Genomic DNA, 72089 nt, shown 5'->3' with positions numbered 1-72089 from the left:
GGTTGGTTGCAAAAGGGTTCAAGCAAGTTCATGGTATAGACTATGACGAAACCTTTTCACCGGTAGCCATGCTTAAATCCGTTCGGATACTCCTAGCGATTGCCGCCTTTTATGATTACGAGATTTGGCAAATGGATGTCAAAACCGCTTTCTTGAATGGGTTCTTGAAAGAGGATGTGTATATGACACAGCCGGAGGGTTTTGTGGATCCAGAAAATCCTAGGAGCGTATGTAAGCTTCAAAAATCCATTTATGGATTGAAGCAAGCATCTCGGAGTTGGAATCTTCGTTTTGATGAGACAATCAAACAGTTTGGTTTTCTCAAAAACGGAGAAGAGTCTTGTGTTTACAAGAAGGAAAGTGGGAGTAACATAGTCTTCTTGGTCTTGTATGTAGATGACATACTTCTCATAGGAAACGACATTCCCATGCTTGAGTCAGTCAAGGAATGGTTAAAAAGTTGTTTTTCTATGAAAGACCTTGGAAACTGAGTACATTTTGGGGATCAAGATCTATAGGGATAGGTCTAAGAGGATGATCGGACTTAGCCAACGAACTTATATAGATAAGATCGTCACTAAGTTCAACATGGAAAACTCTAAGAGAGGCTTCCTACCCATGCAACATGGAGTGTCGCTTAGCAAGACTCAGTGTCCTTCTGGGCCTGATGAGATTAAGCGAATGAGTAATGTTCCTTATGCGTCAGCTATAGGGTCCATTATGTACTCCATGATTTGTACTCCCCAGATGTTTCATATGCCTTGAGCATGTGTAGCAGATTCCAATCAAATCCAGGTGACGCACACTGGAGTGCAGCTAAGAATATCCTAAAGTACTTGAGAAGGACTAAGGATAATTTCTTAGTGTATGGAGGTGAAAGTAAGTTAATTGTTGAGGGTTACACAGATGCAAGTTTCCAAACTGACAAAGATGATTTCCGATCCCAATCTGTTTTATCTTTTGTCTAAATGGAGGGGCAGTGAGCTGGAAAAGTTCAAAGCAAAGCACTGTCGCTGATTCTACAACAGAAGCTGAGTATATTGCTGCACAGATGCAGCAAAGGAAGCCGTTTGGATGAAGAAGTTCATTCTGGAGCTAGGAGTAGTGCCTAGTGTTGGAGATGGTATTGTTTTACATTGTGATAACAATGGTGCCATAGCTCAGTCTAAGGAACCAAGATCACATCAAAGATGTAAACATGTACTTAGAAAGTTTCATCTCATTCGAGAAATCGTTGAGAGAAAGGATGTAATAGTTTGCAAGGTTCATACGGATAGCAATGTCGCTGATCCTTTGACTAAACCTTTGCCACAACCCAAGCATGAGAGTCATACTAGGGCTATAGGGCTTAAGCATATAGGAGAGTGGGTTTAATTGTGTACTATTTACTTTTAATTAGTTCACAGTTATAATTACTCGCTTTGATATGTTATGTTTATGTTTATCAATAAAATTTTGTTCTTATTTAATCTTGGTTTAGTATTAAATAAAACGTTCAAAGTATTTTATAACTTTTGATGGGATTGTCAAATACGTGATTTGACAAATGGAACTCTATCAGTGAACAGGAGTTATAATATACCTTAGTCCCTAGTTCGAATCATTAAGTTGAACGTAAATGATTCAGTTTCATGGACTAGATTGCAAGTTGATTGATAGCGCAGTTTCATGGGCTATAGGGACATGGAGATGTCTAGTCATTTGCATAGGCTTGTATAGTTGATACACGCTGGGCAGACCTAGTGGGAGTTCTCTAAAAGGTTTATGAGACTCTTATTAATATATTAGTGGATTCCTTTGACATGAGTATGAAACTGTTCTTACTTAAGGATTAGTATGTTCTTGACGCTGCAAAACGCCGTGCCGTAAAAGGAGGTTATAAAAGCAGCGATCGGAACTGCTATGAATTGAGTGGGAGCTTTGGTCATACAAGATTGGATAAGTCCTCCTAAGAGTTAGGATTGGTGTCTTGGCCTCTTGAAGAGTGAGAACTGAAAATGCATGGCCGTGCTCAAATGGATTAAGAGTTAATCATTGTTTCGACAGTTCGAACTCAGATTTCAAGGAACGACTTGAATATTGGTATGATGAACATATGATGTTATCATATCATCAAGTTAGACATTAAGCGACTTAAGGAGTTTGAAGGTTACACACTTGTTCTTAGACAAGTGGGAGATTGAAGGATTTTGTCCTCGATCAAGTGTAATAAACTAAATAATATTAGGATAAGTTATGGAGATAATATATTCAATAATATTAGATGATCACAACGTTTTGCTAGAAGCTAATTGTGGTTTGTTGGACTAATATGATTAGGGCCAACTATTAGTATTATTGGGTCCTATGAGGTCACACAAGTAATAACACTTGGATAATATCCAAACCCATTTGTGAAATGGGTTGGACGGTTTTATGGTGGATGGAAAAGATGTGTAACTTATGAGTTTATTAGGCTCATAATGTATCACATTATGAGGCCAATAAAACCTCATGAAGTTCACTTGTAACCACTCCTATATATTTGTATTAGGAGTTACATGTTAGCATCTTTTGTGTGTCATCTTCTTAAGAGAAAAATCTGATTTTTCTCTCTAGTTTTCCTCCCCATATTTCGGCCCTCATACACCACCAAAAGCAAGTGAGTTTGTCTCTCTTCCGTACTAGCATACGTGGTGATCCAAGTGTTGTTCGTGGACCAACATTAGAGGAACGACGCTTGACGTTCTAAGGTGATCTCCACTAGCAGTTTGGTGGACAAGAGGAACATACGCATCAAAGGTATAATTCTATACTATTGTTTGATTCATACTAATTTATGCAATGATCTTGGGATAGATGTACAAGTATTTGATACTTGGTTTTCCGCATTATGCATCTAAGTTCCTACATGTGTATATGCTCCTATATATTGTGCTATTGTGCTGCTGTATTACTTCATCAAGTACAATATTCTGGTTCTTGCTTCAGTTTCCTATTACAAAATGCCTATATACTTCCATATAGAATCTAGTTCCATACAAAATGCCTATATACTTCCATATAGAACATGAACTACTCGATCATCAAGGAAACTCTCTCTCTGGTATGCTTGGGCTTCTTGGATTATTTGTACAGCACACAAAGAACTTGGGCAACTATCCATTTATTTATAGCAGATGAGTTTAGTGCGAAATCAACATTATACCTCTGAGGTGACAAAAGCTTAGTTAAATGAAAGTATCATTCTAACTCCTGAATCCCACCTTCATGAATCATGAGGTTAGATGAACCTCCACAAAAACAAAAACCTTAATTAAAGGAAGTATTTACTCCAAGTTCTTGCGTGCTGTACAAATGCTTATATGCTTCCTGTTACAAAATGCCTATAATATACTTCCATATAGCTGTATACTCCCTCCATTTTTAATTTCATAGATATACTTCCATATAGAATCTAGTATAAACAGTGATAATAATGACTAACTGAAGATAATCCCCAAAATTTTCTTTTGGAGAGGCTTGTAAGTTTAAGGTTCACGTTATACTATAGTATATGCTTTGGATGCTTTTGGGTTTAAATTGTTAGTGCTATATATTAAAATGTAAAATTATGAACAACAAGGAAAATTTTGTTATAAGATATTATGGACATTGCAAGATTACTTTTTGAATATGAGCCGCATTATATAGTTCTCGATTTGACGAACTCTAAACTTTCATATTATCATTACTGATTATATTTTTTATCTTTTTTTTCTCCTTTTGAAGGTACTCGAAAATAATGAAGGTGCAACAGATCAAGAACGGATGACTTCAAAGTAGCTACCATCGTATCGTCATCTATTTTGCTAGCGCTAGATCTTATTAGTTAGCTTATTTTCAAGGCCGTTACTTCACTTTGGATATTTTTATTAGACTTAACTACGACATACAATTTGCAATTATGTTTATAGAAAAATACAAAGTATTTTTTTTCTTATCTTATATATATTCAAGTTTCAATGTTTGTTTTATTCTAGAGTAAATGTACATATGTGTGCGTGTTGATATATATATATATATATATATATATATATATATATCCGAGAAAAAATCGTAACAGTTACATACAATTACGAACTACACGAAAGTTGTCCCTTTTTCATGGGAATTTACCCATCACAAAGATGCACAGAAGAACAAAATGAACTTCATATATCCCTTTTCTACTCAATCCAGAAACAAGATTGGACGTTATTCTAGTTCGTCTACATTTTTGTGAAACTATTCCTCAAGCAAGGCAGCCGATAAGTCATCGAAAAGTGTGTGAATAATGGAATAGCAAAAGGGACTACAAAGATCGAAATACATTTTATAGCCATGAATTTTGTCAAACAAATATTAAAATTTGAATCCAACTTCTCTTTTAAGGATGCCAAAAAGCGTCGCGGTTTAGACGCGGCAAGGTGCTGCATATCATCGCGAATGGAGACGCTTTTACGCGACGAGACAATTGGGGACAATGTTAGGCGTCGAGAATGGCGACGCTTTTAGGCGTCATGAATTACCTACTCAATTGGCGCGACGCTTTTTGACAGCGTCGCAAGCAAATTTAGCGACGCTTTTTGGTGTCGCCAAATGGGTTAAAAAGCGTCACGGCAACACGCTTTTTGTAGTAGTGATTACAATATCAATCATACTCTGGAGCAGTCAACTTTTATTGTCCTTGTGTTGATTATGGAAATGTGAGCAAGGTTAGTAGTATACATTTGCTTAGCGAGCATGTCTTCGTTGTGGGTGTAGGCCTCAATATCACGTATGAGTTTGGCATGGTGAGGAGGGGAAGTGTATAGGAAGCTTTGGAGTAGTGAGCGATGTATGTGAAGAAAAGAAGGATTTAGAGCTCGTTGACGAGGTCAGGGATGCCAATTGGGATGATGAGTATGTGATGATGATAGGGATCGGGTAGACGAGATGATACATGAGGTTAAAGATCAGTTGTGTAAACGACCTCGAATTTTTGAGCCTGTAACGCCTTGTAATTGATAAAATTTTAATAAAAGAACATTAAATGCTAGTACCATGATCGAACCAAATATTACATCTTTTTGTTTATTATAGGATAATAAAGAGTTTACATGACATTACTGCCATATTCCTAATAAAAAAAATACAAGGCGAAAACAACCTAAAACATGATACTAATTAATATTATAAAACACAAGTTAACAACATATAATATATTAATCCTATTTTTTTTTTTATATTCCTCACTTTTGCCCATTTCCAATACTGGTATCTGAAAATAAAATATTTTATAACAGTCAACCCAAAAGGGTCCAGTACATTCTCAATACCATGTAAAAAGAAATTGCAGATAATTATATAAAATAATCAGTTATGATTGTATAAAATCATTTGGTTTAGGTTCTCCGAGAAAACTCGTGTGCACACCACTATATAATTCCTTCATCCAACACAAACCACGAACCTCCATTTTATTTTATCACAGTAACATCTTTATATACATATAACCTCATTATTACCACATATAACCTCATTATTACCACATATGATAGTATTTTAGAATCACCTTGTATATAAATCATAACGTGACAAATACCATTTGCATTATAAACACATTATTTGCAAATCACGATGTACCTTCATTATTGAGCAAAACTATTTTTCTACTAATAGTTTATCTAAAAAGGTTGATATAACAATACATTATAGCAAAATAACATTAAGAAAGGGTATTCAAGAATGTACCTAATAATATTGATGTTACTCAATTTTTAACTTTACTAATCTTATTCTCACGCACTATCTTTCTCTTTCTTCTTCTTTTTCTTTGTTATTGTTTTCCCTTATTGCTCTCTTGACAAGATACTAAGTTTAGTAGGCTCTTTACAGTTTATGAGTTGCGGCGTAATGGCGGCAAACAATCTTACGTAGAGAATTTTTCTATTACCTGTGTCTAACCTTTTTGCTAGTTGACCACAATACATTACGTATTAGCATGATGTTAAGATCTACATTTCCCCCCCTTTTTTCTATGAATTACACTTAAGCATACCTATTAGGAGCTAGACTATGTATGCTAGGTATTGCTGGTAAAGTTATCTTTCTATGAAAGTTGACAAGTTACTTGTCTCACGTAAATGATAGATTGGCATGCTTGATTTTAGTATATAAAAACCAATTAGTAATGACCAAGTGTCACAAATTTACTCAATCCGAAACATACCAATATTGTATTTTGCATATTGTCTTAAAATGGGTAGCGATTGTCCGTCCTTAGGTAAAGTCATTAGTGACAATTCTAAAAACTAAATAACGTTAGTCATTAGGTTAACCATTTATAAGTTTGGAGCATTCTAGGGTTATGTGGTACTTACTAAAAATCCTACTAGATATTAATAAGCTCATTGACTAGTAATTGATAACTTTATTAAACGGATGCGGTTTTTTAACAACCTAATGTGGTTTTTTGGACCGCATCCAAAAAAGGTTAATGAAATTGCCCACAAAAAAATCTCACGTTCATCAGCTCACTTAGAACACTCCGTCTCTCATTTACCCTACCACTACCAGGCCCCCCTCCTCTCACTCTCTCTCCTCAACATGAATGGCGAAATTCATCATTTCCTCCACTCTTCACCGCCATCAACACCTCCCAGACAACAACACATCTTTTTCTTTACGCTCCTGATTTTTTCAATTTCACTTTTGGAAAAAAAGCCCTAATCTCCAAATTCTAGGGTTTTCATCTGCATCCCCGAAAACACAAGAGATACCAAATTCAATTGTGTTTTTCTCTATCTCTTCTCGCATTTCGCAACTTGAAACATTCAACGTGATATGATAATTTTGGGGTTGGTATGACAGAGTTACGAAGCACATCGTCATTAATGGAGGTTCAAGCTCTCAAATTACGAATGAATTCTTCAAAGATGGATTTACTCGCTTGTCGAGTCGGTGCTTGCAAAGCATTTTGTGAAACAACGTTGCTTTTGATTCCTGTTAAGTTCTTTGATCCATCAATTTTTGTTTTGTGCTTTTTTCGATCTCTTGATGTCGCTTTGCTTTTTCTTGTCATAATTGATGGATTCGATTAATTCTTCTTTGAACGCTGCAATATGATTTGATGTTCATAGACTTTGAACATAGTCAAAATATAACTATGACAACAACAAAAACTCCAGTTCATATTGCTCATGCTGAAGGTTCAATATGGATCCACTCCCTACTGTCGCTTTTGTATTGGCCCACTAAAAATGATGTTGGCTAGGATTGCTAAAGTGATAAAGTATAAAGTGAATATAACTATCTCATTTGCTAAATCACGCCCTAGAATTTCCTGGTAACGCCCTGTATTTGAATAAAATACTATATTTTTGTATTTTTCATTTCTTTTCATTTTCTCCTCTTTCCTCACTTCTCCTTCTTCTTCCACACTGCCATCACCTTCATACACCCTCCACCACCACCAACACTACCACCTCCCATAATGTTATTTCTTTAAAAAAAAAGAAAAAAAAACCAAACACGTTGACAAAGCTCACCACCGGCCGCCGCACCACTGTTGCCGCACCACCGCCGCCACACCACTGCACCACCACCGTCGTAGCCCCACACCCTCGCCTCTTCTCTTTTATTCTTTTTCTGATTTTTTTTAAAAAAAATAGGTAGGCGTCCACCATGGACACCCCACCACCGATGGAGGCGTCCATGGCAGGCGCTCCACCACATGGTGAGGCGCCTGCCATGGACGCCTCCACCGGTGGTGGGGAGTCCATGGTGGACGCCTCCAACGGTGGTGGGGTGTCCATAGTGGATGCTTCCACCGGTGGTGGGGCGTCCATGGTGGACGCCTACCTACTTTTTTTTAAAAAAAAAAAAAAAGGGGCGCCCACCAAGGACGCCCTACCACCGGTGGAGGCATCCTTGGCAGGCGCCCCCCTTTTTTTTTAAAAAAAATTTAAATGAAGAAAAAACAGAGGAGAGGAGGTCTTGGCAATAGGTTTTCAGTTTGCAATTTAGAGCTCTGTTTGAATTTGCTCCATTATTGGGGGAGGATTGGTGGTAGAGCCAAATGTCGTTTACGCTTTCTTCCAGCTTTAGGTAAAATCAGAAGAGCATTATTGGGCTGGTGCTTCTCGTCATTCGCTTCTCATTCATTTCTTCTTGCATTGAGCAACCATGGTCGGTGATGGTGGTGGTGGTGGTGGTGGTGGTGGTGGTGGTGGTGGTGTGGGAACTTTTGAAATTGGAGAAGGTGGGGTTGGGGAAGTGAGTCAAGGGGAGGAGAGAGAAAAGAAATGTAAGGATATAAATACGGTATAAAATATCGTATTTAGGGCGTTAGTAGGAAAATTTAGGGCGTTGTTTAGCAAAGCCCTATAACTATCCAGGGTTAAACACTTGATTAGTACGTGAACAAATGGTAGCACACATTATAAAGATTAAGTGCAGTTTACTGTCTCTTGGATATGGGGATGATAGTAGAATATTGTTTGATTTGTGGATGCTCATTATACCAGAGTTCTCAATATTTCCCTCATCTTTTTTCTTTTTTTCAACATGTTTTATTTTTGAATCCTCTATCTAGATTTAAAGATTATGTATGGAGCTAAATTAATTTTATTAGTGTACTTGGTTGATATGCAGTGGTGCATTTCTTCAAGATGATGTAGTCGTCTCTTGTGGACATTTTATGGATGCAGGTAGCTCGGGCAGTATCATATATTATGGATGTAATACATGTTCTTGTGTAATCTGTCCTAATCCACTGGGTGTAATATCCCGAATTTTAAGAAGTTATTTTATTATTTATTAAGGTTTAATATTATTTTATGATAATGCAATTTTATTTGATAACTATGTTTATTAAAATAATGATTTCATTTAGTTTTGATATATTCAACAATTTTAAAATAAATCATTTACTTGTTTTATTATTCATTTCATTATTTCTAAATAAATTAAACTCTTTAAATTTGGTTATGGACTTATGGTATCTTTGTACATGTGTCCATCCATGTTTAGCAATACAAAGCCCAAATACTAAGTCCATATGCCTTTTAGCCAATAAGAAAAAGGAAAATAAAGAAAATAAAGAAAAAAGGTGAAAACAGTTTCACCATCTTCTTCCCCTCCCTCCTTCTTCGTCTGATTCACACAACAGCTCAGAGGAGCCAAATTGTCAACAATTCACAGCTTGTCAGTAAAGAATTGAATTTCATTCTACAAATATATGATTTTAGGGGTAAATTTTCAAAGGCTAAACACCATAGCCCTCACACCTCACTTCCTCCATTAATGGAGCTTGACCAAACTCAAAACTTCTGTCCAAATTCCCTATAAATACTGATTTACTCTCACCAAATTACTCAAACAAACAATTCCAAAAAGGTTTGCTTCAATTCATTTTTCTTCTTCCTTAATTTCTGATTTTTGAAAGTTAAAAATGAAAATTTATAACCCACCATAAACAATTTCTCTGATTCTTTGGACCACCGCACCACCACTCGAAAAACCACTAGTCGAACCACCAGCCACCCACATAACCAACAGAACCGCCAGCCTTGTTCTCCCCTTCGCGGCGCCTCTGCTGCGCCCCCTACAGCCCGTGCCAGCCACCACCGCACACCACCTGACCTCCGACCTGCCTGACCCATTCTCCCTCCCGAATTTCTGTCGTCTGAACACTGGCCGTGCGCCGGCCAGAATGCCACCAGAACACCTTCACCTCCCCTGCTTCGTGCCTCCCTTCTTTTGTTCCTCATCTGTTTCTCAATTTGAGAAATTCAAAGTTTTTAAATCCTTTTTTTTTTCTTTTTGTTTGTTGAGTTTTTTTTTGTTTATTTTTTAAAACCAAAACCTTTGACTTTCCTAAATTAGCCTTTCTTATTAAGTTAGTATATTTTAGTTTAAGTTAATCATTTATAACTTGAAAATGTTTCTTAATTTTCTAAAATAAAATAAGGAGTATAATAAAGTTAGTTTTTCATGTCTAAAATAGTTGTCAACGATAATGAAAGTTAAGTTGAAATAATTTGTGAGTACTTAAAATGATTTTATAAATGATTTACTTTGATTCATAAACTCTCTTAAAGTCATTAAAAATTTCTTGAAGTTATTTGAATTATTTAAATCGTTTATTTTATATACGTACACTAGTAGAAAAACGACGATTTGCATCTCACCATCTCCGTCGCACAACAGGACAAACGTCGCAGATGACTCATTTGCGTCGCATGCAATAAGGAATCGACGCAAAATACGACCTATGCGCGTCGCATGAAGCCCACCTGTGTCAAATAGTCAATCTGCGTCGTATCCCCCCTCATGTACGACGCAAATGATTCTCCAATCTGCGTTGGACCTCATGGCCCGTCCGACGCATATCCTCGGCCCACAATAGTAGCCCAACAAACATTTACCCTAAAATCTCAACCACGCCCCTTACTCTCAGCCGCGTCCCTCTCAAACTCTCACTCTCAAATTCTGTCAAGCCTCACTCTCAAATTCTTCTCTCCTCTCAAATTCTGTCAAGCCTCACTCTCAAATTCGCCCTTCTCACATTCCTTCCCAAATTCTCATCTTCCTGGACGCGGACGACTTCAAGGGACGATTTCAGCGAACGAATCACATCATATTGGCGACTTCAACGGACGACTTACAGTTTTATGATTTTCTATTTTCCGGCGACCTATGTTCATCTTAGATCTGATTTTCTATCTTCCGACGAATCACAGTTTTCTCTCTCGCTTTGACAGGTTCGAAGTTGTTTCAATTTTTAAATCTGATATGTTTTTTCAGTTTTAGATCTGATTTTCTTTTTAGTTTTCAAAACTGAAAATTTGTTTTTCATTTTCAGATCTGAAAAATAAAAATTTAGTTCATGCAAATGAAAATTAAAAACTCTGATCCTTTCGTTTTTATTTTTATTTTTTTATATCTATTTTTTTGTTTACTTTTTGGCATTTTTATGGTTTATTTTTTGATTTAGAATTTACTTTTTAACTTTTAGACCTGGAATTGGTTCTTCTCGAAGTCATCTCCCTCGAATACATCGAACCGTTGCAATGTTCCTTTTTAGATTCAGTTTTAATTTGTTTACATATTTACAATGTAATTTGTTTTGTATATATTGTATATATTTTTTTACATATGTTTGTATCTAATGTTTACATATTAATGCAAAAATTTGTTTGTATCTAATATTTACATATTAATGCAAAAATTCGATTGCTATTTTAAGTCATATTGTGGGATTTATTTGCTTTTCAATCATGTCTGAATTTGCGATCTGGAATTATTTGTTTTGTATATACTGTGCGATTTTGCAAAAATAAAAGCTGAAATTTTTAAAAATATATATATCAAACTTCAGTAATTTGCATCACATGTGGCATTAGGTGCGACACAAATTACTATTGGATCGGCTGCTGGATGGGCCTCTCCCATATGCGTCGTATGTTGCGATATGTGCGTCGCATATTACTGATTTGCATCGCACCGTATATAACGTGCGACGCAAATAGCTAAAAGATCTGCGTCGTTTCCGCATACGACGCAGATCAATTATAGGTCATCTGTGTCGAGACCTGTGCCGTCGGACCCAAGTCCGACGCAAATAGGGGTCCCAGGTCCGATGCAAATCGACCTTTTTCTACTAGTGGTATATAAAAAGGGGTTATTTAGGAACTAACTTAGATCTCGTTAACATCTATTGTAGACTCCGATATCGTAGACGAGGAATGTCACGAGTGGTAATACGTTCGTGAACTTAACTTTCGGGCACGCGTCACGAGGTAATCTCCGATGTCCATCTAAACATAGATCCCGTTGGTGTAAAACGAATTGATTACGTGATTATTATGTGCTTATAAAATTTATAAGTATGGACTATAATTATGGATTATCGACTTAATGCGAATTATAAATTTGAATGAGAAAATGGACAACGATTATGGATTTCGATTATGAATCTTAACTATGACGATGTACGATATGACAAAGATGTTTATTATAACGTTATTAAAATCTATTAATGTCATTTAATAATGTTATTATTATTATTAGAATATTATTATTATTATTATTATTATTATTATTATTATTATTATTATTATTATTATTATTATCATCATTATTATTATTATTACTATATATCATTATGATTATCATAAATATTATTATTATTAATATTGAGACATTATGAAAGTTGGAATTGGTAAGAACTTGGAGAATGAAATGATTATGAATCTGAAGTGATAAATGAACTCAAGTAACGGTTGTGTTTATGAAATGAGTTATTGAAACCGCTATGAATGGATTGAGATTATGATGGATTGAATATGTTCACACTAGATTGAACAAGATGACATAAATGTGTACGTGAATTATGTGATGACATGACTAAAAGATGTTAATCACGTAAAGTGAAATATCGGTGGGAAATGATGAACAGGTTGTCATGTATGAGTGGTTCAGCGGGCCCCTACAGGTTCTCAGGTTACTATGCTGATTTGTTACTGTCTTTCTTCTATCTTGTTGTGATCCAAGTAGAAGGCACTAGTATAAAAAACAGTTTTTGCTACTTATAAAATGCTTTGGTTGATTAATCAACCCGAGCATTTGTGATACAAATGCTCGTGTTGATTAGTCAACCGGAGCATTTTATACCAAATGCTCCGGTTGTCCCATCAACACGAGCATTTGTGATACAAATGCTCGGGTTGATCAACGGAGCATTTGGGTAATTAAGCCCACGTCGTTATTTTCTAATAATATAATGTTATCAAATATCAGCCCTCCCAAAGTAAAGTCCCAAGTGATCTTCTATCAATTATCACTCCTAACTACTAACTCGCCTCCCCCTCCCAAAGGCCCAAGTCCTTCGCATCCTCCACCACTCAGCCGTGGTCGCTCCCTCCCTCCGCCGGATTTCAATTGGAACTCCCTTCGCACAAGTCCCTGGCCGCCGTTCGAAGTCTGCTGCCGTTGAATCTATGTGAATTCTGCCGCCGTCGCTGCTTCCATAATAATCAATTACTGCCGCCGTTCGAAGTTTGCTCAGGTTCAATCGAGTCCGAATTCTGCCGCCGTTGCTGCTTCCACCACAGTTCACCGCCGTTACTGCTTCCACCATAGTTAACCGAAGTCAATCGAGCAGTTGATCCCTCAGGGTTTTTTTTTTCTCTCTCCAAAAATTTATGTGAAACACCCTAATTTAGCAATTTTCAATGTGCTTCTGATTATTTAAATTGCGCCTAGTTTGCATAATTCATTCAATTTATTTGCTACATGTTCCTCTGAATTTCTGTTTTTTCTATAAATGCAAGTATTCATGGCAATAGTCAATTTTTATTAGTCTTTATAATTGTTGCCAATTTTGTTGATTATGGCGGATTTGAATTAGAGTGTTTTTCATTGCCATTAATTGAAATTTGAATTTTGGGATTGGTGAATTAATGGCTAATTCCAAGGAGGAGCTTAGAAGATTTGGACGCCCAATGTCTATATGCTCATAGGACCATATCTGCTTCGACTAGAAATTTTTAAGATCAATGAAAATCATTTGACCAGAATGTTTATGTAGTTGATATGAGGAACAAATTGCAACGCAATAATTGGTGGGTGGTTCATGGTTGTAGTTTGTTTGAGCTAATTATGAGAATTGTACTGCATTTGAGGACTAGATTATGCAATTTTTACAGCTTATTTGGTTTAGTTGAATGGGTTTTTGGTAGATTTGAAGAGGTTGTTTCGGAAGAGTTAATTGTATTGATTAAGAAAGGTTGGCTGTTGGGTATATAATTTCTCAATGCTGAACTTAAACTGTTTAGTGAGGGTAAAAGTTCTTTATATATTTTTTGTTGTTGTATGAACCAAGGAACTTTAAGCGAGTAGTTGTTTTTCATCTTTTAAGATGAGTTGAATTGAAAATATATGACAATCACAAGGCAAAATCGAGAGAGAACATGTCCTGTAGAGTGTATGTTAATTTTGAATCATTAAGAATGCTTTAAGAATCAAGGACTGGACTTTATTCAAAAGTTTGTTTTTATTATGCACAATTAAAGTATCATCATAATCATATGCCTAGATACCCATCCAAGACTTACTCATTAGGAGTAAGTCTTGGATAGTCCCCGTTTTGGGACTGTTCTTGGACGTTTGATCTCACTTAGGTGGTAAATGTATGTTTTCTTTTCGTTTCTATGGAAAATCACGGCTACTCATTTCCCTAATTTGTTCTCTAGGTGCATATGTAGATAAGTAATTACCTACATTGTGTACTTGGAGAACTGTAGGGAAATGCTGCCGGATTTTCCATAGAATCGAGAAGATGACGTACATTTACTAGTGGGATTAGACGTCAAAGGATGGGTTAGGTTGGAGTGATAAGGACCTTTGAAAGACATGCATATATTCATGCTATAAATCTTCTTTTGAATTTGCATCTTCATATTGTTTAATACTTAAATGATTGACAATGTATTATAATGTGTTTAATTAGTGTTAAAGGTCTGTTTGAATGGCGAAAGATCGTTCGTGGATGTATGGTAACATTGATTCGTCGAAATTTGTGGATGGGGTACTGGAATTTTGTGATCTGCCTTAAAACATCAAGCTAGGACGGGGGCTTTGGGATTTTATTGTCCTTGTGTTAAGTGTAGTAATGTGTTAAAGTCAATGGTATTGAGTTGCTTAGGGAGCATGTACTTCGTAATGGGTTTAGGCCTGAATACCATGTGTGGATTTGGCATGGTGAGGAGGAGTGTATGAAGGGAATTCTTGTGCAAATCATGTCCATGAGCAAGAAGACGCGTCTGAGGAAATGGAGTATGATACTGAGGACAAGATTGATGATGATGACAATGATCATGTGGATGAGATGATGGATGGTGTCGAGGATGATTTAGGACAACATTCTCGTGTTTTTGAGTCTTTGACACAGGCAGCACAAAAGCCACTTTATCCTGGTTGTAAAAAATTTACCAAACTTTCTGCCGTGTTGACACTTTTCAACATTAAGTCAAAGGGAAATTGGACCGATATTAGTTTCACTTCCCTGTTGGAAGTGTTAAGTGAGATGTTTTCCGATGACAATGAACTTCCAAAGTCGACTTATTATGCTAGAGAAGCTTATGTGTCCCTTTGGCTTAGAGTACAAGAAGATACATGCTTGTCCAAATGACTGCGTGTTATATAGGAATGAATATGACAATTTCGATGAGTGTCCACGGTGCGGGAAGTCACGTTACAAGCGTAAAGGGGCTGGAGGTTCGAAAGGACCCCCAGCTAAGGTGTTGTGGTATCTTCCAATAATACCTAGATTCAAGCGGTTGTTTTCCATAAAAAAAGATGCAAAAAATCTAAGGTGGCATGCAGACGGAAGGAAGAAAGATAGTTTGTTGAAGCATCCAGCAGATTCTCCTGAGTGGAAGAGTATTAATAGATTGCATAAGGCATTTGGGAATGAAGATCGTAATTTGAGGCTTGGACTATGTACAGATGGGATGAATCCATTCGGAAGTATGAGCTCTTTGCATAGTACATGGCCTGTGCTTTTAGTTATATATAACTTGCCTCCTTGGTTGTGTATGAAACGCAAGTACATGATGTTGTCGCTACTAATCTCGGGTCCTAAACAGCCCGGAAATGACATAGATGTCTATCTTGCACCACTTATGATGATCTCAAAAAGCTATGGGATGAAGGGGTTTCTGTGTTTGATGCTCATGCTAATGAGATGTTCACCTTGCGTGCAATGCTTTTCTGCACCATTAACGATTTCCGGCGTACGGTAACTTATCTGGGTATAAGAATAAAGGTAAGAAAGCATGTCCGATATGTATGGATGACATGGAATCCACATTCATTCCTAATTGCAAACATGTCTACATTCCCCACCGAAAGTTCTTACGACCCGACCACCCGTTTCGTAAGAAGAAGAAGGCATTTTATGGGTCTGTTGAAGAGGGTGTAGCTCGTAGACCATTGACTGGTAAAGAGGTTTATGAGCAACTAAAGGGTGTTGAAACGATCTTTGTAAAACAATGAAAGAGAGAAAGGATTATGGAAAAAGGAGTCTATCTTTTGGACACTCCCCTACTGGAAAGACCTAAAGGTTAGACATTGTCTCGACGTCATGCATATAGAAAAAAATGTATGCGATGCTATTCTTGGAACGCTTATGAATATTCCCAATAAGACAAAGGATAACAAGGCCTCACGATTGTACTTGGAAGAAAAAGGAGTTCGCCAGAATTGTGGCCCCAGGACAAGAAAGGTAAGAAGAGGAAGAAATCTGAAAAAGAAACAAATATTGAGGAAGACAAGAAGGGGAAAGAATCAGAAGAAAACAGAAATCTCGAGAAAGTTAAGGTTAAAAAGAAAAAAAAAAAAGTCGACAATAGAAATTATTTGCCTCCAGCTTGTTATACGTTGTCCAAGGAAGAGAAGCGGATTTTTTGTGAGTCTTTGTATGGCATTAAGGTCCCGTCGGGGTACTCATCTAATATGAAAAGATTTGTATCTTTGAATGGCGAGTTAAAATTAGGGTTTATGAAATCTCATGATTGCCATGTTATGATGCAAGTATTTTTACCGATTGCTATTCGTGGGATACTACCAAAACATGTGAGGTATGCTATTACTGAACTATGCTCATTTTTAACACGATATGTAGCAAAGTGCTTGATCCGACAAGACTTGATGCTCTTCAAGCTGATGTGGTAGAGACTCTTTGTAAGTTTGAAATGTATTTCCCACCTGCATTCTTTGACATAATGGTTCATCTTATCGTCCATCTAGTTCGTGAAATAAAGCTTTGTGGTCCAGTGTTTTTGAGGTGGTGTTATCCTTTTGAAAGACGAATGGTACTTTACAAGATAAAGTGAGGAATCCTGCACAACCTGAAGCTAGTATCATTCAAGGCACCGTGGGATGAAGTTGGTAATTTTGTAGCCGAGTATTTGGCTAGTGCTGAACCTATCGGACTTCCTACATCTCGACATGATGGAAGACTTGGAGGCCACGGTACGATTGGCTCAAAATTAGTCACACCTCCAAGGGATAGGCGCCTACAAGCACACTTATATGTGTTGCATCACGTTGCAGCAGTGCATCCGTATTTGGCTGAGCATATGGAGGTGCTACGGGCTGAAAATCCTTCCAAAGGGATAGGGCATTGATGCAGTTGCACAATAAGACGTTTATTGATTGGTTTCATGATCGAGTAATATGTCAACAACAAGATGATGTATCTGAAACTATTAAGTGGTTAGCATTTGGTCCTCGTGAAGCTGTCAACAAATATGAGGGGTATGATATCAACGGATTTACATTTTGGAGTGAAGGTCAAGATGAAAAGTCATCATCACTACAAAATAGTGGTGTTTCTGTTTTGGCGTCATCTACATTTTATGCGAGCGCTAAGGATCGGAATCCAGTGGATGCCAAATTGTTATACTATGGGCGAATTCAAGAAATATGGGAGCTTAACTACTCTAGTTTTGGTTGGTCTGTTCTGTTGCAAATGGATAGGTAATAATCGGCATTTTGTAAGAAACGATGACCCTTGTGGATTCACTCTTGTAGACTTGGGTCATTTGCGTGAAAGTGACGAGCCATTTATACTTGCAACACATGCTAAGCAAGTATTCTATGTAAGAGACCTGCTGATCATAAGTGGTGTATTGTTGTACCGGGAAAAAGAAGTATCCTTGGCATTGGCGATGTTGATGATGAGGAAGAATATGATGCTTTTGAGGATAGCCCGCCTTTCATCAATCCCAAAATCGATGTAACATGCGATGCAGATGTCGACACAAATTATATGCGTGTAGATCACACGGAAGGGATACTTGTCGATTTCTGAGAATGATATATTCACGAGGTATTATATGTACAAGTTTATGAATGTCTTTTATTATTTGGGAGATATGAAACGTATTTTTGTGGTTCCTATTCTCATATTATATATTTTCTATCTTTGAATCTCGTTACTTTGAAGTTTTCATATGATACTTTATATAGTGAGTTTGTATGAGTTTTTGACGTTGACACCTTTGATCTTTTAAAGAACCTCTTTAGTTTCCTAGTAAAGCATATGTACATCATATATAAACAAGTGATAACAAGCTATCAATTGACTGCAGGTCATGTGTAGCTGCTCGCTTTTTTTGTTTGATGCTACTACATTTGGTCTTCTAGCTGTCACAAATCCAATTAGCTTACAGTCACTCTAGCGTTCTAGCATCCAGTTCGCAGGTAACACATTATTACTCATTGAAACTGCTTTTTTTTATTATTATTGTTGATTTATAATGGTCTATTTTGTTTTCCTGATTTCAAACCATTATTGTTATTATTAATTAAAGTTGAACATAATTGGCCTAAGAGATATAGCCTTCACCTAAAGAAATTTGTTAACCTTTTATTCTAGAAGGATTCCTATCCATTCAAAACCGAGGCTCTGACAGAATTGTGAAGATACGAAGCCATATACTTATGTCGTCTTCTTTTGTTACTCTTTCCACAGTTTGTAGTACAGGGTCATGCAAGTTCCTTAAGCTGCAATATGCTGCAATATGCTGTTTTACAAAAATTATAGACTTGTAAATGCTGTAGTTGATGCTGGATGATAATTGTCATGCCACACCATGTGTTACCCTGTACGCGACTAAAATAAAGTACACTAATTGTGGGTTGCCTAGTTCTGATTCTCAATGTACTTGTCTCAAGCAATAAAATGGCTAAAAGGGGAACATAGGTCTTCTGGATCATCTTAGGTTTTCCATTAATGTGCCTTTTCTTCGCCAGGTTAGAGCTTATGCACGCTTCCAACTGGATCTGTTTAGTCCTATGTTCCTGGAATCAGTCCAGTTTTCAGAAGCCTATTTATCTGCACCAATACGCAATACTCTCAAGTCTCAATATTTTAAACTATGACATGTTTACCTCAATTCTAAACCCAGATAGAAAACTAAAAAAAAAAAAAATGGTGATCAGGTCATCAAAAAGAAATGGCAGAGAATATCATAAATGTCAGAGCATATTCTGTAATCACAGAGAATGATGAGCTGTAAGATGAGGTGTAACTCCCTTTTCTAAGGTTAGTAGGAAGAATGAAAGCTGCAATAGCTATAGATAGGAGGTAGTGAATAGAAGAAAGTTATCCAGAAAATTGCGTAGTAACTTAGTAGTATTGGGAGAGATCTTGGCCTCTCGAAAGCCTAGAAACTATCTTGTATTTCCTTTTGATTCAATCAAACTCACCTCATCTCTCTGTGAATCTTGTTGAGCTTTTCTCTGTGCGAGTAAGAATCCTACCAGTTTGTTACAGTTTGATAGTCAACTATAAATTAGTGAAGAAACCACTGTATGCATTATGAGGAGCTGCATATGTTTGACTATGACCTCATTACCAGCGATTCCAGACAAAGATTACATAGTAACGTTCTAAATGCTCAAAATTATTTGTAATGTTTGATCTCCGTAGGTGCATGCAGACAATAAAATCCCTCCAATTTGTGCTACCTCTACAGGCAACATGAAAGAAACAAGCCTACAGTCAGTTGCAAGTTTATACCAGTTCAAAATTAGGTCTCTTTACTTCCTCCCAGATCAACTTATACGACAATTCATCGATCTCGGGGACATATTCCTACAGAATTATTTGAAGTAATTAGCAAGATTGATAACTTCGATAATTCTACGGACACACGAATTAATTAATTAATCATAGCCTTAAGTAAAATATAATCCAAAATACTAGTAAATGTTTGATACAATTCTTCCCTCATAGTATTTTATATGTAACATACTTTCCTGCATCCCCACTACCAGACAGTTGCAAGTTTATACCAGTTTCTAAATCATCCTTTCTATGTTTTAGGTCTGAAAGGGAAAGAAAATTATCGACACAGATGATACACGCTATTCAGGTTTGCCAGCATCAGACTCAATCGCATCAAGCTCTAAATTCAATAATCACGGTATGATTCCTGAAGGCTCAGCAACAGCTCACTCACGCCACTCCCTACACTCACTCACTGATTCCCCCTCCCTCAAACACCCACTGCCCTGCACAGTAATCCCCTCACTGCCCCACTGCCACTCCCTGCACTCACTGCCTCCCCCTCCCTCAAACACCCTCACTCACCCACCTGCACTCCTTCCTACTGCCCACTGCCACTCCCTGCACTCACTGATTCCCCCTCCCTCAAACACCCTCAAACACCCACTGCCCTGCACAATAATCCCCTCACTGCCACTCCCTGCACTTACTACCTCCCCCTCCCTCAAAGACCCTCACTCACCCACCTGCACTCCTTCCCACTGCCCACTGCCCCTCCCTGCACTCACTGCCTCCCTCTCCCTCAAACACCCTCACTCACCCAACTGCACTCACTGCATTTCCTCCCACTGCCTGCACTCACTGCCTCCCCCTCCCTCACACACCCACCTACTTGTATTTTTAATAGTCTATTGTTGTATGTAGTATACTAGAACCATAACTCTCTGTCCTTTTTTTTTTTTTAAACTGAATGTCTATGACCTCTTTGTGCAGAAGCTAATCTCACATTAGACATTCAAGATGACAGATTATGAGAAATATAGAGAAAAGAGGATAGCGGAAAATAAATTAAAAATGCAAGAAATGGGGATTTGTTCTGCCGCATATGAAACTCAATCAAAAAAGGGCACAAAACGCAAATGCAGGAGTAAGGAGGAGGATATTGAGAATGATGAAATGGAGCGTGATGATGATGCTGAGTATGATCCAGAGATGGAGGATAAAGGTAAGATGGAAGAGGATAAAGGTGAGATAGAAGAGGATAAAGGTGAGATGGAAGAGGATAAAGGTGAAGAGGAGACCGATACTACAACCCGTACCGCAAGTGAAATTGTGAGTCACAATCCAAAAAAGAAAAGAGGGCGAGGTCCCACAAAAGGACTTAAAAATAAGGAACCCATGCACCTTGAATACGATAAATTTGGTCAACCATGTGGTAAGTGGCGTCATATGTATGGGCAACAAGTTGGCCTTTGCATACGCAAACTTTCCATTTTAACATGGAAAGAGGTGACGGAGGGTATGAAGAAGGCATTGTGGGAAGATACAGTGGTAAGTTTATAAGAGTTCACAATTATTTGGCTGCATTTTATAACATACTTTTTATGCAACTTTTTTGTTTTTCTTTTTGTAGAATTTATTTCATATTGAACCTGATGAAGCCAAGAAGGAAGTATTTTTATCAGCTGTTGCAAGAGATTTAGAGACTTCAAGACAAAGCTAGTGAGTGGATGGATCACTTTAAGAAGAAAAGAACCAAGTCTAAGAAGTTGACAGAAGGAAAGGAAAAGGAGAATGAGGAAGGAGAGGAAAAGGAAAAGGAGAATGAGGAAGGAGAGGAAAAGGAAAATGAGGAGGGAGGGGAAAATGAAAAGGCATCGGAAAAGAAGCAAGGACCGGTGGAGTTGCCTTATGAGATATGGGATCACATCACAAAAGAGGATTGGGAAGCATTTGTTGCCCAAAAAACTACTCCGAAAGCAGTTGTAAGTTTTTATCTCATATTTTCCTCTAAACCAGCTGCATACCTTCCTCCTAGTTTATGATGTTATTGCTGCTACTCAAAACCATTAAAATAAATCACAATTAATATTTGGCAGATCTCTATTTATTTATATGTTATATGCAACTTTTTGGTTGTGTGGTGGGTGGCTCCATACTTACAGGGTGTATATAGTATATCATGTTTATCGACAGACATACTACTAAACTGCTCCTTAGCTGGTAAAACCTTTGGTAGCGGTGTATAAGATTTGAGTTGAAACCTGTTTGCGTTAGTTTGGCTTTTTATCGAAATTTTTTTTTTGTGGCACAAAGGGAGAGGGGTAGTATTGTAACCTGGTTATGAATGCGCTCTATCATCCTCCTCTCTCCAGTTCCATAGAGAACTTCGTTTTACTACTTCATTCAGGTCTACCCCCCTGCCACCCCCCGTGCCACCCCTGCCAGCCCCCCTTCCACCACACTGCCACCCTCCTGCAACCCTCGTGCCAGCCCACTGCCACCCTCCTGCCACCCTCCTGCCAGCCCCCTGCCACCCCCGCCAACCACCTTCTTCTACCCCCTGCCACCCTCCTTTTACCCCTGCCACCCCCTTCCACCCCATGTACATTTATGAAAATTGTGTTTTGTCATGAGCCAACTACTCAATTTTTTTTATATTAATATGCCTTTATTGACTATAGTTACCTTTAATTTATATTTTTATATTGATTCTACAGGAAAAGCGCGCTAAAGCTTATATAAGTTCAGGAAAGAAGAAGTTTTATCATCATATGGGTCCTAAAACTTATGAGCAGAGTAGAAAGGATTGGCTTGAAGTATATGGTTTTTACCCAAGCATTAGCTCATCGTCGGGGGGAACTTCTAGCTCTACAATTACGACAAAGAAGATTGATCGAGTTGCCGATTGGTATTGTTCACTTCATAGTCGAGATGCAAGTGGGAGAAGAACCATTTCTGATCCGGGAACGAAGAAGATAGCCGATGCTGTGGTTAGTATTTAGTGTCACTTCATTTGAGTTTAGTTTTTCAGTTTCCAACTAACCGTTTTCTTATGTGTTCCTTCTTTCACTAGCTTGGATGGAAGCACAAAGAGGTTACAGGCGAGTTCGTTCCCAAAGCGAACAAGGATGCCTTGTATATGGTACTAGGTAAGGATCATGATGGACGCGTGAAAGGACAGGAGGGGTACGACTAGGCTTGAAAAAAGTTTACGGTGAAGAGTACTCCGCAACAAGATCAAGCTCAATTTCTAATGCACACAAGATATGGAGCGCAAAATGAAATCTGCAATAGAGGAGCTTGAGAAGAAGATGAAGAATCAATTCAGTGCCATCTTGGAACACATGGGATTACCTAGCTTTGACGAGCTCAATATCACTCCTGGGGACAAATTAAGCCAGCAAGAGCCTCAGACACTTAAAGAGACACTCAGAGAAGTACCTGGTTCGATACCTAATCCTCCACTATTTGGGGACAAATTTTGTTAGTTGTTGACGGTTTTCATTCTAACTTTACATGATTATTCTTTTAGTGCACTTTACGAAGATTTACTTGGATGTGATTCTGTTTCGAAAGTTGGGTGGTTATGTCCACAAGAGATTCGTGATGCCAATTGCTTGCACAACCATGCAGAAGCAAATGAGTACATTGAACGGAGTATTAGACAAGTGTTCGATCGGGAGATAAGTATATTATCGCTCCATACATTGAAGAGTATGTTTTAGTACCTAATTGATAATGTCTTTTCATAATGCTATTTTGGATAAATATTATTGGTACAAATATGTTATATATATATATATATATATATATATATATATATATATATGATTGTTGAATTTAAATATTTATTATTAGTCTTCATTGAATGCTTTTGGTGATATCTCCTTCAAATCATACAATATACCATTTTGATTCTGTGCGTCAAGAACCACCCCGAGGCTTACTAGTCAAAAGCATATTGAATAGGTATTGTTATATTTTCATTTTTTTTAAGTCTTCATTAACATGCATGACATTGTTGTCACTATTATAAAAGTGGTGTTGTAGTGTGATGAAGAAACTGCGTGGTTCTGGTCCCAGAAGAGCCACACTTTCTCAATGGAAATCAGTGAAGGTAAGTAAATGATTTCGGTTGTCATCTATCTTTAAGTTATTAGTCTCCCTAGATTTATTGATCAGAATTTTGAGAATTATTTTTTGATTATGTTTTTTAATTTAGTGTGCACAACAACATGACGGGGTTGCTTGCGACTATTATGTGATGAGGTTTATGTACGATATAATTTCTTCTTGCACGGAATTTGATGATCTAGAGAAGGTTTGTAACATTTCATCCCCCTTACAAACTATGACTTGAAATCATCGTAGTAATCCTAAAACAACATGTTAGAGTAGATTATAAGCAAAAATTACATGCTATGGTATATAAATGGATAAATTGGATCCAAAATGATCTAAAACGAACTTGATATGACCTTTACTTGCACAAAATTGATTAGAACAATCAACTTTTACTTTTGATCATCCTAGTAATCCTAAAACAACATATTAGAGTAGATTCTAAACTAAAATTACATGATGTGGTATGAAATGGATGCATTGGACCCGAACGGGGTAAATTGACCTTCTAAAGGGATTTACTTACTCAAAATTGACTTGAACGATCAACTTTGACTTGTAATTATCCTAATAATCCCAAAACAACTTATTAGAATAGATTGTAAGCTAAAAATACATGATATGGAATGAAAAGGATATAATTAATGGCAAAACGACCTAATAACGGATAAATTTTGACATATATATTATTGTCTTTGTTCTTATTAGATTTACAACACGTCAAAGGATGAGTCATTCACTATTGAGGAAATCGATGAAGTTCGAGACAAGTTTGCTTCCTTCCTTACCGATAATTGTCTTTGATTTTGATATGTATGTAGTTACTTATGATGTAAACACATGCATACTTTGAATTTAGAGTAGTATTTTGTAATTCAATTCTACACTTCATATAATATAATTTTAATTTGAAAGTTAATTTGTTGGATTCTTGAATTTCTGTGTGCAATTGGTTGGATATACTTTGGATGCATGTTGTATAGCAATGAGGAGGGCACGAGGTGGAGAATTGTAACAGAGTCTGCGTGCGCAATATATTTGTAACAGCTCTAGAAATCATATTTGAAAACGTTGCTAATTTTTAAAAAAATAAAATAAAAGAACAAATGCTCCGGTTGTTAGCAAAAAACGGAGCACTTGATGGGACAAATGCTCCGGTTATTAGCTAAAAACCGGAGCATTTGACAAATTTTGAAGGCCAAACATGTACAAATGCTCTGGTTTTTAAGACAACCGGAGCATTTGTCCCATCAAATGCTCCGGTTGAGAACCGGAGCATTTGTTATTTGTCCAATTGCTCGTATGACGTCTGCTACGCGTTAAAAACGGAGCATTTGAAGGGTTTTTAACCGGAGCATTTGATGTTTTTTGTACTAGTGAGGGGTGTGCACACTAGGGACTCTGTTACTATGGCCATTATGTTATCCGTAGGTGGTTACAGGGGATTGACCCCAGCCTACAAGGTTGAAGTAAGTGGTTACAGGGGATTGACCCCGGCTTACTGGCGTTTTCTTTCCTCTCCTTGAATAACTGGATTAATTTAATTAATGATGTGATTATTCAATGTATGTATATGTATATGTGCTATGACTTCCAAAACTATTAATCTACTATTTTACAAAGTATTTTCAACTTAAGTATTTTACGGGATGGAGTTGGAATTGCTCAGTTTTTCTGATTTTTGGGAGCTTGTGTCTCTTGTCTCTTTTCAATGTATTTGTGCAGGTAGGTGATCGATCGGGGGAATAAAAAGGGAGATCATTTAGAGTTGTCATCCACTTAGCATATGATTAGCTTATGTTGGAACACCGAAACACTTAATCAATTAGTAATGTTTAACGAACGATTTACTTTGGTTGTACAGATTAATGAATTTGAGTTTAGTATACATTAATTTAGCCTTGCATTTATTTCCAAGGAGATAAGTGCGGCTGGTAACGCCACCCGTCGGGTTGAACCCTCGTGGATTTTATTTTCCCCCAAAAACCCGAGTTTTATCGAATAAAGAAGGGTTCGGGTCGGCAGGGGTGTTATATTAGGCTTCCGCAGCATTTTGGTCTAAGTTTGAGTATTATCTTCTCGATTTCATATGATTGTTCATTTATAAAATCTTGTTAATATATGGTTCAGGTTATCAACGACAAGTTTGGCATTGTTGAGGGTCTTACTGTTAGACTTGAGAAGGGTGCTAGCTGTGATGACATTAAGGCTGCCATCAAGTAAGCTGCCACTATCGCCACTCATCTCATCTCATTTATTGTGCAATATGATGCCTAGTGGCCTACTATGTATGTATATGTGCTATGTCAAACGTTCGAGGAAGTCAAGTCACGAGCATTAGCGCTGATGAGGTTGGAGGAAGACGATGCCATCCTCAATACCATATCAACGCGTCGTGCGCCAGAAAACCCTAATGACCGAAAGGCTTTCGTCCCCAAAAAGAATAACTAGCAAAACCATCCATACAGTCGTTCAAATCAGGTAAACAATATTACTGACGTTATCGATGATGCAGGTAATGACGCAAGGACGGAGTCACCAACCTTCCCAGATCTCGACTCTTATGGGTTCTCCGTCGATGTTGGAGGCGTCGTAAATGCCTTGACCAAGATTGGAGCACCCGTCCGTTGGCCAAGGAAGAGTGACCGACCAGAAGCGCAAAAAGATCAGACAAAGTGGTGTCTGTTCCACTATGATCATGGCCACAAGACGGAGGAATGCATTGCGTTACTGCGCGAGGTTGTGTTCATGCTCAATAAGGGGCATCTCAAAGATCTCCTAAGCGATAAAGGCAAAGCGTCCTTCAAGAGGAATCATGCGCAGTCCGTCCCGCCTGCGTCACCAACGCACGTAAAGGTAATTAATGTTATTTCTGGTGGATCTGATGTATGTGGACTAAAGTACTCCGCAGCCAAAAGGCTAGCAAGAGAGGGCACCCCCTCGTCCGCCGTTTTTAAATCTTGCAGGTCAGCAGAAGAACACAAGCTGGAAGCGATGGCAATTACCTTTGACGACGACGACGTCTGCGACGTAGAGTACCATGATGGGCTAGTCATATGCTTGACTGTCAGTAATTGTCTGTTGAAGCGAGTGTTGGTCGATGGGGGTAGCTCAGCTAATATCGTATTCAAAAGCGCCCTCGAAAGTATGGGATTGTGTGATAAAGATATTACTAAAAATCTATTGTTTTAAATGGTTTCAGCGGAGAAGCCCAACACACTGTCGGAGAGATCACGTTGCCAGCGTTAGCCAAAGGTGTCAACCTGCCGACCACATTCAACGTCGTGGATTGCCCGTCAGCATACAACATCATCCTTGGCACCCCATGGGTACATAAGATGAAGGCCGTCCCGTCGACTTATCATCAGACGTTGAAGTGCCCAACCAAGTGGGGGTCCAAGAAATAAAAGGCGAGCAGAAATCCGCAAGAGAATGTTATAGCTTGTCGCTCAAACTTCCAAAGGAAACCATCTAGCAATTAAAGGATGGATCAGCGCCCGACGAACCCAGTGAGCAGGACGTGGATGATCCGTCCATCCCCGATCATGTCGTTCGAATCGGAGCGACGCTTTCGCAGGAAATACGAGGTCAGTTAATTGATTTTTTAAAGGCTAGATTGTTTTGCTTGGTCCCATGAAGATATGACACGAATCAGTCCCGACGTCATAACACATAAACTCAACGTCGATCCCGATTACAAGCCGGTAAAGCAAAAAAGACGTAAATTCGTGCCCGAGAGGAACCAAACCATCAGTGACGAAGTCCAAAAGCTGATCGACACTGGAAAATTCGTGAAGTAAAATACCCGGACTGGCTCGCTAACGTCGTGGTCGTGAGCAAGAAGAACGGGAAGTGGAAAGTCTGCATAGACTTCACAGACTTGAACAAAGCGTGTCCCATGGATCCGTTCCCTCTTCCTCATATTGACGCAATGGTTGACACGGCGGTAGGCCACGAGCTCTTGAGTTTCATGGATGCATATTCTGGGTATAATCAAATCTTGATGCATCCGGACGATCAGGAAAAGATAGCGTTCGTCATTGACAAAGGTATATATTGTTATAAGATTATGCCTTTTGGTTTGAAAAATGCAGGTGCCACCTACCAATGATTGGTCAAACAGATGTTCAAAGACCAATTGGGCGACACCATAGAGGTGTATATAGACGATATGCTCGTCAAATCCAAACAAGCAAGCGACCACGTCCAACATCTGACGGAAGCTTTCGACGTCCTGCGAAGGTATGGCATGAAATTAAACCCCACTAAGTGTACATTTGGAGTGTGTGCAAGAAAGTTCCTAGGGTATGTCGTGACACAGCGATGGATCGAAGCTAGCCCAGATCAAGTAAAAGCCCTTATCAATATCCAATCTCCAAGGAACGTCAAAGAGGTGCAGAAGTTAACCGGTTGCGTGGCCATAGCATCGCAGGACGTCGAAAGCTTCCGGTGGCCATATCCCGGTCGTCCGAAAGATGTGATTTATTCTATGACGTTTTGAGGAAGAATAAAGGCTTCGATTGGTCGCAGCAGCATGAAGACGCGCTACAAGAACTCAAAAAATACCTAGCGTCACCACCATTACTGTCCAAGCCCAGCGACGGGGAGACGCTGCAGCTTTATCTCGCTGCAAGCAGTGTGTCCGTCAGTGCTGTCCTGACGCGAGAAGCAGAAAGTCAGCAGCTCCCAATCTATTACGTTAGTAGGTCTCTGCTAGGCGCAGAGACCAGGTATTCGTCATTGGAAAAGCTCATTTTAGCCATAGTTGTTGCTGTTAAAAAACTTAGGCACTATTTTTTGACGCATACTGTTATTATTATGACTAACTATATTATTAAGTCCGTCTTACGACGCACCGAATTAACAGGACGCGTGAGTAAGTGGGCAATAGCGCTCAGTGGGTACGACATTCAGTTTCATCCCAGAACAACCATTAAGTTGCAAGCATTGCCAGATTTTGTGGCAGATTTTAGCCAGAGCTAGAAAAGCTCGCAAATGATGAAGTCGCGCAAATTAACCATGTAGACCACGAACCATGGGTATTATTTGTTGACAGATCTTCTAATTTTCGTGGTGCAGGTCTAGGTGTTGTGCTAAAGACGCCACAAGGGGGCAAGGTAGTATGAGCCATTTGCTGTGAATTTAGAGCGACGAACAATGAAGTCGAGTACGAAGCACTTATCGCAGGAATGACGTTAGCAGAAGACACGGGAGCAAAGGCGTTAAAAAGCTTCAGCGACTCATTGTTGATTGTTAGCCAAGTCAAAGGAGAATTAGCAGCAAAAGATTCCAAAATGGCTACGTACTTAAAGATAACTCAGCGTAAAGGTAAAGTATTTAATCCATTTGACATTTTGCAGATACCAAGAGACCAGAATACGCAGGTAGATGCGTTGGCCAACCTTGGATCCTCCTTAAGGGACATTTCATTCACTTCCGTCCCTATAGTTTATCTAGCAAACCCTGCAGTCGCTAGAAGTGATGGCGAAATTGTCGCAACAATGATTGAACGACTTTAAGACAACCGAGATGTCGTTAGTAACACAAGCAACATCTTAGCTACGAGCGACCTTGACACTGAGGAGGTAAGTGTCAGTTGGACAAAATCGTTTTATGACTATCTTGCTAACGATGTACTTCCAACAAACAAGGCAGAGGCGCGCAGAATTCGGTTTAATGCATCACGATACGTGCTCATTCAAGGAGTGTTGTTCAAAAAATCTGCCGCGGGGTCCTACTTGCGTTGTTTGGAAAATGATCAGTGGGGGCAAGTCTTGGAAGACCTGCATGAAGGAACATGTGGAAATCATTCAAGAGGGCGTAGTTTGTCCAACAGAGCATTACGCATGGGATACTATTGGCCCACAATGAAGAAAGACGCGATAAGGTATGTTACCAAGTGCGATAGCTGTCAAGGACACGAAGGTATGACGCATAAACCTTGTGAGATTTTGCATCCTACTTTAACACCTTGACCTTTCATGAAATGGGTCATGGATATAGTTGGCAAGTTACCTCCATCCCCAGGTCAGATGGTCTTTATGTTGGCACTAACTGATTACTTTTTTAAGTGGATAGGAGCAGGTTCTTTTCAACAGGTACGTGACAAGGAAGTGATTTCTTTTATATGTACTAACATTATTTGCAGGTTTGGTGTTCCGTCCGAAATAATATGCGACAATGGGTCGCAGTTTATTAGCAACAAAACAAGGCGTTTCTGTGACGAATGGAACATAATGTTGTTAACGTCAACGCTGAGATATCCGCAAGCCAACGGACAGGCTGAGTCTAGTAATAAGACGGTCATTGACACCTTGAAAAAGTGACTTACAGCCAAGAAGGGAAAATGGGCAGAGGAGATACCTTCCATCTTATGGGCTAATCGCACGACACCGCGCACTACGATAGGACAAACACCGTTCTCACTAGTATATGGGTGTGAAGTTGTCCTGCCTTCTGAAGTGAACGTCCCGACTGCGAGATGTGGTCTAACGACGGAGCAGCAGAATTGCAATGAGCTTGTCAACGACTTGGATACTATTGAGGAGTTACGCGACGCAGCATTGGTACGTATGGCGGCTTAGCAGCAGATAGTCGCAAGGAGTTTCAACAAAAACGTTCAAGCCAAATCCTTTATTGAAGGTGATTGGGTCCTAAGGAAATTATTTCAAAACACACAAGAAGCTAATGCTAGTAAGCTAGGGCCTAAATGGGAAAGACCATACCAAATTAGCAAAGTAGTAGGCAATGGAGCCTACCAATTCGTCCGACGAGACGGAAGCTTCACTAGTGGAAAAAACATCAAGTGCCCCGGTTATAAATCGTACAAGTGCTTCGTATTTGACCCGTAGCAGACCGGAGCACTTGTGAATATTATATGCTCAAAATAATTCAAGTGCTTCGGTTGATAAGAAAAAACCGGAGCACAAGTGCTCCGGTTTTTTCTTATCAACCGGAGCACTTGGCTATTTTTTTTAAAAAAAAAAAAACCACTGCTACTGCCAGCATGCAAGCTAGCAGCAGCCAGTAGCCATCCTCCCATGACTCCTTGTAACAACGGCAGTTCCAACCTATTAGTAACAAAAGACTAAATCAATATCCAACAGTCGGTACCTTCTATCTTATGTACTTACGTATTAGCTGCCACCTTCTCCCTTCTATTCTAGAATGGATTTCAGACAGTGGAATTCTGTCATGGAGAAACAGTAGATGTTCAAAACACAAATGATGAATGGGAACCATAATCGGTAGCATTCAAACATGTCTGGAAATGATTTATTGTTTTTGTTTCAAACACTAAAGTCTTGTAACAAACGTGCTCTCAATGTAAATATACATGTTTTATAACAGAAGCAGTTTCTTGTTACCGTTCCTAGCACATTTTTAGTCTCCCACCAAAGATGTCCCAAGCAAGAGAGCATATAGCACCAAACCAACAGGGCTCAGAAAAAACTCGGAACAAATATCATTCTATAGCAATTATCACCCACTTAGTAGTGATACATTGTCAAATTACAGGTGATTTTACTAAGGCTTCTAACAAAACCTAATTAAACAAGCAAAACAACATTTATACAACCATCATTTTGTGGGTCATTTGTCACTTGAGCGTACTTCCCCGAAATAACCACAAAAAACCAATTAAGCGAAAAGAAAAGATGGAAACACAAGTTACGACTGACAAGCCAAGAATAATCACTCACCCCATACAACTTTCCCAACAGGCGTGACCAGACCTAGCTCACTCACGTACTCCTAAAGTAAGCAAGAAATAAACTAGTTAGTAAAACATTTTCTGTTAAGACGTACTATGGCATTAAAATGAGAAGGTATGAAATGAGGAGTCGAGGAGCATACCTCAATGATAGTACCCTTGGTAATAACACCGAGGGAACTGTACATAGGTACATTGGGGTTCTTCTTTACTCCAATGATCTCAAGATTAAAAGAACATTTCAGTTCAGGATGAGTGACATTAGCCTTGGTGAACCGCAAACCTAATGGACAGATAAACCGTTCATACTTTGGAGGTTTTCAAGTGAAACCAGGACCAACAAATGTAGCTTTTGTTATCATTCTTTTCCATTGCTTGGCTGGAAGAGAAATACGAGAACTATTAGACAATTGACTAAAATTTTAAATGTAATAATGTAAAACATAACAGAAATCCAGGAATAGAAGACAAAGGGGAGGATCAAAAGTTATGCAACAAAGATAAAAATAACAAAGATGAAAACATAACAGGTCAGTGGCTTCCAAGAACAGATAACATAGTCCACATAAAAGATAAGCCAGCCTAATTAGACAAAATAAATGAATTTGATACACCACCAAACCCGTCTAAGAAGGTGGAAACCAACTACCAAAGGAAATCCAACAAACAGATAAGGGCACCTCATGATATACTTACTCTTCCTTTTCCCAGACCTTATAACTTTGAAAATTTCGTCTTCAGCAACTGGTCTAACCTGAGGAACAATTAAAAAAAATATCAAAGTTAGAGCACTTTCAAAATGCAAACTCTACTATTTTCAACCTTCTTCAAGGAACTTGAGAAGACAGTTTAAAATCCCCAAGAAGGTGATTCCAATACTCAAAACACACAAAATAAAATGTGGAGGTCCAAACTTCAAATGAAATGAGAAATCTGCCTATAAACAGCATTTAGTAAGCAGACAGAAGCTCATAAGTAGCATATGAATTAGAACCTGACGAAAGCAATGTTGGACTCACCTTTGGTAATGTAACCTCCCATTTCCCAGCTTTCTCTTTTCTTTTTTGCTCGACAACAAAGAGAAGATCAAAACCTAAACCTTAGACAAAAAGACACCAAGCCCGTCATAACTTATTGTATCAGAATATACTAGAGCTTAATCAAAGAACATGTAATCAAGAAAATCAGCTTGCAATTACAAGGTACATGAAGAACTTGACTTCTCACATAATGGACTCCTATTAGCCTCCTAAATAACTTTAAACCATGACTAAGATTCTGCACAAGTGACCTCTCCTACTCATGTCACCCATAATTTATAGAGGAGTCCAAAAGAACTATATCACAAAAAAAAAAAATTTACAATCACAATAGTAATAACTCACAACAATAGTAACAACATATACCAACACCAAAGCAACTGTGTTACCTAGAATTAAAAACAGTTAAAACTAATAAGGAACCAACACTTTGAAGGATTATGTCATTTTCAAGCCCATAAATGTCTTAAGCGAATTTGCATCTTAAGAGTTCTAAGTAGCATAATGCATATAATGCAGACTAAGAGCAAGACAAGAAAACGTTGATAATTACAGATTTCACAGAGATACATTGCACTGAAAAAAGATTATCAGTATCAAGCGTATTGCTTGCCAAAATAACCTTGGAAGATCTAGACAAGCAACAACCCTGTAAACATAAATAGCTCACTCACCTAAATTTTAGTCCATTTTTGCTTCTTTCTTGTAAACCATCTCCTGCATTCAATTTGATTTTCTGTTTTCATTATGAAGCTATAGCTCTAAGGCAAACACAAAGGGACAAATAAGAAAGGAAATTCGGGCAATCTTTGAGGGACGGAAGGAAAAAAAGGGAATACCTAGTTTTGACCAGAATTGTAAACAACTTTCCAAATAAATCTTTATCATGGATCATTAACTATGTGAGGGAAACGAGCCACATAGTAATACACCACATGAAACGTTATGCAGCTAAGTTCAAGATGACAAAAGGCAACCTGTAAGATGAAAACATTTCCATAACTAGAAAATGCAGTAAACCAATGAAAAGGCTTTAACGCATGGGAAAGAATGAAAGAAACGCATGGTTTCCCATATTCAATGTCCTTCAATTATTTGAAATTCATTACTCTCAGATTTCTTTCCCTCCACTTCCTAAGACGCAGAATACAACAAAGGACATAATAAATCAGGAGAAAGCAATTATATACAAAAAAAAAATCATGTGGGCTAGGGGATGATAATTTCTACCAAAACACTGAACCCTGAATTAAGAGCTAGAAAGTGGGAACATGCCTTAAGGAGCCAACAATCTCACTAGAGTTTTATTTGGGCCTATATAAAAATCTTTAGAGAAGTGAACAAGCTCATCCTGAAGTAACTTATCAAATGTACCCTGGGTCTTACTTGGATGCTTATAGAGAAGATAAGATTTGGGATGGCATAATTTTGCCTTCGCCATTGTCGCTCCTCTCTGGAATAGAATTCGCAATCTTACCTTATCCATGTCTAAGGACACCCAAAACAAAGAAAAGCCAAACAACTTTCATGATTGGTTGAAGCTAGTCTTAAAACACCCATATATACTTATTCTTTGTTGATCAGAATAGCTTAGTTCGCAAGCATAATTCCCAACAATCAGCAATTCCACCTCAACATGTACTCATGAACAGTTTACAATCAAATAACCCCCTTTTTATCTTAATTTACCAACCTGCTTACCACTTTATAACCCGAATCATCAAAGAAATGCACATTCATGCTCCTTCCCAACCATCATACCAAGGAAACCAGGTGTATACAGTATCGAACGGGCCAGTCGATATCATCCGATTTCCCCCATTAATAACATGAAATTTTCATTAAATAATTTAAGAATACTTGAAGCTTAAGACTTAAGATTAAAACCCATGATATCCTTATTGCAACAATACAAATTATTCAAGGCAGAAGAATATATCAAATTATTGATGTTCCAAATCATCAGGAAAAAAATCATCAAAAAAATACACACTAAAGAATAACATCGTAACTCACGTATGGCTGGAAATGATTCCTTTTTAATCAAATCGATAATTATAATTGTTCTCTTAAATTAGGGTTTACCATCTTACGAACATTATTCCGTAAACAGCAACAATAGTCGAAGTAAATTTTCAGAAAATAAATTTAAAAAATCTACAATATGAAACTTCTATGGATCGTGATTTTCAACGTTATAAGAACATAGATGATTCAAAGTAAAACAAAATCTGAAATAAAAAATGAAGGAGATGAGAAGTAAAAGAAAAATACCTTCGGCAGAAAATTGAAAAGGATTTGTGGATTCGTAAAATTGCTGATTGATCGAATGAGTACGCAATTAATTGGTTTACGATTGAAAAATTAGGGTTTTTTTTGTTCCTTATATTTTTGCAAAATGTGAGTTGTAGTTGGATTTTTTTTTTTTGGTACATAATGGTGGTTTAAGAAGCAGATCTGAAGTTTGGGAGGAGAGAGCGCGGAAGAAGTAGATCTGAAGCAATGGTGGTTTAATTTTGTGACGGCCGGAAGCAGAAACCGACGAGGGTAGAAGTCTTGGCAGTCACGAACAATAATTATGGTTAACGAGAAGATCCAAAGATTCTCCTACCACTTGCCACCGCAAATCAGCTTGCTCGATTTATGAGAACTCGCTTAATGAAGTCGAATTCTCCCGAAAATGCAATCCAATTGAAATCTAGGGTTTAATGAAAAAGCAAATGGAAGAGAAATTTGAATGAATTATACTATGCGCCATTCAAATTCAAAGTGTTTGCAGGCCATTATTTGATCGAAGAAGAAGAGAGAGATTATAAAATTCCTCGAGAAGAAGAAGCGCAGAGAAGAATTCTGCGATTGTGTTTGTTCGTTGGATGAACAGTGAGGAGAGAGTAAAAGGAAAACAGAAGGTATGAAGAAGTTCGACGGGCGAGGGAGGAGGGTTCAACTTCCAATTGACGGGAAATAAAAGTGAAGCGCAGTACTTACACCTATAGTCGAAAATAATCTATACTAATATATTAAAAGGTGTGCGTGACACCGTCGATGCGCCACGTGGCACCCTCCTCTTATCACCAGAATTTGCCACGTGTAGCTGAGTCAAGTGTGTCATTTTTTAAAGTGTGTCATTATTTAAAAAAAATTTCGCTGAAGTTCAGATTCGAACTACCGACTCATGTGAAGAAACCCAAGTGTTTCACCACCTGAGCCAACCTTCTTTGTTGATTTGTGTTTTCATAAATTTATAGGTAAGGGTTAAGTTAATAATGTCAGTTTCAATACTTACTACAAACGTTCCAACTTTCCAAGCTTCCATTCATCCCCTCCATTTCCCTTTTGAAATCCACCGTGAACATTAAAGTGTTCTTCACCTTCGCAATTAATGGCTTCCGAATATTTGTTTCTAATCCACTCTTATTATTGCTGTTGGAGAATACGAAACAATCAATGGAGTTCAAAGGTCGGATTTTGGAGGGCAACATCATAAAGGTTAGATTGTTAATCTTAGCACAATAATCGCAAATTAATCCACGAATCACTCCTAAATCTCTTAATATTCTCATTGTACATTATTGAAGTTCAATTATACATTCAATTATTGCATAATTTTGTAATTGAAATATCCCCCTATCTCTATATATAAAGAATAGGGTTAATGTATGATCCTTACATGTATGTTATTTCTCTTCAAAAAGGTATTATGTAATCTGACATTTGTTTTCTGGGATAGATTGAACTTAAATTTTCAGTTTTTTTATTTTTTTATTTAATTAATTGGTTTTCTCTTCGTTTTTTTTTTTGGGCAGAGGATTTTTGCAATTACTTAACTTTGCAAGGTATTATTTTCATCTTTTTCTTTGTTTCTTTTGTAGATAAGTGTTCACAAGCTTCATTGATATTGTTAGATAGTTGTGATTGTTTAATATGTGATTTTTTATGAGTGACGATGGAGTCAGATTGCTGGTAATTGGATGAATTGTGTCGGTATTATTTTCTCAGGTAGGGGGAAGTGGAAGGGGAAGGGGAAGGGGAGGGGGAAATTCATGTGCTGTACAAAGAAGACATATAAGGGACAACTTAATTATAATATAATCTAGATCTTATTATGTAGTAGATGAAATAAGAGTAGAAAACATACTGTCATTCTTAAGAAAAAATGTGGTTAGCTTTGTTGAATGTGTTATGGTTTTTTGAAAAATTCTGTAGTATGCTTTTAGTTTAACATGATTAGTGTATATTACAATCATCATCTAACAAGCTTAGTTCTAATGTAACTTTTTTCTAGGATTGACTGAGTAGAAGTTTAATGGGTTGGTGAGTAACATAGTAAACTGTAAAGACTGGATTATTTGATCAGTCATATGATACTTGTGTACATTGGTGGACTGCCGAATTTCTTGACATTGTAAGTGATAGAGCTCGGTGAGATATTCCTGACATAGGGATTATAAGTCGTGTAGAATAATAGATTTTAGGAATGAGTAATTCATAAGTGTGGTCAGTTATTTTAACTTAGCTAGAATTGTATAGGGAAACTATGAGTAGTATATATTGTCATCTTCCTCTACAACCAGTTTTAGATCGTAGATGAATCAGACGTTGAGTGAAAACTTATAAATTCAGCACACTACATGTTGATTCTACTCTCTTCTATTATGTTCAGTTTACTTGAGAAATTCTGTTTCCTTGGTCAAATATCAGAGCACGTTTCCCACCAGGTTCTTCCTGTGGAAACAAATTATACATCCACACTTTTAAGTTGATGAGTTCCCACCAACAATGTATGTATGTCCTTAATGTTCACCCTAAAACAATAAGTTCAGATAAGGGCTACCCAAGTTTAGTGTACAGTTAAAATAAATTTTTTGATAATTTCTAAAAAATAAGGGCTAATAAGTTCAGGCAAGAAGTATATGTTATATGAGAGTTTTTCTAGACAAAAGAATGAAGCCTAAGACCGGGCTAAGAGGATGGAGATTGATAGAAGCTGCCGTAAAAGGTCAGAGTCATACCTTCTTAGCTCTCAAGACCTGGTCCCTTCTTGAGGTCTCTATTCCTGATCCTATACAAGATACGAAGATGAAATCTGTTTCTGGACCACTCTGCGTAAATGAATAAAACAGTTATCAGAATGAGCCGTCACATAGTTTTCTAAAGGCAATGAATAGCAACAATTCTACACTCACAGGTAAAGCTTTTATGTATTCCAAAATTAGCTCAAAGCTTCTTGGATCTTGCTTCATCCCTTTCTGCCCTTCAACAGGTCTCTGCACCAAGAATCATGACAAACAGATTAGCAGGACATGGAAAAATATGTAATATGAACTGCCTCTCCTTGTGTGATCTTCCAATTTATAGTGATGATTCCTCTGATTCTTCACACACCAATTCTTCCTATGAGAATTCGAGCGATTCGTTCGAGTTCTTCCCAATCGACGATTTCCCACCAATAATAGACCAAATCCTCTTTGTGGTAAGCCAATTCCAAGTAAAGAAACACCTACTTACCATGATCCTCACAATCATAAAAAATGAACGCAACATTTCTTTAGTAAGATCAAGAGTTTTTCTTCTTCTAAAAAAAAGGTTAATGGAAGTTTAGCAAAGAGTAATAGCATGGCTCGAAATTTAAGTGGTGCTTTTTCATGTTTGGGTTGCAAAGATATTCTGTCCCAACAAAAATGGAGTTAGCTGATATGAAGTTTAGACAAATCAAGAATAATAGCACAAAAACAGTTGAGATGCTAATAAGAAATAGTAGTTGTACTGATAGTAATAATAAAGTAGAAAAAGGTTTATCATACTTGGAAGATTTGAGTTGCAAAAGTAAATATTCTCTTAATGTTCTAGATTAGAAGTTCCGTAGAGCTTTATTGTATATAGTAATACTTATATTAGCTGTTTTTATTTGAATATCTGAGTAAACTTAATTGAAATTATGGGAAATTAGCTTAACGTATTGGAATATTCTGAACTTATTGTTCCTGAAACTTATTTAATATGGTGAATTGGAAGCACCCTTAGATAAAACACACTTTTGACAGAAACACTGGCACTATTGAATTTGATTTGAAAGGAAGCTGTTTTTTTATGGCACTACAACCTGTAGTAGTGCAATTTTGTGCTTGATTAACAACTTTAGAAACGCTGGAGAGTTATCAACGGAATCTATGAATCAAAGTGGATCCTCAAATGTTCCTCAGAAGTAAACTATAAGGGAGCTTTACCTATAGTTAAAAAAAATGAAGTTTGGGTTTTATTTTTATGTATGATTAGCAAGTACTTGATTATATTTTGATGATGGTTCTCCATCTTTTGGCTTTTTGATGGGTTTTGTTGAGTATAATATGTAAAATTCAAATATTTAATTGAAAGTGTTGTAAATTTGAGTATATGCTATGGAAAAATGCACTAGCATGCTGTTTTTTTGTCCTTTAATATGAGAAGGTCATTGTGCTCAGATCAATTTGAGGTTCCAATTATGTAGAGATTCTATAGTAGCCAGCGGGTGGAATTGTGTCATTGTTCCAAATCAATATCGACTCCATATAACACAAAGAAACTAAGTTCTACAAGGGTGATATAGTTGATTGGATGTATCCCGAAGCTTTGTACAAGTTGGTTTCCCTTCAATCAATAGAAGCTTGCAATTACAATGACACCAATCTTATAGGTACATTGTGCAACAAATTTATAACAAATCAATTAGACATACTATTTTCCATCTAACGTGTTGATTCTTAAAATATATATTGTAGATTTTTGGGGATTGTTGTACATGCAGGTAAGGCTTTGTTTGTAACGATGACGCAACCCGTATGCAAGATGTTGTTGTTCTAGATAGAAGGTGTTCACACTTATATTTATTACTCTTTTTTATTAGTTTTATATTGAGTCCTGATTATCGATATATTCAAATTTATTATTTTTAATACTATAGCTATTCATTTTCAACTTGAAATAATGTATTTTTCCATCTTCCAATGTTGATGCAGTTGCGTTGCTGTTAGATTGATCCTTATGAACCAATTTGTTAGTGAATATGAAAACGAGGTTCAACAAAGTGCTGGGCAGTATAACACACTATTGGCTTGTGGGGTGTATGTTAGGAAAATGAATGGTGCGATTTGTATGCAAATTAAAACAATTTTCTTAAAAGTGATAATAATGGTTTTCTAAAAGTAATAATATTAATTATGTTTTGTAATATTTATAGATGAGGTTTTAATTTAAATTTTCTGTTCAATTTCAGCTTATTTTCTAATCACAGGAAGATACACAAGGTTATTTATCAATCCAAATAATGTAGATGCATCAACTCTATTGGATTGGTAATGATGGAACGTATATTTATATGTGTGTGTGTGTGTCTGTATTTATAATCATTGCCCTGATTAATAATCAGGTTTGTCTGTGATAATTTTGCCAAGAGGAAGATGAAGTGGTTTAATAATTGTGGACTATCAATAAATCGGCATTGTCGACTTCAAATGCAATCCGGACAACTATAGCGAGCTACAAACGAAAAAGAAAAGTATGTGATATACAATTATTTACGTCGAAATTATTTCTAGGAAAATTTTACTTTCTATATCCAAACTATTACTATTTGATTAACGCACAGGGAAAGCACTACAGAATGGTTGGGAGATTAATTGATATCGATGTTGATAGTTTTACATGGTATGATGCTTGCACATTTTGTGGACTTGATATACAACATGTTAGTGAGCATATGATTTGTAGTAATTGTAACAAAGAAAAGCCTCCAACAACTATTAGGTACTCTTTTTTTTATACTATTTGGATATAAATTTTATAAACGTGTTAGAGTTATAATTACTTTTTATAACCTGTTTACTAACTTTATATATTTGTTTTTTATATATCCACAATAAAAAAAAGTGTTTCTGGATATATGACTATATTCGACTCTACCGGTACAATGCGTGTCAAGCTCTTTACAAAACAGATTGAGTTTATACTCCATTCAACTAAAGCAAAATTGAAGCACATGTTTGATGCGGTACTATATAATTTTATGAACTTTACTCTTATTGATAACATGACTAAATTGAAATATAATGTACGTTGTAATTTTCAGATTAATTATGTTATTTTGATTTATCTATTGCAGGTGCATGATAGAGTTTTGCTACGATCGGAACTTCTTACACGTGTGCGCAATGCATATATTTTTGTATTTCATCCTCTTCATCTATCGGCTTATATAGTAGACTATGTAATTATGTCGACTGGGCAGAGAATGTGCATATTTATTTAAGTAATTACTATTTCATCTTTCATTAGATTTTCTATGTTGATGGCCATATTAATAAAATTTTAATTTTTTGTCTTCTCTTTTTGTAGAATGAGGAGTACATTGAAGGTCCGGCAGCAATAAAACATAATGAATCACATCACTTTTTTAAAATATTAGAATAAAAGACTTCGACGTTTTGTATTGTTTGTCAATCTCTTTAGTTTATAAACACCATGAAACTCTTACATTAGTACTATATTGTGCTTGGAATCCCTTTTAAATGCATAATTTGTTGTTGAAATTTTTTTTTAAATGACCAATAATACAAGAAATTACATTTAAATAATAAGAAGGAAATAACACGATTTTCATGAACAATAAACACCAGAATAAAACCATACAAAAATGTTAACAGTAACCCCGGGGCATAGCCCGGGCCACACACTAGTTATTTGGAGGAAAACTTGTGCAAGTGCTCGGGTTGATTAACCGCACTACAACAAATCATCACTTGTGCCACGAATTATGCCACGGGAATGAAAATTCGTGGCATAATTGCATATAGCCACGGAAAAAATAAATAGTAAGACAAAATCTAAAGAAGAAGAAAAATTTATGCCATGGGTAAATAATTTCCCGTGGCAAATATCAAAATTATGCCACGGGTAGATATTTTCTTGTGGCAAACTTTAAACTTCAGCCAAGAGTAAGAAATTTTTCGTGGCAAAACATTACAAATTTTCGTGGCTAAATCTATTTTGGCCACTGGAAAATAGAATATAGTGACATATAATTTCATGGCAATAAATATACCTTTCATCACATTTAGCCATCAGACTTTGTTATTCTATATAAAAGTATATTTAACATAATACAGATTAAAAGTAGGGTATATGTGGTCCATTTATTTGTTAAAATACTTCAAAAATTTTTGTAGAAATGTTGAGTTTTTTTTCGAAAAAAAAGTGTTTAACAACCAACTAGGAACACATAACTCTATCTATAAATAATGCCTTTTAAGTAAATAAATTTATTGTGAATCTATTAACTTATTTATTCTTCTTTATATTTATTTTCAAATTAACTTATTAAACACACATATTTAAGCATATTTGGTTCAATATTTGTTTCTTACTTAAACGTAAAATTTAGATCAAATTTTTTTGCACCCAAAATATTGGCGCTAATCATATGCTTATGGCGGTAGAAGTAATTTTGGCCGAGTTGTAAACCTACTCGGTTGAGGCTGGATTATTTCTCACTCATCTATCTAACTCTATTCTTCTTATCTTCAAAAACGTGCACCAGCAATTAAAAAAAAAAGAAATTCAAAAAATTTCAAAAAATTACGCAAAAAAATCCTGAAAAGAGCAACGCTCTTTTCTCTCACGCAGACTTCTACCTTTATCTCTCACGCAGACCTCAAGCCTTCTCGCTGCCTCCCTGGTGGCTTGACTGGCTTTGTCCGGCGGCCTCACCGGCGACTCATGGCTTCGTCAAATCGTCAGTACAGCTGGTGGCTTCGTCCTTCGTAGGCGATTCGTGGTTTCGACATTTCGTATCGCCATCGTCCTTGACGATTCGCCGACGTGCAGCCACAAAAGTGGTCGAAATTCCTTCCTACGTGGACGACGGTGGACAGAATCTGCTCTAGGTGCATCTTAATCTACTCAATTTGTTTAATTTCTTGTTTTACTTTATATATTAGGGTTTATCATATTCATGAGAATTGAAAAATAAATTGCAATTTTAGTTGTTATGGATGTCTATATATCAGATTATGTAATGTAGAATTGTTATAAATGTTGATTTTGTTGTTGTATTTTGATTTGTGTGTTATTGCCTTATTGGTGTTTGATAATTGAAATTACGTTATGTTTGAATTGGGTGTTATCACTTTATTGCTGATTTTGTTGATGATAATTGATGGTCTATCACAAATTGGCATATGTTTCATTGGTGAGATACATCAAATTTAGTTCAATTGTTACTTGATTTTCATATTTGATAATGAAGAGAAAACGTACTCGAAACAAAATGCAAAACATTGCTAGTTTCTTCACTGAGAAAAATCCAATTCCAAATTCTCCTCCACAATCCAACACCATTAGAATTTTGGATATTTGGTTTTTCTAGTACTATTTGGTTGTATTTTGTATAATTATTGGTTATATATTTATTTATTTATTCGATTGAAATTTAGTTTGGAGTATTTTTTTAAAAAAAATTATTTTGATTTAGTGAACGGTAATTGATGGTGAACCACCATTAGAAAATTCCTGGATCCGCCACTGGCTGTGCAGTGGGAAGGGTGTAGGGGAGGGGAGGGGAGTGTGTAGGGGAGGGGAGGGGAGGGGGAGCAAAAAGCAGAGACAATATGATTTTAAGGGAAGTAAAAAAGTAGTGAAGCGAAATTGGTATACAAAAATTTAGATGTTGACATGTGATTCTATGTTCTGAATTATACATATGCCAGGAAAGGAATTAGGATAACCAACCAAATCATGCTGGTGGAGGATGAGAATGGAGCCACTTTTCCGATTTATGAATCTCTCAAATAATCTAGATTGATGGAATTCCCGACTTATGAAAAACCAGTGAAATTATAAAATCTTTATTAGCAATACTTTAAAAAGGCTTAAGGCACTACGGGTCCTAGAGCTTAGGTGCAAAGCTTAGGTGTGAGTATCTGGACTTGTCAGAGTGAGTTACAATTCATATATTGAATCTCCTGTATAAAAGAAAGTTACATGCATAGATTTTAAACAATCGCTTCACTCTCTGTGCACCTTGGGGCGCCTCATTGTAAATGCTTAGCCTAGTCCTTCTAAGCACTTTGGGGAGCAGTACCTAAGCGGGCTTATTGAAACCGTACCCTTTTGTGTCTTTGTCTTTCTTGGGCTACTCACTAATAACTGGTCTGATTCATAAATATTATTTGTTACTGATCCAGTTATCATGTGTTTATATTAGATTGTTTCTGGATTCGAAATTCTTGCTTTCATCTTAGCTTTTGTTCGAAATTATTGAATTAACTTAATCTTGATTTCTACATTTCTGAAAATTGAGTATGCTCAGCTAATATCGATATGAAAAAGTACTGTTGATATGCAGATGCTATATCACAGATGTACATAAAGCTATTTTAACATGCAATAATGTTCACATCAAATTATTAATGCAAAAAGCTCTCTAAACTACCTAAGCTGCCTGTATCTGAATGCATTGACTGCTTATACTTCGCAATCCATATCGAATAAATTGAGATTTAAATAACTGTGATTGACTTTACGAATGTTCTCTGAGGGCCTAGTTTGGGTTTTATTTATTCTAAGATCTGTATGTAAGTTGTAGTTACAGGGAAAGTGGATTCCCATGGAATATTTTGTGTACATAACTTATATGTTTGCTTTACATGAAGCTGTGGTGAAACAAAGTGCATGAAAACAATGTTTAAATCGGCCCCTCAACCCATCCAACTCAATAGGAAAAAAGGGGAATTAGGCTTTTGTCAAAATTGCTTGAGCCCTACATGCAGACTCTGTTTGAGCTTACATTAAAAGCAGTAAAAGGAGTCCCCTCAAAAAAAAAAAAAAAAAAAAAAAGCAGTAAAAGGAGATGAAGATGTCTATGTATTAGGATTGTTGCAGGTTTTGGGGTCTAAGTATTAATGTGCCTGTTTTTGTTGCTTGTGGAAGATGTGCTTCTACAGCCTAAGTCTGCATTTTGTTTGGTTCTTAATTTGTGTTCGATAAAAGCAAAATTAATGGATGTCACTATAGTATTTTAACAATTTTTTTTGATTTGTTACAGATTGGAGAAAGAGGGTACATATTATCAAGCACAAGATGCATTCTTAGTTACAATTAAAGTACTATGGAGTTTATAATTTTTCTATGTAAAAAGATTGGAGAATATTTCGTTTTTATTTAGTTGTCAATGGAACTTTTTTATTTTAAGTACATTTAATGTAAAGATATTAAAAATTTTATATTAATAATAATATTTCTTTATTCCATATTAAAAATTATGGTTTACTATATATTTATATGCACAATAATATATATTTGGCATATGAAATTGGTAACATATATAGAATCGTGTACTCTCTTTCTTGCCACGGGAGATCTTATGCATACTGAATTTGATAGCCATGAGAGAAAATTGTAGTCAAAGATTTGTTAGCCACAGTAAAATTCATGGCAAAGGGATTATTTTAGCCACAATAGTACGTGAGTCAAAGGCTTTGCAGCCACGGTAATACTCGTGGCAAAGGATATTTTTAGCTACGGGAGTATTCGTGGCATACATTTCACTTTATGCCACACCCTCTATTTTCCCGTGGCAAAATCTTAGCCACGGCCACTTGCGCCATGGAAGTACTTTCCAAAATTCCCGTGGCTAGATTACATAGCCACGGGTTTCTTTAACTTGGGCCACGATTCTTACCGTGGCACAAGTGACAATTTGTTGTAGTGCCGGAGCACTTATTGACAAGTGCTCCGGTTGACTAGTCAAACGGAGCACTTGACATCAAGTGCTCCGGTGGGCTATTCAACCGGAGCACTTGTGAATTTTTTATATGAAAATTTTCACAAGTGCTTGGGTTGATTATTCAACCGAAGCACTTGACAAGTAGCACAAGGAGTTTTTTCCACTAGTGCTTCGTGCCATGTAGTTGGAACGCCACGCATCTCCAACGATACTTTTTCTAAGTAAAGTACTTCGTTTTGTTTTCTCCATATTGTGAAAAAAAAAGTAAATGAAACTGTCATCATGTCTGCGTCGCTAACTGTTAGCGACCTTAGTGTTCTCTCACTATGTTTTGATTGTCGTTTAGGAAGGTCATTCCCGTCTGTTCCAAGAACGTTGCGATGGTCTTTACGACGCGATGAGTAGACTTACATCTTATTACACAGTAAAACAAGAGGTGGCGATTGTCACTATTCAAAGTCTTTAACGTCCGTGACGTTCCATCTATCTTTTTGACAGTCGCATGTAAGTGTTTATATGTTTCTCATATGTATTCTAAGTTGCTAAGTCCAAACGTTTTGTCTGAACGACCAATGAAGGCTGACTAAGCGCCTGATTATGCCCTAGGAACGTCAGAATAACGACATAAACGCACGCATGTTGCACAGGCAAAAGAACATAAGATTTAATTTGCTAAACAAACACACAGTTGTTAAAGTTATGGCCACCCCTGTGGGTGACCCATAAGCACAATTGTCAAAGTTATGGCCACCCCCATGGGTGACCCAAAAGTACAAACAAAAGAGTCACTCCCTTGAGTGACCCTGAGCAAAGTTTAGTAAAATTCTAGAAAGATGGAAGAACAAGAACTTAGAGTAGAGTGATTAAAGACTAGGCGTCAGGGATCTTGCTAGTTTCCTTCTCCGGCGATGCGGTAGCTGACGGTATGATGATTGGGACCTCTTTCTCAGCCTCTGGGTCGGGTGGCACGTCCGAGGCAATAAACCCAGTGCAAGACGGATCGTTCTCATCCGTCTTCGGAGGGGAATCCGCCGTCGCAGCTAAGTCGTCCTCATCCATCAGGTCTTTCATTGATCCCATAAATTTGAGGTATAAGTCTATGTCCTTTTGAGGCGTCCACGACGCCGTCTTTTTCATTAGGAACTGACACATGAGTTTAGCCCTGACCCTAGTGGTCACCTCAGCCTCAAGAAGGTCCAGCTCATTCTTCTGTGCGTCAACGCTTGCTTGGAGAGCTTCGATCTTTCGACGCGATGATGCTTGAACTCAGTTGCCTTCTTCCATATCTCCTCCAACTCTTCTCCATTTTTCTTTAAAGCTTCCCCCATGTCCTCTATGGTTTTCTTGTAAGACTCCAATTCAGTATCTTTGGACTTCACGTCTGATTCGGCTTTGTCAACCCTTTGCTTCATGGTCAGGTGACCCTTTAGCAACGACGAAATCTCCCTCTTCGCCATAAGGAGATGTTGGGATAACTGTAAGAGGAAGGGTGAACGAATGTCGGTCAGCAGTTATAAATTATTGTCATAATGCTGCAAAGTCTTAAAGTAAATTAAGCAGTTATACCTGGAATAAGAGCTCTAACCCATCCGACATCATGCGGGGAAGGGTGTGTTCCTTTATCCTTTCCACAACACTAGGAAAAAGAAACCTGTCAGCCTCCGGCCATATAGACCTGTCCAATGACATAAAATCGTTAGGGACGGTCACAGTGTATGATGGCCCACCCTTGTCCGGAGGGGCCAAGAATTTAGTCTTGCGCGTTTTAGGCGCAATATCCTCTTCGTCGGTGTCGTTGACGAAAAAATAGTGTCAATAGAAGATTCCCTCTTGCGTTTACGCAACATTTCAGCCAATGCTTGACTGTGCATATTTCCCCTAGGACGCGACTGTGATGAACCTAACGATAAACGTGTCGTGTCAATAAAAATTCTGACATCACTGTAACCTAAAACAGAGATAAAAGGCAAACTTATCAGATACCATAGATGAGCAACTGTCTTAGTAGGCGAATAAGATTCGTCTGAACTGTCTGTCTTCCTCTGGTACTTCTAGAATCTTGTCGCAGAGACTCCAAGATTCGTCGTGATGCGTCAGAAACTTTGGATTCAGACCTGCAGAAGAAACGATGTAAGAGTAATGTTAACGACATGACACAAAAGGAAAAATAATTGAAATTAAACAAACCTTTAGTGTTCCAGCCACCAATCAGGGATTATCCGGCTTCCCCTAGAGATGATTTCTTATATTTGTTCTTCCATCCTCTGTCGTTGATTGGATTCCCCCAACCAAAGGCTCTAGTCTCGCTTTTGCATGTAGGGCTATCCTATTTTTAGCCTTAACCCTAATTTCATAGTTGAGCAAGAGGTCGTGAAGAGTAAAGGCTTCATCCCACGACGCCGTCACTCTGTCTACGACGCTCAGAATTCTCCAGACTTGGGGCATTATCTGCCCAGGGCTGATCTGGTAGACCTGCATTAAGTCTCTGGCTAGGGGGGTGAAAGGGAGTCTCAGGCCTATTTTAAAAGGATATTCGTAGAGTACCACCCAGGTGGTGGGGAATGTCTCTGGCGGTTCATCCGACTCTGCGTTCCTAATGATCATGCTGTCGGGCAAATTTCCTACCTCTAGAAACCTCATCATGTCTTCCTCTGACATGGTCGACTGTTCATCCTCATTTTCGTTCCTTTGTTCTACGACCTTCTCCTTACCTCTCGATTTTTCCTGGTTTTTACGAACATCCTAATGCTACGCCTACTAGGTGCCATTGGTGCAATTGGGAAGGAAAGGAAAAGTGCGAATTAAAGAGACTAATGGACATAAAGTAAAAGATTACATGGTGCCAAAGATCAGTTTTCGAGCGGAGAGAATTATGGAAGTTAAGGGAATCTTGCTTTAGAGAGAGAAAGATTTGGTGGGTTGAAGTTTTCAACCGCCCACGGTATTTATATCTCCAAAAGCAATCATCATTTTGGGCCAATGGTTAGATATTAACGGCTCTGTTTTTTTTTAAAAAAACTACCTATTTGAGACCTTTGGGCTGCCTTATTGATCCTCTTTCTTTTTTGCTAAGTATTTCCGTAGGATATTTTCTATATTTGTCATACGAGATTTTTTCCATACTTTTTGGCTAAAGTATCTTGATTACATTGAAGATATTTTGCGTGGTTTTTTTATTTTTTAACAATTGTCTCATGGTTTTTATGTTACCCCGATTCAACAATTGGGGGCAAACTGTTATGGCTGATTTTTGCAGGATGACATTGACATGATGACATAATGACTTTGACACCAAGACGTGAAAAAAAGACACGAAGGCCAAGTCGTCTAAAACCCGTAACTGATTGTCCAAAAAAGGAAGGAGTTCAGCGCGACATTAATTCCGCCAAGATAGCCGTTGATGGAAATGAATTGCACAAAGAAGGAAAGATCTTGTCATGAGAGCTTAGTTAGGAGGATCTCCTATAATCAAGGGGGCGTTACCATTGTAATTCAATAGTGCATTTAATTAGAAAGAGCATACAAAAGCAAAAGAGATACCATTAGAATAGACTACTGGACATTTTTTTGTACTAAGAGAAAAGAAAGCAAAAACTGTAACGATTGTCACTAGTCTATAACGACAATCAACGATAGTAGATTGGTGGATCCACATCCACCCGCGGTTTTTACCCATCTTCATTGGGGTTCTCCGCGTCACCATGTTTGTGTGTTCATCCCTTTGATCTCCGTTGCATTCATTCCTTGCATTGTCGTATTCATAATTTGGTTAAATCGTCCCGAACTTTAATTCTGTTGTAAGAGACAAATTTTAGCATAAACACCCCTTAACCTCTTATGCTAACATAGCTCCAACTACAGTTTTAGTCACAGTCTGATAAAGCCTTAAAGGTATGTCTGGCAGGGCAGGTGCTAAGACAAGTGAATTGGATAAATACTCCATCCGGATAGTGTAGTGAGTCTATCCTTCTCGTTCTTTTTTTTCTCACCTCAACCCAAAAGAAAAACCTAATTAATGTCCATTTCAAACCAAAATTTTTTGACAAAATTCAAATTTTGCGGAGACAGTATTTGAACCCGTGACCTCAAGGTTATGAGCCTTGCGAGCTACCAAGCTGCTCTACCCCGCGTCGAACAAAGACCTGGGAACGAAAGACCCTTATCTTCTTTTCATTCTTAGGTGGAGAAATGGTTATGATGGCCGTTATTTTAGTAGGGTCAATTTCAATAGCTCTAGAACTGATGACATAACCTAGCATTTTCCCAGAAGTGACCCAAAAGGCGCATTTTTGTGGACTAAGTACGATATTGTATTTGCGAAGTCTCATGAAGAATTTATCAAGGTGTACCTCTCTCTCTTTGGACTTAACTATCATATCATCTACGTAGTACCGCTTTATGTATCATATCATGGGGAAGGGCAGTTGTGGTTGATTGATAGGTAGCCCTAGCGTTTTTTAACCCAAGCAACATAACGATATAGCAAAAGGTCCCCCACGGAGTGAAGAAGGTAGTCTTTTCCATATCTTCCTCGACGATCTTTACTTGATTATACCCTGCATACCTATCCATAAAGGAGAGAAGGGCATGATTGGCAGTTTTGTCTACTAGGACGTTTATGTGAGGTAGGGGGAAGCTTAATAGATTGGTATGACCACCACCTATGTCGTTGATAATAAATTCAAATTCTTAATCTCCATGACCCACCTCAATATATAAAGAAACAGACCTAAATCTCACTTATTTCGCACCCCTCTATTCAGTTTCCAGCTACTCTCAAATCCCTAGCCTCCATTTCAGTCAAATTAATCATTCATCGACCCTTTTCATTCGCCTGTAAGAAAAGTAATCCTGATTTATCATCAACGACGTAGGTGGTGGTTGTAGCATTTTGTCCTTCATCAGCGGTGGTTAGCGGTTCATCGGTTGTCCGGTCTTTTATGGTGGTAGTGGTTCCTTGTGTCGGTCGTTTGATGGTTTAGATTTTATTTTTTTATTTTTTTCGTTTTAGATACTCACTTTTTGAATGTTCCTCGTTAATTTTCTTCCTCTTTATTCTTCTTTTCTTCTTTTAGTATAATGAAGTTTCCTAGATTTGAAGATTCTTGATGAAGAACGAACAAATAGAATTAGTAATGAGTGATTGTAACTTTTGTCATCAATGTCCTGAAGTTTGGCAAGTTTGAAGTTTGGTGATGTAGAAATAACCAAATCAATTTCCAGAATTTAAGAGTTAAGGTGTTACTATTTTTATTGTAATTTGTTTTTGTTTTTCGTGACTTTTAGATCTAGTTTATCATTTTTTTGTAATGAGCGAATGTAATTACCAAGGATTTTGATCTTAGATCTACCCATGCTCAATTGAAAACTTTGAATGTGAGATTTTATGTTTGAATATTTGTTGATTTGTGCTTGGTTTGTGTATATATCTTCCTTAAAATTGTTTCAAATTTTAAGTGAAATTTTCAATTAGTTGCATCTATTAGATTAAAGGGATGTAGTTAATTTTTTTTTAAAATTATGACTTCCATCATTAACGACGGTCTAACAGTCGGTATTTGTGAGAATACCTATCAAACTGGCCGTAGTTGATTTAACCGACCATTCAGTAGTCGTTACCTTCGATTTACTAACCAACGTTTTACCGTCTAAATCAAGACGACCATTTAGCACTCGGTAATGAAATTACCGACCATATTTTGGAAATAAGCGATTGTTTTTTGCGGTAGTTAAAAACTCAGATTCTTGTAGTGTGTGTTGTGATGGTTGTTGCTGATGAAGATGATGAGGAGAGAGTGAAAACGACGTCGACGACAATGAATCTAGATCTGGAACGTTGAGTGAGTGTGGTTGGTCTCCTTCATCTTGCATTCTCGTTGCGGTTCATGGTTGGTGCGATTCGTCTTCGATTCTCGTTGTTGGTTCGATTTATCTTGGAATCAGATATGAAACGTTGTGGTTGTTATGAGTCATCTTTTATTCTCGTTGCAAGTGGTGTGTGGTTTGACAAGCGATGAAGGAGTGTTTTCGAGCCAGAGTAGGATAGCTGGGAAAAGGGTGGTTGAGTTGAAAGTGGTGTGTCGTTCGTGGTTGAGTTGGAAGTGTGGTGTGTGGTTTGTTGTTGAGTTGGGAGGACGAAGGAGAACATAGGGTGAGAGAGGGGATGGTTAATGAGAGAGAATAGAGAGGAGAATTTGGTTAATGATCAGGGAACTGACTCGATTTAATGAGACAGGCGAGGAGTATGAGGGGACGTGTGATTTAAGGAGATCATGAAGTGGGGGAAACTTTGTGCTTTAGTAGTTTTGGGCCACTAAAAGTGATCTGGTTACAGGAGAACCAGATCAGTTAACAAAAACTCATCCGGTGCTCCTCCAAATTCGATAAGTTTAGTTGTCCAAAAAGTAGCGCCCAAAAGATTTTGACCTTGTTTGATCTTGTCTCACTAGTGGAAAAAATCCTATCTGTCACTTAGTAACAGATGCGATTTTTACAAAACCACAAGAAAATTAATTAAAAAAATAGGAAGGAAAGGTGGGAAGAAAATCTAATGCGGTCCTAAAAAAACCGGAAATCCACCTCAACCCTTGGCTCTTGGCCCATTTACTTTCACCATAATCCCAGCGCAACCCACTCAACTCATTGAAACCCTAATCCTCTCCCCTCTCTCCTCACTCCATGGCGCCCCCTCTCTCTCCTCACTCAACTCAACCCAAATCCCCTCTTCCCTCCTCTATCTCCTCTTCCATCTCAAACCCACGAAACCGCCGCTGTCTGCACGAGTCTTCACGAACGTCGTTGTCTGCACCAGTCGAAGACAAAGATGAATTGAGGACGAAACGAACGTCGAAGGCAAAGCACGAAAATTTAGTCGAATTTAGAAAGGTTTTTTTTTTCGTTTTATATTTTAGACGAAAATTTAGACAAAATTTTAGTCGAATCTGTAATCTTTTGTTTAGTTTTTTTTCTAATTTTCGTTTATTTTCTGTAATTTATATTTTTATTTAGATCTAGTTCATTTTTTTTTTTATAATTTTCGTTTAGTTTATGTAATTTACGTTTTTTAGTTAGATTATTTTTTTTTTCCATTTTCATATGTATTGTTATTTAGTTCGATTTAGTTTATGTAATTTATATAAATTTTCGTATGTATTATTATTATATATATACACACACACACACACACATTGTGTGTGTGTGTGTGTTTGTTTGTGTGTTTGTGTGTGTACCTTTGTGGTACACAAGCTTCAAAATTGTCGTTGGACTTGGTCATGCTTTCACTTATGGAAAAAACATCAAGTGCTCCGGTTAAAAACGCTACAAGTGCTCCGTATTTCACCCGTAGCAGACCCCATACGAGCACTTGAACATTTTTCAAGTGCTCCGGTTGAAAACCGAAGCACTTAAATTTACAAGTGCTCCGGTTGTCTTAAAAATCGGAGCACTTGTGAATTTTTTATATTCAAAATACATTAAGTGCTCCGGTTGTTAAGAGAAAACCGGAGCACTTGTGAATTAAGTGCTCCGGTTTTTTCTAACAACCGGAGCACTTGACATATAATTTTTAATAAAAAAAAAAAGTTGTTGTTGCTGTTTTTTTTTTATACAAGAAGTGATGTGATCTTTATTGCTACACTGATATACAGAAACTACAAGAAACCTAAGCAAAATAAATAAAGTAAAAAAAAAGAAGATCAGTCTCCACTATCTGTTATTCTAAATAAATAATAAATCTAACATCCTACCAACCTGAACCAGTATCTGTTATTCTAAATCTTACTGAAAACCTGCTGCCCATCAGTTCCAGCCCATTCGCACCAGTGGGGCCTTGTTATAAGAGTTAATACAAGGTGGAGAGAGAACTCGTTCACTGCATCATCTTCAGGGATGACAGCCCGCTTCCCTGTCACTTTTGTAGTCAAGGGGAGCATCATAATGATGCAATACTGCACGAGGATGCACGCCAAAGAAAAAAAGCTATGACCTAATCGCCCATATTATGCTTCCCAAGCTTAGCAAGGAAACTATCATCTGGACATAACCAGACTGGTTAAAGGCGACACTACAGATGGGCTGAAAAGAGAGTCAGTTATGAACTTGCAGTTGTCATGATCAACCTTAGCAGACTTGTGACGCCCTCTCTCAACTTTCAACGTGGAACGAATTAGGAACTTTTAATGGTTTTCATGAGACACTGTTGATTCAGAGTTGATCCCATAGCTCCTACGACGCTGCAGCTTCTGAACGACAAACCCACTACTACGCCTCCTTTTACATGAAGGTTTCCATTTTAACTGTGAAAGGAAGTCATCTTTGGAGAGATCAATTAATGCTGAATCATTTGCCTTCTTGAATGCTTTATGTATATGCATAACACTAGAACATTCTTTAGCCCCACAAGAATAATCTTTTCCCATATCACACTCAAGATGAACGTCAACAAGAGTTTGCAAATGATTGTCTCTACCATCATTTCTACATCTTCCCTCTTTCACAAACTCAAACAACATGGATGCTGCAACCTCTCCCCGTTCTCTTAGTTCTTTCCAAGTACCCCCAACCCACTCTCGGGAATTCTAAATCTCGCTTTTCACCTGCAAATGTTGTTGCTGTTAGAACACACCCGAAGTAGAGAGCAGCATGGCTGCTAAAAGAGTTAAAGAGAAACTGAAACAGGGTGTGGTACACACATTGTAGGTGCAAGTGCAGGTGCAGCAACATACTTACATGACGATTTAGAGGGATTCAAAATGAAAAAGTTGCAACAAGGGACAAAAAATATACTCTTTACATAAACAGCTATAATATATTCACAAATCGCTCCAAGGAGCATAATAACTGTGATCCCTAACATAATTATTTTAGTGTTGGAGAAGGAATAAGAAAAATAAATGAAATAATTACATCACTATACTCCATGCACATTAAAAAAAAAAAAGACGTTAGAGTCAATCAGAGGTAATGACTCCGCTGGTGGGGGGAGGAAACAACCAATAATGGGCCATCTAAAATACCTGGCTGCAAAGCTGCAAAGCCGAAACCTCCTGAATGAGGAACTGCAATTGGAGGATGCGTAATTGAACTGCTATACAAACCGGAATACAAAAGCTTAGATATCAGAAAACAAAACTAAACAATAAAATAGTAATGCTAAGAAACTGATAATAATCCATGAGTTCCAAGTTCACGCTACACGGAGATAACTTAATATAAAACAACTTCAAGTTAGTCCACCTGAATGATAGTGATAAGGACGGATCAACTGGAGGAGTCGCCCCATTTCGGATCAACTGGAGCATCACCACCACCACCATCATGTCTCCCTACCTTCTTTGACCTTGTCAAATCAATCACCTCTATCCTCTTCACCTATTACCATCTCCTTCTCTGTCCTCCCACCATCACCATTCTTCTAAACTGCACCCACTATGACAAATTCAAAACATGCCCCGAAAATATAATTTCTTATTAACCCAACTGGGGAACCATATTCTAAGAGCAAACACTGCAAACCCAAGATTCCATAATTCTAGTTCCTAGCTTAAGAAGGGTCCTATCTTGTTAAACTATTGACAAAATAATGTAAGTACAACTATAATGATATATTATACCCCCTAGGAACAGAGAACTGTGTCTTTTTCATTGAGGTCTTTCAAACATAGTCTTTTACTGCTCTTTCCAATTAATTGACATAACTCATGAGGTCATTTAATTTAAAACTTATGTTATTTAGACTTGGGTACTTGTCAGATTCAGGTATGTCTACAAGACTCACACTCACCATTTAATGGAAACTTTTATGATTTGGTCTAGAATAAAGTGTCAAGTATCTATTCCGACGTCGTCTGAGTGTTGAGGAGTTATCACGAGTACTTACGTGTAATGAAGAATCTAAGTAATGTACGGTAAGACCGTGCCAACAAAGGATCCATACTCACTTCAGGTATTTTCTCTCCACTTTTAAAAATTAAGTAAAATCAAAGTTGACATGGAGCAACTAGGTCTAATAAGTTTACTACGAGGAGTTTCCGTGAAGAGTAAGCACCCTTGATAGTTGTACCTATTCAATGCTAAATGAAAAAAACTAACTTGAAAAACACACAGCATACAAAAATGTAAGAATGTATTAGCAAGAAAATGAAAGCAAATTTCCCATGTTTAGGAGCAAAACTGTAAAAGCACCTATCAAACATGTCTAGATGGACCAAGTGAAAGAGCCTTGGAGGGAAGCAAAAGAAAAGGGATAGTAAAAACTTTCCATAATGTTCAAGTGAAGAAAAAGCCAAGAAAAGGGTAAATCATATATGGTGTCCAACTTGATCCTCTGTCAGTTTTTCATAGGGAAAAGGAGAAAAAAATAAAAAATAGTACAAATTTGATGGATGAAGAGAAAATTCAAGGTTTCATTTCCTACAAGATGCCAGTAACTACTGTACCTCCATTTCAAATAGAGAAAACCAACGAAACATAATAATTAGAGTAGAGATCTCAATCACCCACCAGACCCACTTGGTCATGAATTCTATCATTTTCTTCTACAGAAAATACACACACTGCTATCAGACAAAAGAATCCTAATTAGTCACAATCTAGTTTTATACGAAAAGTAGTTCCATAACCAATCATGAAGCTCGCTTTCTTGTTTATCTTTTCTATTTTGTACCATGTAAGGAAGTCAATGATCACAGCTCAAAGTGTCCACAGAATAATGCACCGAAATTGAAAAAACAACTACATCAAAATATATAGCCGCCCTCTTAATCAGGCATATAGAAAATTTATCTAAGAAGGGTGAAGACGAGTCCTAAATAGCATAAACATATTCACCAGACAAACAGGGACTTGAGAGTTTCATCGCAAGTCATATTAGAGAATGCAAACATTATAGGGGAAACCAAAATCAAGGCATTGGTGCTAAGAGGAAAGCAAAAAAAAAGTAGCAGTAATTTTCTACTATCTACTTTTCCCAAATGACATGCCTTTTTATCTTTTCTGCTTGGAGTTCACCATCAAAGAAGTGGAACTACTAGGTTGGCCAACACCTCACTCTCTACTTCCTTCTCTCTCTCACCTCCATTTCCTTGTGGAAAGACGTGTTTCACAAATGCAACCAAAACCCAAGTTCCAAAAGAGCTTACTCTTATCAATTGGAGCACATAATTATGTCTTTCATCTACATTGATATTACAATCATTGATGTTAACCTCACTACCAATTTAATCCCCAAATACCCACCTCAAAATGACCAAATATCAAGATATTTAAATCAAGAGGAGAGAGACAAAAAAGGGGAAAGCTTTGTGTTGGTTGGGGTGAGGTATGACTTATGAGGATGGTGAATATGTTGATGATTATGTTACTAACTCTGGATATCTCAACTAAAACAACCTTGTGGTGGTTGCTAGAACTGAATCTTAGTTGATAGAGTAATGGTTAATAGATACAATTAGAATTATATATAATATATAATTCTCCCTTGTCATAACTCATAACTAATAATAACACTTATCCAATTTACAAAAGAATTGAAATCTCTCACAAGCTTCAAACCAAGCGACAGATCTCCAGAGTTCTCAATTCTTATTTCTTGCGATTTTATTCATTCCAGATTTCATCAAAAGTTTATTTGACGAAGAACATCCCAAAAAAATGATACAATAACAGCCGCATAAAATTAATCAATAAATCGCATGAATATGAATAATCACACATGAAATAGATCTTAAAAATTAATCGCAAGAAACATGAAAAATCGCAACAATTTAATCGGAGAAAAAAAGATAAGAGTTTTACTGTATTTTGGGAGATTGGAGTTAAGGAGTGTCCCCGTTGATGGAGCAACCAGGGAGGCCGGACTACGAAGACCTTTGAGTTCTCATCCATGGTGGTGGTACGAGTCACGACCAAGAACTAGTTTCGTAACTTCATTGATGGAGTAACTTTCACGCAGCGAATTCCATTGCATGAGTGAACCAATTGCGAGGTCGACAGAGTGAGGATGACTGAGAGAGCGAGGGACGCAGGAGGGAGGGACGGCGGAAGCGAACTAGTGAAGGACGAGGGTGCGAAGGAGGAACGGCGTGAGTAAGGGATCTATTGAGAGAGTCCAATTGAGGGAAGTAATTGGGAGGGAGGGAGAAGTGGGCTTAATTAGAGAGAGTCGAAAATTAATTACTTCTTATTGGGAGGGAAAATAAGAGTCCAATCAAGTGCTTGGGTTGATTAATCAACCGGAGCACTTATTTCACAAGTGCTTGGGTTGATTAGTCAATCGGAGCACTTGTGAATAAGTGCTCCGGTTGATTAATCAACCCAAGCACTTGATAAGTAGCACAAGGAGTTTTTTCCACTAGTGTTTGTTGCTGCAGATCTACAGTGCAAAGCAATTAAAAAAAAAAAAAAAATTCATGACCCCAAAATCTGATGCGATCTTGCCAAAACCGCACCAGTTAGTGAGAAACAAATGCGGTTTTGGGACCGCATCAGTTAGTGAGAAGCTGTTGCGAGCCCATCTGATGGGACCAAAATCGCATCAGTAAGTCCGATTTTGACCGCATTAGATGAATTTTTTACCAATAGTGTCTTGTGAGAATCGGATCAGTTTATTTGTGTTATTTGAGGTTTTCCAATAGAGATAATTTTATTAATAATATTTAGAAGCCTCCTTGGAACATTAACTTGCTTATTTGTGATGCATGTAACAATGAGATTAGATCTCGAAAGGTTAATTTTTCCCATTGCTTTAAGGAAAGAAATTATGAGACTAATTTCATGGCGCACAAGAGCCACGATACCTCCTCTTTTCTTTATTCCCGCCCCCTTTCCCTCCCTTGTTCTCGCTTTTCCTCATCATGCACATGAATGTTTTAGGCTAACCTCCCACTCAGGTTTCATCCTAAATTTTCTCTCCTTGTTGGAAAAAATAGTCTTTCTATGTTATACATTTGGTTTTTTTTCAAGTTTTTACATCCCTATCGCTATTTGCCGTCCGTATTTACTTAAAATCGCCATTTTTTTTTCCTTTACATTCCCCTTGCCCCTCCCATTTCACTTTCACTTCTCATCAATTCTTCAACTCTCACTTCTCATCTACTCTCACTACTTACTTTGTCACTTGCCTGACCACTACCACTAACTTGAGCGCCACCACAAACTTAAGCAGCACCACCACCATTTTCTGGTCGTACTTGAACACCACCACCACCCGTGAGCACCACCACCACCGGGGGCCAACTTGAGCACCACCACCACAGGGTGCAACTTAAGCACCATCGAGAGCCAACTTCACCATAATCGAAGCCACCACTACCGCAGCCAACAACCACTGTGACAATGTCCGACGAAGAACCGTCAACACCGCCATCATCATCCAGACGTAATATGGTTAGTTTTAGAAAAAAAAATTCCGGCCACCATGCTTGGTAACATTTTGAATTTCGTTTCCTCCACTAAGGAAATGAAATTTTTTTTAGTTTCCTCCATGGAGGAAACCAAAAAGAACACTTCGTTACCATGGTACCAAAATGTGTTTTTTCGTTTTCTTGTTTTGCATTTTGTGAATTTTGAATGTTATGCGACTAAGTGTTTTTTCATTTTCTAGTTTTGAATTTTGTGAATTTCTAATGTTATGTGACTAACTATTACGTGTATTTTTTATATCTTCGAATTTTGTTATGTGTTTTTATTATAACTTCGAACGTTTAGTGATATCAACATGGTAATTAGTATGTTTTATATAATAATTTGTAACATAATAACTTGGAATTATATTTATTAAATGTAGTATGTTAATAAATGTGTTTATGATTATTGTTGTGAAAATATATTAATATTGTATAATTATAAGTTGAAAATGAATATGTTTGCGTACTATTGGTATTAATTATAATCGTCGTGCAAAAATTTAGTTAATGATTATTATATGTTTAAAAGTTATAGGTTTATATGCCCGATTTTGGGGGTGATTATATAGATTATAATCACATGTTTTATAATGAAATGATTTGGGTGAAAAAAAAGGAAGTACAAGCTTGGGTGAAATCTAGGGCACTTGAAATCAGTTTGTGATGGTAATTTCGTCAAATTATAGACTCGAATCTAATGGTTGGGAGTATATGTATATGAGATGTAACCGAGGTGAAGGTAGGGATCTTAGCATAGCATAATGTGTAGCTACGAAAACAAAAGCATGTGGATGTAGTGCAGAAATTAAGCTTAGGTTTTTGGATTACTTGATCAAATGGGATGGGTGATCAAAGCAGATCAAGGGGTAAGTGGCATGCATACTCACGAGTTTATTCATTACCGTGAGGCCCACCGTCCCGTTAGCGGTCTTAGTCATGTGGCAAAGGTTTTCGCTTGCGATATGATTAAGTCGGATGTTAGGCCTGCTAGTATCATGAAAGCCGTTAATGAGAAATTTTCCCATGATCATCCTAATATGATACACTTGTAGAGCCTCTAGGAAAAGGATAGAAGGGAAGCAATGGATGGTAGAGACATGATGCACCAATTCATACACCTTGCTCGAGAGCACAACTACATTTATTGGATACGGCAATACGAGCAGACAAATGTGATGACACAGGCGTTCATGGTGCACCCTCGATCGACAGATATCCTCCTTACTTATCCGCATGTTGATGGTATGGATGCAACGTACAAAACCAACAAATATAACATGTCTTTTTTGGAGCTCATTGGGATGACACCTTATAACAAGAACTTTATTATTGATTATGCTCTGATGGCCAACGAAACAGCTGATTGTTACAATTGGATGTTGGACAAATTTAGGTTTCTTATCCAGGTGAATGTTGTCCCTGTTACACTCATAACCGACCGTGATTTGGGACTTATGAAAGCGGTATGAGAAGTGCTCCCTAACTATGCACATTTGTTATGTAGATGGCATATTCGCAAAGATGTGCCGAGTAGAGTGAATGTCATCATGGGCAACCCCGATGTTGGGCGGAGATTCTTGAAGAGAAGTTGGTATCCGATAATTAACTCCACCCCCCAGATAGGTTATATATCGATCGTTTGAAAACATGAGATGTACAAATGGACTAGAATCATCGAATATGTTGAAACCACTTTGTTTGTGTACAAAGAGAAGTTCGTTCGGGATTGGACGTACAGTGTTTTTCATCTTGGGAATACATGCACTAGTCGAGTCGAAAGTACACATTTAGCTCTGAAATCTTGGGTTATTAGTAGTAAAGCTGTGTTGGACGCCATATATTCTATTGCTTATAGCGAGATAGAAAATCAGGTGAAAAAAGTAGAGAATGACCTGAAGGAGAGTCGGCGTCGGCATGGGATCTTGTACAAGAATGCGGCTTTGCATATGTTAAATGGCCGAGTTTCGCATTACTGTTTAGAGCTTTTACAACGTGAGGAAACACGTGTGCGGGAATTGGCTGATAAGGTCTATCAGCGTTGTGGTTGCTCGTTGAGAGCCACAGATGGCATTCCTGTGCATGCATGATATGCAGATGCTTGGAGGCGAAGCAGGGTATGTACCTGATAGAGTTACATCGTTATTGGACTACTTTGATCCTTGGTGATGGGGTGAACAACCCCAATTTTGTAACTGAGGCAGCATAGGATTCTCAGTACTTCCTAGATTTAGTTGATTAGGTGCAAAATAGTGATCCTGTCATCTTGTGGAGTGCTACACAATTTTTCGAGGATCATCTGCATTATCCCAATTGCTCAGATTTTGAGCCTGATGTCGTTGAGAACCCCAAAGGAAGACCACGAAAGAACCATCCAAGTACGAAGAGCAACAAGAGTGGTTTTGAGTACACATCTTATGGGTCGTCAATGAGAGGTAGCAGATTAATAGATTCAGTTATGAGCATGTCAACTTCTACAGGTAATATGTTTGTTTATTATATGTATTTATTATTATAATATTGATCCTTATGTAATTATAATATTAACAATATAATTTGATTATTGTAGGTCAGCAAACCGTGGATAATGATGATGGTTTTAGTGTATTTCCATTTCACAAGTCTATTCCGGGGATTATTAGTCATTACATCGTTAGTTGGACGAATATTAAGGCAGGCGGTAACTGTGGATTTAGATCTGTTGCAGATGCTCTTTTTAGTGGGGAAAACATTAGGGTTTTGTCCGCACAAGTATGGCAAATGAGATTGTTGCTCATCCGGAAGTTTACAAAGATGTATACTATAATCAGATTCCTACATCAATCAAGCGCATTACCTGGAAAGGAGGATCGTGTGCAAACGCGCATTGGATGGTATGTGCACAAGACTTGTTCTCTATTGCTCAGATCTTCAACGTCGTAGTCATTTTGGTTGGATTGGGGCAAGGGGAATCCTTTATCAGTGTGTCATTGTACTTCCATGGGAATCTCGATCAGCTGCAACTGGTCTAACAGGAGAACTAGTCATTGTACATCTTGGCAGTTATCAACATTATATCAGATTGGAGTTGGCACCCGGATCACCCATACCAATTCACAACCTATGGCATAACATGCATGATGATAGTGTTGATGGATGTGATAAGTTAGATGATGTGAGACACGATTTGTGGGACCATTTGCTCACTACTACCTAGTGTATTTTATTTTTGTTGTATATTATAGTTTGTAACTTATTTGTTGTAATGATTATTACATTATAATGATCATAATATTTTTAACTTGAACTCAGAAATAACAACTCTATATTTTTTTTATTAATCTATAGCATTATGAATAAGATTATTCTATAGCATTCATAACTTAAGATTTTGTTGGAGAAATGAGATTCACATGATAATCACAACATTAAATCATATCACACAATAAAAACTACATACAGTTTCAATTTTAGCATAAACAATACATCAACCAAACAAAATTATCTAAAGTAGTACGCCAACCAAACATCTAATCACACCATCAAAACTACATCATCGGTACAACTCATCAAAACTACTCGTGTAGGTCACCATCATCACGCTTGTCCCAATCACGTGTTAACTGCAATGCCCGATCCCAATCCTGAGCCATCTGGTCCATTATCTCATAGCACATCGAAGTGTTGGACCGTTGCTCGTTATGTCGATCCTTCAACAAATCCCCCGTACAGTCAAAATGTCGGGCCATCCACTGCAAAACTCATAAATAATAAGTTAGTTATGTTAGGTAACAATAATACCAAACAAATTACAATGTTATATAGAATTGAAATGGATAAATAGTGTGTGTTTGGAGTGTTGGGTCGGGCCGGATCAATAATGTCCTGAGCGACAATCCGATGAGAATATGTAGAATACCAGTCCATGTAGTCCGATGAACAATATCCTGGACGACCAGCACGTCTCTAATCTAAAACACAAAGAATGTTTAAAGACCGACTGAAACGCTGCTACGTTGACTCGGCTCCTACAACGTTGAACTCAACCTCATACCTCTTCGTGTTTGTCGGTCTGTATGCAAAATTGAGTTGAAGAATCGAACCAGGAATACCCTAGACATAACCCAATTGTCGTACTACTTGTTCTGGGTTGTACGGCTCAACAATGTCTCGGTAGCGTATGCAACCAACATACAACGTCATTGGCACCGTCCTAGCAGGATCATCGTCGTATGGCATCCAAATGACCTGAAAATTGAAAAGCTGATTTTATTTGATTAGTTTAATGTACTACTAATATTAGAGTACATTAATAAATGAATAAATTACATACCTCTAAGCCTGAAGGGTGTCCAACCGTCTGCGTATCGAGTGGAGTCGATCAGGATCCTTGCTGACGATGTTATAATCCCACTTCCTACACCGGGGATCGTGATCAAAAACCGCTAAACTATCTCTCCGAGGCCAAAAACATGATCCAAGCTTGTAAAAGTGTGAGACATGCAGCAATCTGTTTTGCGACTGCCTAGTCGCCACTCCTAGCTGACGATACAGAAAAGCCAAAGTTGCTGATCCCCATGAATAATTATGTACCCAATCAAGGTCCTCTATGATGTTATGCGGAGCGAGCCTGGTACCACTCTTATCAGTGAACAACGCACATCAAAGTGTGATGAGCAGAATAGCGCGGATCTTCACATCAGCGGGACAATCAGCACGCCCGCATCTGTTAAAGATCTCGCTAACAGTAACGCCACCGTTCTTCCAAATAGGTGATGGGTCCTGAAATAGCTCATCACGAGTAACCTGGAGTAGCTCCTCAAAGCGAACATACAACTAATTAGATGATTAACCACCCCTCACTGTTCAACCATCGATAGGAACTCGTATAATTTGCCAAACATCATGCAACATGATCATCATCTCCCTTATAGGCAAGTGAAACATGTTCGTCGGGCTGCCAACGTTCTATGAACGCTGAAATCAATGGAATATCAAAGTGCGAATAGATAATGAACGAGAGATGGGCAATACAAGACACATGTATACGCAGCTGCGACTGGGGATCGATGTTCCAATTCTTCAAGGTATCAACCACACCAGAACGATTATGGCACATCATCACTATAGCAGCAAACAAATCATGGTAGGTACGTGCACTGAGGTGTGCCGGATAACTAGGAATCGCGCTGCCGTCAATAGGTCCGCCAGGCATAGACTCCCTAACTAACCAGGGAGTATCACTAACAGCTCTGGCCCTGCTCGAAGTCTGACTACGTTCGGAACCTGACGATTCTGAAACAAACCTCCCTCTTCCACCCTTCGTCACAGTCACACGGGAAGTGGATTTCTCTACACCACCACTCAAATTGTTTTCCAACTCCTCCTCATCCTGGGTATCCCAACCCAGACTATGAGGCGCATCCTCTGAAATAGGTTCTAACATAGTAATTAACATGTTAATATTACTAAATATTCAAAATTAAAAAAAAAACATATAACAAAATTCCAAATAAAAAAAAAAACGCATAACAACATCTTAAAAAATTAAAAATTCAAAATTCAAACTGCCGGCTGCCATGGTAATGAACCTCTTTTTCAGTTCCTCCGCCGAGGGAACGAAATGTTTTTTCGTTTCCTCCACCGAGGAAACGAAGATCATGGAGGAATCGGGGAAATGAAAAAAAAAATTGTTTCCTCGGCAGCCAAATAAACGAATTTATGGCCAGTGGTGGTGGTGGGTTTTTCCGGCGAATCTGCAAAGATATGAATGGGAAAGAATCATTACCTGGGTTGATAATATATTCTCCAACTTCTTTCACCCTCTTCCTTGGACCCATGCTCCTCGCTAACGTCTCGCGGTGGTGGTGGTGGTTGAGGTGACGTTAGTGGTTAACCGGATCTGCTTGCAATAGTGGTGGTGGAGGTGGCGGTGGTCCGACGGTTCTGTTGGTGGTGGTTGCGGTGGTGCAATGGTTGTGATAGTGGTGGTGGTGATGGTAGTGGTGGTGATGGTTGTGGTTGTAGTGGTGGTTGGTGGGAAGGTTGGAGTGAGGTGAGAGAGAATAGTAAGTGTGAGTGAGAGTGAGAGTGGGGGTGGGTGATATTTGTAGGGGTAGTTTAGGAATATATTGAGTAAAATAAGAATGATTTTAAGTATTATACGGGCGGTAAATAGTAACTTCCTTTTACATTGTACCCCAACCTTTTCAAAATTCCACACAATACCCTCAAACTTACTTTTTTAATACACAATGTCTCTACTTCTAGCTATACATCATTAATTTTCATTTACTATTTGTAATCCAATGGAACAAATCTAATTTGTAAATACTCCCCCAAGTGTTAAATTACGTAATAGTTAGATTAGTTCTACTAAATTACAAAAATAAAACGAAAATGATGACGTATAAGTAATGGTAGGAGCTCTTTGTCTTAAAAAAAAAGTAAGTTTTAAGGAAATATGTAGAATTTCAAAAATGTTAACATACAACCCACAAAGTTAAAAAAACACAAGGATATATAATGTAGAAAAAACACCCCCAAAAAAATGAGTAATTTTAATCTTTACTATTTGACCCCTTGAGCCGACACTTCTTGTTACCTAAAAAATAGTATGAATAGCTTATTTGTTTTAATTAGTACCGGCGTAGCATGAACTTCGAGTAGATGTGACACATTTATATCATCAATTTTCTAGTGGACTTGGAACAGGAGCAATGATATGCCCATATTCAATATGGGTCAATACCATGACATTTATGTAATTTTTATGACAAAAGTAATGTTAAAAAATTCTAATTTTTTAGTTTTTCATTTTTCTTTTTTTGGGAGCTTGTTAGTTGAAATCTTATATCATATCAGCTAGCTATTAAATCATCAATCCGACTTGCGTGGACCCGGTTCACACTAAAAATAGTGTGGACCAGGCCCAGGCACGTGACCCGTTATATCACTTTAACATACACTATATCATTTTAACATACACTATATCATTATAACATATACTATATCACTTTAACACACCCTATATCACTTTAACATACACTATATCACTTTAATATACACTATATCATTTTAACACACACTATATCACTTTAACACACCCTATATCACTTTAACATATACTATATCACTTTAACAGACACTATATCATTGTAACATGCATTATATCATTTTAACACACACTATATCATTGTAACATGCACTATATCATTTTAACACACACTATATCATTTTAACATACACTGTATCATTATAACATACACTATATCACTTTAACATACACTATATCACTGTAACATACACTATATCCTTTTAACATATACTATATCACTGTAACATACACTATATCATTTTAATATACACTATATCATTTTAACATATATTATATCATTTTAACATACACTATATCATATCAATATACACTATCATAAACTCACGTGATATGGATCGGGTGCACACGCACCGGGTTCATATTAGTTTTTTTATTAAATCATATCTGGACTACATCTAATCATATCAAGTATCCGATATGGAAAAAGTAGTCCCATATCGGATATGGGCAAATACTTTCTCCTTGGAACAGATGAGTTGATGCAGATGAAGAATACTTGAACAGTACTCGTTATTGAAAGCCTTTGCTTACTTTGCGAAAATAGGAGGAGGAGAAAAAGGAAGTAATTAAATTTTAAGTATTACGATATCCTTATGCCACGTAGAAAAAACAAGAATAGCTTGAGGCAGAAGGCAACGGACATAAAAACACCAAAGGTTGAAAAAAAGACCTTGTTAGGAAACTGTGAAAGTGTACAAAAGCTCAGCTCATTGGCAGAGTTACGTATTCTTTTACAAGGGAAAAAGGCATGGAAAATGACATTTCACCAAAATTTTATAATATGTGACAAATAAAGAAAAAAAAAGAAAACTGATGATGATTATATTGCAAGGAAAAGGAAGAAAAATATACTGGTATATCTTACTAGAACAACCCACAATGAGAACAGTCCATATAATAGTTCACCCTTGTCTAAGCAAACTCTTCTCTCGTTCTCTCTCTCTCACCTTTATGAAGTGCTTCACCTAATTTATAATTTGTACCACACCCATTTCTCATCTAAATGGGGTGGTTACAATCCTTCTTCTCTCCACTGAAGAAGCTATGGTTTCGCCTCCACTCGGCTCCGAAAAAAGGTAAGTCGTATATTTTTAACCTTTATTATATTGGGTAAGTTCTGCTCATTCTTAATTCATGAATTTCTACCAATGTTCTAAATAATTTGTTGTTTTAATATGAAACAGGAAGAGGCATTTACATTTTGTACGAGGATGTGAAATCTTGCCAATATGAAGATGTGCATGTTTTGTGGTCAATACTAGTGGAGTCATCACATAAACCTGCAGCAATATTACCATCTACACAACCCAAGCTCTTATGCACACCTCCCAAACAAGTAAATGAGAGAGGATAATGATTACAATGATTTCGGTGATCTGTACATATTACTATAAATTAATGTGATTTTGGTACATATTATAATTATGTAAGTGTTTCTTTTGTGATTGCTGTGTGAACGAACAACTTAGAATAATAAGTTACCTACCCATAATTTTTGATGAATCCACACTCCTCTTTCAATGCTCCATGTATACTTTTTCAATTCAATGCACTATGTTTTGGATAGCGCATAATATATATATTTCTATGTCGAAGATTTAGTAGTAGAAATGCGTGTGAACATACAAATTATCTTTCCAAATTAGAATTGCAGTTACATATTTTATTGTTGCACCTGAAGTTCCGAACCATATAATGTAAATTGTCATGGTTATGATGTTGCTTGGACTTTTAAACGCAATATCCTTATCTTGTTATTTTTTTTTTCTTGTTGAGGGGTGGCGCAACATACTTAGCTTCCATTTATTCATTAGGAATGGTGGACTCGGTATGAATGTCTTCTTTTGAGATAATGGTTTCATTAAACAAATGTACGCATATGTTGGGCACTAGCCATATATATATATACAAAATCGGGGTTGTTCACCCCATCACCAAGGATCAAAGTAGTCCAATAAGGATGCAACTATGTCAGGTACATACACTGCTTCGCCTCCAAGCATCTGCGTATCATGCATGCACAGGAATGCCATGTGTGGTTCTCAACGAGCAACCACAACGCTGATAGACCTCATCAACCAACTCCCGCACACGTGTTTCCTCACATTGTAAAAGCTCTAAACAAAAATGCGAAACTCGTCCATGTAACATATGCAAAGCCGCATTCTTGTACAAGATCCCATGCCGACGTCGACTCTCTTCCGGGTCATTCTCTACTTTTTTCACCTGATTTTCTATCTCGCTAAAATATGGCGTCCAATGCAGCTTTACTACTAATAACCCAAGATTTCAGAGCTGAGTGTGCACTTTTGACTCGACTAGTGCATATATTCCCAAGATGAAAAACACTATACGTCCAAACCCGAACAAACTTCTCTTTGTACACAAACCAAGTGGTTTCAACATATTCGATGATTCTTGTCCATTGTTTGTACACATCTCTCATGATTTCAAACGACTGATATATAACCTATCTGGGAGGTGGAGTTAATTATCGGATACCAACTTCTTTTCAAAAATCTCGGCCCAGCATCGGGGTTGCCCAAGATGACATTCACTCTACTCTGCACATCTTTGCGAATATGCCATCTACATAACAAATGTGCAGAGTTAGGGAACACTTCCCGTACCGCTTTCATAAGTTCCAAATCATGGTCGGTTATAGTGTAACAGGGACAACATTCACCCTGTAACAGGGACAACATTCACCCTGATAAGCAACCTAAATTTTTCCAACATCCGATTGTAGCAATCAGCTGTTTCGTTGGCCATCAGAGCATAATCAACAATAAATTTCTTGTTACAAGGTGTCATCCCAATAAGCTCCAAAAAAGACATGTTATATTTGTTGGTTTTGTATGTAGCATCCATACCATCAACACGCGGATAAGTAAGGAGGATATCTTCCGATCGAGGGCGCACCATGAACGCTTGTGTCATCACATTTGTCTGCTCGTCTTGTCGTATCCAATAGATGTAGTTATGCTCTCGAGCAAGGTGTAGGAATTGCTGCATCATGTCTCTAGCATTCATTGCTTCCCTTCTATCCTTTTCCTTGAGGTTGTACAAGTGTATCATATTAGGATGTCATTTCCTTAGTTAATCCTTCTAGACTTTGAGAACTACACGAGAATAATTCTATCTAAATTTCAAAACTAATAACTTTTGATTTAAATTCTGTGATCTTAAATATATTGAGTTTAATTCAAAATTATCTTATGATCCTTATCTGATACAATTATTATTTTTGTAAAATGGACTTGATATCTAAAAATTTTGTTCAATATTTTAAATTGGCAATATGAACTATATTTTACGTATTACTATCAAAGTCGTTCACTAAGAACAATTCTATCTAAATCTCAAAACTCATAACTTGTGATTTAAATTTTATGATCTTTTATTGAGAATAAACTGGATATAACTCGTAAGTTGTACAACTATGATTTTTGTAAAATGGACTTAATAAAAATTTCCGTTTTCTTTGTGCGATGAAGAAAGGAGGAGCGAAAGTGAGAGACGAAGAAAGGAGGAGCAAAAGTGAGGGTTTCTTTGAGATCTTTGAACGCGAAGCAGCGACATAATTTCCGACGGTGGCGAAGAAGAGAGAAAAAATGAAAACCAACGTGTGAGGAAATGAAGAGAGAAAATGTGAGAGAGTGAAAGGATAAGTTTTGGCTGATGAACCGTTGAAGCTAGGGTTTGCGAGGTTTTAATTTGGCTAATGGAGGGATAGTTTTAGAGGATTGAGAGGAAAGAGAGTGACAGGATTGAGAGGAAAGAGAGTGAAGGAAAGAGATGAAACAGTGCTCAACTTAACAAAAAACCCTATAGTGTCTTTTATTACGTCCTCCGTATCAAATTAAATGCAACAGTTCTCTAAAAATAGCTCTTTCAAATTAAATGCAACAATTTTCTTCTTTCAATTTTTGGTATGATTTTTACCCCTTAAATTACCAAAAAGTCCGTATCAAAAAACTAAAAGACATATTATACTACCCAAATCAAATTAATTACAAACCTAATCACAATTAATCAACATAAATATAACCCCTCCATCCCTTTAATACCACCTTCACTCCACCACCCACCACCATTTATCTCTCCTGTCACATCTCCATCCTCTTGCCATCACCATTGTTCTCTCCACCAACACCACCACTACCACCACCATCACAAATCTCGCCAGCGTCCCCCACCAGCATTATCATCACCTTCGATATCCTCCACCAACCACCACCATCATCACATTATGTCTTCAATCTCCTCCACCACCAGCAACCAAAATCCATCAAAAACCTCCACCAGCAGCCAATATCCACCGAAAACCTCCTTTCTTGTCGTTTTCTCACCTCCATCTTCCTTTGTTCTCTCTCCAGTCAAAATCCACCACCAGATCTCTAACCTCCAGCCGAAATCCACCACTAGATCTCCTTCTCTCTCTTTGATTTGTTTCTCTCGGTGTTTTGACAGTGGGTGGTGGTTTTTAGTTGATTTTTGATTTTGAATTTTGGTGTTGGTGGTTTAGTTTCGGTGGTGTTGGTGTTGGTGGTGGTGGTGGTGTTTTGGTGGTGGCGACAATATGTGGTGGTGGTAATTGGTGGTGGTACTTGGTGGTGGTACTTGGTGGTGGTTAATTACACTAAACACTTGTCTTTACCTTAGTTAATCACACACTAAGAAATTTTGTCTAGGTGTCCGTGTCGAGGGAATTGTTGCGTTTAATTTGATACGGAGGAAGTATTAAATTATAAAAGTATATTGCTGCGGGTTTTTTATAAGAACCGCAGCAATATGTTTAATATTATTAAAAAATATAATATTTTAATATATTATTGCGGTTCTTGTCAGAAACCACAGTAATATGATGATTTTATCTTTTTCCTTTTCTTTTAACATGATATATTGCTTCGTATGGGTAAAACCACAGCACACCACCGCAGTAATAATCAAATATTCTACTAGTGAGAGGAGACACGAATGTTGTTACCTCCATGGTTACTTGCTTCAACTGGAGAATTTGATATCTTGCCTAATGGCGCCAAAACATGCCTGGATGCCTGAGCTAAATCTAAGAAACTAAACTACAACCCCATACGGGGGTTAGGCTATGCTAGTGCTAAGCTAGAAAATTAAGAAATGCTAGAGTTCGATGGATTGTGTCTGTGTTTTCTTAATAATAGTTTCTCTATTTATATAGAATCATAACATGTAACTTCCATGCATGGTGGTGAGGAAAAATGTTTGAATCAGATTTCTTTCAAACCTTAACCATAACCTGGCGCTAAATAACTGTTGCTCTTTAATGCACATTTGTCTTCATATTGAACCGTCCTCTGATCATCTTCTTTGTTGTTATTCTTTGAATTTCTTCTCTTGATAATCTTGATAACCTTCCTTTGGATTTTGTTGACTTCGACCTCTGTTGACTTCACTTAATGGGCTTTATACTTCTATTGGGCCCTTATGTTGAAGCACAAATTAAACCTTTTAAGGTTCGATTCAATAATGTACCACAATAAATGTTACTTGACATCCAAAAATGGTAGTAACAAACTACCCTCCTAATTTGTGGAGTGATGCACTCAGCACTACACAAATTATAAGTAGAAATGGACTTCTAATGGTTATAACCAATGTCATCTAGTAGTATTCTGAATGTGACTTCTTCCATTGTTCTAAGGTAATCAATAAATGATCTTTTTGGATGACTAAAAGTAGTTGGGAAGAATAATCTTTCATGTATTCCTTCACCTTTCTTTCTGGCTGTTGTGAAATCTATTAATAAAGTTTCTTCAAGATTCACACTTCCAAGGTTATTTGGTGATAACCAACAAGGATTTATATTGTAGGTCATGAGATCATATCAAATCTGACATGCACATTTGTATTGTACCAAGACTCTTGATGATGATACATCCACCATTTTGTAGACCTTCACCTTCTTTTTAGTTCCTTTGACAATTAACTTTTCAGATAGCTCCAAGGGATGTTAAGACTTAAGATTTCATATCTCTTATGTGATGACTTTACCCCATGATTTACAAACTAGAAGAGACGTCACCTAGTCAGTCCTTTCAAGTTTTGGAAATATCAATTCTTTTACTAGAAGATTTGACCCTATTTGGAAGGCCTTAGATTCTATTTTGCATAATAGGATTGTCTCCAAAGTATTTTTGGTTAGAGGAGGTCTATTTTGCAGAGTTATGCTTATTAAACTCATTCCTATCTCCAAATATGATATTCAATGCTTTGTGGTGGTTCGATCATTTTAATGGGTAAGGCATATCTTTTGGAGCAGGTTGATAAAACATGGGAAGATATATGATTTTGGTTGAAGCTTAAGATCCTTTGGCGATCACCTATATAAATACTTAGGTGCTTTAATTATTTTAT

The 72089-nt window shown here is 37.5% G+C and overlaps 1 protein-coding gene, 3 long non-coding RNA genes and 1 pseudogene across 5 annotated transcripts; 3 read left to right on the top strand and 2 right to left on the bottom strand.

The window, feature by feature from the left end:
• Positions 1-19327: 19327 nt before the first annotated feature.
• On the bottom strand, positions 19328-37984 carry LOC125495577 (uncharacterized; annotated as a pseudogene).
• A 1429-nt stretch (positions 37985-39413) lies between these two features.
• On the top strand, positions 39414-39915 carry LOC130590714 (uncharacterized). The gene is made up of 3 exons (XR_008968559.1): positions 39414-39560; positions 39693-39771; positions 39846-39915. It is a non-coding gene; the product is annotated as an uncharacterized LOC130590714 (long non-coding RNA).
• A 4-nt stretch (positions 39916-39919) lies between these two features.
• LOC104897027 (uncharacterized) lies at positions 39920-40724 on the top strand. The gene is made up of 4 exons (XM_048641343.2): positions 39920-39974; positions 40065-40222; positions 40346-40466; positions 40578-40724. Exons 2-4 carry the CDS (start codon positions 40080-40082, stop codon positions 40722-40724), a joined length of 411 nt encoding a protein of 136 aa, XP_048497300.2. The 5' UTR covers positions 39920-39974; positions 40065-40079.
• An 11464-nt stretch (positions 40725-52188) lies between these two features.
• LOC125496020 (uncharacterized) lies at positions 52189-57404 on the bottom strand. 2 transcript variants are annotated; one of them, XR_007272672.2, is made up of 4 exons: positions 56991-57404; positions 54432-54623; positions 54212-54279; positions 52189-53791 (listed from the first exon to the last, which is right to left on the bottom strand). It is a non-coding gene; the product is annotated as an uncharacterized LOC125496020 (long non-coding RNA). The 2 variants fall into 2 exon arrangements; XR_007272673.2 differs by having other exon boundaries at positions 54432-54614; positions 56991-57402.
• Positions 57405-66506: 9102 nt separating this feature from the next.
• Positions 66507-67288, top strand: LOC109136425 (uncharacterized). Its single transcript, XR_002041344.3, has 2 exons — positions 66507-66769; positions 66878-67288. It is a non-coding gene; the product is annotated as an uncharacterized LOC109136425 (long non-coding RNA).
• Positions 67289-72089: the final 4801 nt, after the last annotated feature.

The sequence above is a fragment of the Beta vulgaris genome, chromosome 3 (assembly GCF_026745355.1).
Source record: "Beta vulgaris subsp. vulgaris cultivar EL10 chromosome 3, EL10.2, whole genome shotgun sequence".
NCBI classification, from domain to species: Eukaryota; Viridiplantae; Streptophyta; class Magnoliopsida; order Caryophyllales; family Amaranthaceae; genus Beta; species Beta vulgaris.
Note: the sequence above shows the minus strand (reverse complement) of the source record. Positions and strands in the feature narration are given on the sequence as shown.

Bases quoted from the DNA above. Each gene is read 5' to 3' on its own strand.
- LOC104897027 (XM_048641343.2), top strand. From the start codon at position 40,080: ATGGTTGGGAGATTAATTGATATCGATGTTGATAGTTTTACATGGTAT. The intron at 40,223-40,345 runs GTACTCTTTTTT...AATAAAAAAAAG, and splicing joins AAGCCTCCAACAACTATTAG to TGTTTCTGGATATATGACTA. The intron at 40,467-40,577 runs GTACTATATAAT...TATCTATTGCAG, and splicing joins TGAAGCACATGTTTGATGCG to GTGCATGATAGAGTTTTGCT.